Source organism: Apium graveolens, chromosome 10 (assembly GCF_009905375.1).
Source record: "Apium graveolens cultivar Ventura chromosome 10, ASM990537v1, whole genome shotgun sequence".
Classification (NCBI taxonomy): Eukaryota; Viridiplantae; Streptophyta; class Magnoliopsida; order Apiales; family Apiaceae; genus Apium; species Apium graveolens.
Window position 1 is genome coordinate 216,413,284 of NC_133656.1, and position 60,948 is coordinate 216,474,231.

At 31.5% G+C, this 60,948-nt stretch overlaps 4 protein-coding genes across 12 annotated transcripts; 2 read left to right on the forward strand and 2 right to left on the reverse strand.

Moving 5' to 3' along the window:
• Positions 1-7,674: 7,674 nt before the first annotated feature.
• On the reverse strand, positions 7,675-28,988 carry LOC141690253 (ubiquitin C-terminal hydrolase 12-like). Its single transcript, XM_074494952.1, has 32 exons — positions 28,782-28,988; positions 28,413-28,527; positions 28,156-28,309; positions 27,888-28,045; positions 26,382-26,647; positions 26,082-26,300; positions 25,903-26,011; positions 25,689-25,804; positions 24,554-24,652; positions 18,446-18,555; positions 18,141-18,215; positions 17,614-17,692; positions 17,374-17,520; positions 17,210-17,290; positions 16,979-17,098; positions 16,454-16,576; positions 15,247-15,324; positions 15,053-15,141; positions 14,302-14,410; positions 14,068-14,136; positions 13,828-13,938; positions 12,181-12,236; positions 11,906-12,083; positions 11,675-11,776; positions 11,500-11,571; positions 10,200-10,265; positions 9,351-9,416; positions 9,107-9,196; positions 8,864-8,980; positions 8,650-8,724; positions 8,469-8,555; positions 7,675-8,278 (listed from the first exon to the last, which is right to left on the reverse strand). Exons 1-32 carry the CDS (start codon positions 28,809-28,811, stop codon positions 8,237-8,239), a joined length of 3,408 nt encoding a protein of 1,135 aa, XP_074351053.1. The 5' UTR covers positions 28,812-28,988; the 3' UTR covers positions 7,675-8,236.
• Positions 28,989-31,685: 2,697 nt separating this feature from the next.
• Positions 31,686-34,141, forward strand: LOC141690254 (uncharacterized). Of its 4 annotated transcripts, none has more exons than XM_074494953.1 (3): positions 31,686-32,089; positions 32,569-32,815; positions 33,835-34,141. In XM_074494953.1, the coding sequence occupies exons 1-3, from the start codon at positions 31,708-31,710 to the stop codon at positions 33,941-33,943; spliced, it is 738 nt and encodes a 245-aa protein (XP_074351054.1). In that variant the 5' UTR covers positions 31,686-31,707; the 3' UTR covers positions 33,944-34,141. The 4 variants fall into 4 exon arrangements, with proteins under 4 accessions (XP_074351054.1, XP_074351056.1, XP_074351055.1 ...); XM_074494955.1 differs by having other exon boundaries at positions 31,687-32,089; positions 32,593-32,815; XM_074494954.1 differs by having other exon boundaries at positions 31,687-32,080.
• Positions 34,142-45,134: 10,993 nt separating this feature from the next.
• LOC141690283 (uncharacterized) lies at positions 45,135-52,810 on the forward strand. 6 transcript variants are annotated; one of them, XM_074494983.1, is made up of 13 exons: positions 45,135-45,284; positions 45,642-45,878; positions 46,335-46,709; positions 47,586-47,921; positions 48,609-48,851; positions 49,813-50,049; positions 50,135-50,221; positions 50,341-50,481; positions 51,163-51,321; positions 51,425-51,541; positions 51,635-51,739; positions 51,857-51,981; positions 52,399-52,810. In XM_074494983.1, the coding sequence occupies exons 2-12, from the start codon at positions 45,720-45,722 to the stop codon at positions 51,944-51,946; spliced, it is 2,049 nt and encodes a 682-aa protein (XP_074351084.1). In that variant the 5' UTR covers positions 45,135-45,284; positions 45,642-45,719; the 3' UTR covers positions 51,947-51,981; positions 52,399-52,810. The 6 variants fall into 6 exon arrangements, with proteins under 6 accessions (XP_074351084.1, XP_074351085.1, XP_074351089.1 ...); XM_074494984.1 differs by lacking the exon at positions 51,857-51,981; XM_074494988.1 differs by lacking the exon at positions 51,857-51,981 and having other exon boundaries at positions 51,646-51,739.
• A 1,599-nt stretch (positions 52,811-54,409) lies between these two features.
• Positions 54,410-58,064, reverse strand: LOC141693599 (pentatricopeptide repeat-containing protein At2g20710, mitochondrial-like). Its single transcript, XM_074498741.1, has 2 exons — positions 56,740-58,064; positions 54,410-56,026 (listed from the first exon to the last, which is right to left on the reverse strand). Exons 1-2 carry the CDS (start codon positions 56,764-56,766, stop codon positions 54,818-54,820), a joined length of 1,236 nt encoding a protein of 411 aa, XP_074354842.1. The 5' UTR covers positions 56,767-58,064; the 3' UTR covers positions 54,410-54,817.
• Between the last annotated feature and the right edge of the window lie 2,884 nt (positions 58,065-60,948).

Genomic DNA, 60,948 nt, shown 5'->3' on the forward strand with positions numbered 1-60,948 from the left:
TGCTCGGGTTACAAAGAATAATAACTTCGATTAAGATAACACATATAGTGTAAACCCTATATCTGTGTTTATATACTACACGGTTACAAGATAATGTTCTAATTGATATGGAATATAATTCAGCTTCCTAAAATATATCAACTAGTTATCTTTTCTTCCAAATATTCTATCTTTCATAAAATTCTTTCTTCATGCATATTTCTTCTTGTATTTGTCTTGATCTTATTTCCTTTCAATCAGCCGTCTGCCTTATCTGAAAGTCTCCTTAAGTCCTGATATTATCTCCTGATAAATATCTTCTGATAACTTAAGTTCTGATAATTTAAGTTCTGATATCTTAAGTCATGACTTCAGTATAAGTACCGATTTTCAGTTAAGTACTGATTTATCCTGTTAGTTAAGATCTGAAAACTAAACACAAATCATATTACACATTATCAAATATATATAACAGAATTATTAGAAGGAGTTGTTATAGCATTGAATACGGATTAGAACGAGGTGGGTATGTGTGTTTTCAACAAAATTACAATAGAGGAAAACGAAAATTTGATTCGACAAGTAGAAGGCGTAGAGGTGTTTGTAGAGGAAGCAAATCGAATTATTTAGTTGTTAGAGGTGTTTGAGAAATCATCCAGGCATAAGATAAATTTGGAAAAGTCAAATATTTTCTTCAGTCACAATGTTCAAACTGCATCAAGAATGGGGTGGGTGTAACGTGTTAAGAATTAATGAAGCCGAGGATAACAACCATTATCTGGGCCTGCCAAAACTTATAAGAAGGAACAAATCTGTGGTGTTGGAATACTTGAAAGATAAGGTGCAGTAACGGGTGAAAAGATGACATGGTAATATATTAACAAAGGGAGGTAAAGAACTACTACCGAAAACGGTTACACATTTTATTCCCACATATGATTTAAACGTATTTCTACTTCTATAAGAAATGTGCAGGGAGATGGAGAAAGTAATGTACAGATTTTAGTGAAAGAACTCAAATAAAGCAAAATGAGGTATCCATTGGATGAGCTGAGAAAGAATGTGCAAGTTAAAAAATATTGAAGGTTTAGGGTTCCATTATATGCACAATTTCAATGTACCGATCTTAGTCAAACAAGGCTGGATAACTATGAATAATTCGGATAGCCTGGTGGCTAAGATTTACAAGGCAAGATATTTTCTTCGAAATAACTTATTGGCATAATCTATAGGGAGTAACCCAAGTTTTGGTTGGAGAAGTATTATGACAGCTCAAATATTGATTAAACATGGTACAACTTGTAGGGCGGGTACTGATCATTCAACTAGTATCGTTGATGAGTCACGGCTGCCAAACCGGGACCAAACCAACAAATATAGGTTAAGGGGGCTGAAATTTTTTTATCGATACAATAGAATATTCAATAAAATAAATACAAAAATATTTATTTTTGAGCTTCATATTCCTTTAAATTACGAAACCTATATATTTCTTTTTAAATATAAATAGACATACATTGATGAAGTAATTCTTAAAATTAAGTTGTATTTAAAATAACAGTAAATAACAATTCAGTAATCATTCAGAAATTAAATATTTTTCTAGTGAATAAGAGAATAAATTACATAAGAACAAGTATAATATTACATTGACAATTAAATTTGAATTGACTACCTGAGTGGGTCAATATTAGTTGAAAATTTGATATTAGTTGAAAATTTGATAATACTGGAGAGGACTAGTTGTATTGTACAAAAATGAATAAGTGAGATAAGAGTTTTGGGATAAGAAAACCAGAATACTTTTACTTTTTTTAAAAGAGACACATTGATGTTTACCTTTATAATATACCACATTCCATAACCGTTTTTTTAAATAGTATAATTGTTTGCATGCATATTTATATTTATGAATTTGGTCTAATAAATTAATAAAATAATTATAATTAATTAACATTTGATTTTATAGGGTCAAATATTTTTTGGGGACAGCCAAAAGTTTTTGTTTAGGGGGGGGCAAATTTTATATTTGTAAAAATATATTGATAAAATAAAAAGTTTTTTTAAAAATTATACAATAAAAGTTCCAATATTAAGACAACGGTAAGGGGGTCCATGGCTACGTCTGACGCATATGTAGCCCCGTCCCTGTAAAATAGTGTTTTTTAATGATCAATATGACAACAAGTGAATGATAATTTTATTAGAGATTATTTTAAGAAAGAGATGTAAACGTAATATTGGCTATGCCTCTATGCTATACGGATAATTATGATTAAGATTAACGTTGACACTACAATATTTGCATCCTTTAATTTTTATAGTTATTCGCAAGAGATCAAGGCGGTATGTTGATTGAAACTAGACCAAAGTGTTGCCCAGGAACCATTGCCCCCAAAGACTGCAGAAGTCATGGGCGATCAGGAAGCCTTTAGCTGGATCAAGGAACACGATCAAAGATCAATAATACTTGAAACAGACTGTTTAGTTGTCGTTCAAGCAATTAGAAGTCTATAATTTCTTGATTTATATTATGACAAAATTATACAAATTTATAAAACACTTATGACTAGAGGTGGCCACTTGTGCGGGTTCGAACCGCCCGTCCGGGACCGGCTCAGTCTAAAACCCGAATTTATTCGGCCCGGTTCGGTCCGGTTCAAAACCGCACAAATCGGTCGAAGTAACGAGCCGATTACGAATTGATTAACAAAAAACCAGGACCGAGCCCGCACGGACCGCATAGGAACCGCAACCCGCGAATAACCGCACGGCCCGCGAATTTCTTGCTTTGTGCAAAAATCTCATCCATAAATTCTTGGCTGATTCCATGATTGACAACATAAAAAAACCCACAATCCATGCAAGCCTAATAACCAATAACCAATCAAAAACTTATATACTCACTTTTAATTACTTTAAAGTTCACTAATTTACTAATCAATAATCAATCACAGGGTATACATAAATCACATCAAAACCAAAAAAAGAACAAATTAGATTAATCTTTTTCTACAAAACCATAATTTCAAGAATTACAAGATCACACTAAATCCATAAATGTATTTTTTTTACTTTCGTCTTACAAGTAGATATTTATTATTGTGTGTTCTAGTAAATAAAAATGAATAGTAATAAATTAATAAAAGCAGCTCTAATACCAAGAAAGATAATAAAAGCAAAACACCTGTGAAGTTGTGATGTTTTTATATTTTATTCATTCATAACAACACTACCAAACTACCTAATTCATTTATTTATAAAGGCGCCTCTGTTTTTTAAGAATGGAGGGGACTAGGTTAGGCCCCCACTTGGGCACTAACAAATAACAATATTATAAAATATTTATAATATTCGCAGATTAGTAGTTCAATAGTAGTTCAGCCTGCAAAATGAGGGGAAACGGCGAGTAACCCGCACAGAAGCCCGAGTAACCCGCACAGAAACCCACGCATAACCGAGTACGAGTTTAATTTCCTCGGTTCAAGCCCGGCCCGAGCCAGGTTCGTTCATTAACAGGTCGGTTCAGGGTCGATGTTTCGAGTGTTCAACTCGTGTGCGGCCCGGCCCGGCACGTACGGACCGCACAAGTGATCAGGTCTACTTATGACGGAGTTAAAGAATAGGGAAATATTAATTAGGTTTATTAAACGGTACAATATAGCTCACTTTATGACAAGATATAATAATTTCATAGCTAATTGTACATGAAGGGCAGTTAAAGCTCATCCAGAATTCATTATTATATTGATGAACGATATGATGAATTAATGAAATTCAATTTTTTGGCAGAAACAAAATGGTATATTAGTGAGAGTGCGATGCATATTCAAGTTATTATAGACTGAGATGCTACTTTGAAAATATTAATAAATGGAGCTTATAAATATAGATTCTAAAATGAAAATCTATACTATTATATAATATAGACGAAACACTAAAAATTTGGTAGGTACGACACTTCCTTCAATTACATAATTGTCCTTCGTTAAAAAAATCAATATTTTAATTAATTGATCTTACTTAATTAATATATAATCAATTAGCTTTATAACTAAAATACATTGCCCTTTTCATTTTCACCAATTAAAACAACTTTTTATCTACAAATATTTTAGACAATTCTTTTTAATTTATAATTTTTTTTGAAGTAAAACATGTTGTCTTTTTTATTTTCTCCAAATAAAACAAATCTTTCTCTAAAAATATTATGGACAATTCTTTTTAATATATCCTGATTATCTATTTATTAATCTATACTATATTGTAATAGATGAAATATTAAAAATTTGGTAATCGGTCGGTACTCGCTGAAATTACATAATTGCTCAACTTAATTAATTTATTATTTTAACATAATTACCTTCTATAATATTAGAAAAGAATGGACAAGAAAAAAGAGAGTTTTATCGTGAATTAGATAAGATTCATCTTCATGACTCGACTCTCAAAACTAATGTTGATAAAGCAAATCAACAAATAATATTGAATTATACATATTTTGCTAGTTCTCCGACATTGATAGAAAATTGTTACGAAAGAGAATTAAACATATGTTTTTAGCGAGTTTATTAAGTTATCATTTTCTAAAAGCAAATTAATATAAAATAGGTATTATACTACAAAAAAAGATATATTCAATTTTACTTATTCAGACATAATTGAAGTTTTAACAAATATAATTTATAAAATATTAACATTAAAAATTATCATAAATACTTACATTTATGTCAACAATTTCATTTATTTTCGGTTTCAATTATTGAAAATAGTCGTGTATCGCACATGTTTATAATGAACATTAAAAATTTGATAATTGCGCAGTATTTGCTGAAATCACTTGATTGTTCTCACTTAATTAATTTATTATTTTAACATAATTATCTTATATAATATTATTGTTAAAAATTATGAAACCTTTAAAACAAAGTTATATAAAACCGAGTACAGTGGACGAGTATGAGACAGTATTTGGGTAGATATAGACGGTGTTCGGACTAAAATAAAATAATAGATATTACTGACGTTCTTAAAACAATTATATTATTGAACTGAGATTAAAAATTAAACTAAAAATAATTGCCTTCGTTTAATTAATATATTATTTTGACATAAATGTCTTATATAATATTATCGTTAAAAATTATTAAACCCCCAAAATAAAGTTATATATATAACCGGATACAGTAGGCGAGTAAGATACGATATTTGGGTAGAAGACGGTGTTCGAACTAAAATAAGATAATAGATACTAGTAACGATGTCCACACAATTATAATATTGAACCGAGATAAAAAAAATTAAACTAAAAACTAATCAGACTAAAAACAACATATTACTACCTCTTTTAACAACTACAATTAATACAATAATAAAATAATAAAATAACATATATTTAAAATAATTATGCATCACACGGGTTTTAGATTAGTTAAGTATAATATAATATATAAAAATATAAAATGTAATTTTGTCAAAATAAATATATGAATTATAAAAATAAACAACATAATTGATAACTAATTAACAGATGAGATAGTGCCCACAACAGAAAATATGGTCCAAAATGTCGAGATTCGAAACTGATGACACAAAATACCGACCTCCATGCGTATCCGAGATACACATTTTGAATGCACATCACGGATACGCATGTCCTTTTATTTCAGTTGGCGAAAATGAAAAAAGTAAAAAGAAAAATTAATGTTGTAGACACATTTCTATAATGCGCATATCGAAACGTGCATGTACAAAATATGTATTTTTTGTAAATAATATTTTAAAAAATAAATGAAGACATCCATTTTAAAAAAACGTATTAGGTGACACACATTTTGAGAATACCTGTCTTTTGTACTTTTATACACGTCCATATGAAATTCGTGTCTCGTCGATATCTTGGGCCAATATCGATACTTTGGGCATCTGTCAAAAATAAAAGTATATTAAAATTTTATAAAAATAAATGAATGTATGGTCAAATATGAAAATTAAAAATACGAAATTCTTTAAATAATACAAACATCACACCTTTTTCTTTTTCTCAAAAGTTTAAAGAAGAAATATAGGATAAGAGTAAACTATATAAATTATCTAATAATATTTTTATATTGAATTCAAAATCACATGATAGTTGCGACCTGAGGATCCAATACACATGATATTATATCAGAGCTTTTATCGGAGGTTTTATTCGGATTTTTCGGATTTCGGACCGAGTCGGATTTTCGAGAAAAAAGAAGACCTATTTAAGACCCGCGGTTTGGGTCGAACGGATCGAATTTTTTCTAATTGGGGTTTTTTTAACTTTTTTTGGACCGCATCAAATCAAATTTTATGTTTCGGATGATATTTTGTAATTTTCAAATTTTTAGGAGTAAATTTGTAATTACACAACCATTTATTTAACAAACTTTGCATTTAACATAAAGTAGTCGATATATTGTTTTTTTTTCCAAATTTTTAAGTCTTTACAATTTTCTTTCAATTTTTTCAACTTTGAGCAATTATTTTCAATTTTTGACCTTCTCAACAAATTAATTCTGCCTTGACCGACTGTTTATGTATTTTCAAATATTATGCCTATTTGGAAAATTTTAAAATAAGTAATTTACAACTTAAAATGCATAATTTACTTATACGTGATAAGTAGATGAGAAAACTTATAAATTATATAAATGTTTGGATAGTTTATTTATAAGTCAGAATATTTTTTACTTAAATAAATTATAATAAATAATGTTTAAGTACAATTATCTAAATTTGTGAATTTTAAATTTAAATAATATTTTAAATTTAAAACTAAAATTAAGAAAAAAAATTAAAATAAGATAAGAAAAAATACATTATTAATAACATTCAACTTATTAGTTTTTAAGTTATAAATTCAACTATAAGTACTTACAGGTTTATAAGACAATGAACTACTTATTTTGAAATGAAAATAGACGGCTAGTGCCTGACCCGAATTGATCGGGATACCCAAACAGGCCCAATCCACCTTGCCCGACTTTTAACCATTTTTTAAAAAAGCCCCGCTTTGATCCAATTTCCGTTTAATCGAGAGTCGCCCTGGCGCACATCTATTGATTATTCAGCTGATTATTTTGAATACTTACGAAAGAACCTAATAGTAGCTGAAATATTAAAGAACCATCCAATCTTCTCAGACTGTCGCAATATTCTACGATAAAAAGGGCAAGATAGGCCCTAGACTTTAATTACATTTATTTATTTTTTTATAAAATTGAGAAATCCCAAAAAGTAAAAGTAAACTTTGGCAAGCCATGTTTTGTCACTACCCAGTAACCCATTCCATGTGAACTTGAAAAAAATAAACTTCCTGGTTCTCCAGCATTTTTGTCACTTTGAGAAAATGCTCACAGGGAAATTAACCACCTGGGAACTAAAACCTAAAAGTGCAGCCTCCAGTACAAAGCAGAATGCTGATATCCTTTATATTTTTTGCTAAAAGCATGGTGCTATCCTATAATTCATTAAGAAATCAACATCAACGAATATCAAAGCTCGCCTGAAGAATCATATTTCTCCGTTTCATAGCTCAACGCCTTATCAATGGGGACAACTTTCAAGACAAATATCCACTGCGGCGTGACAATCTCATCTAACACAAGTTTAGAAAGGGCCATCACAAAACAGCATAAAGATTTAAAAAAACATTGAATGCGGGGGCAATGGATATAAAAGCTAAAAGCATTTACAGTAATTACGATTATAAAGTTGCTATCTTTTTACATGATACTAATGAGCTCAGCATCTACACTTCAGCCAACCATAATCGAAAACTCATCTCAATGAGGCTTCCAGGTGCCACATAGGAGGGGAGGAAAAGAAGCAACCAACTATACCCAGTTTACACCCCCTTCAATCAAAATCTTTTATGTACTGGCTAAACTACCACAAGAACCGGATCATAGAGGCCCGTTTTAAACTCCCTGACTAAACATATAACCCATATATGACGAAAAAGTGAAAGGAGGAAGAGAGCTCAAAAGGCTCCGTAACTTGCAAGCAGGATATTAGGAAGAAACTCTCCCGCCCAACCCAAGTCATCAACATGATTGCCTAAAAGGGTAAACCATTAACCAGTATCTATATAGGAAAAAGCAAAGTACAACATTTATGTCAAGTTTTGCAAACTCTTGGACTAATATATTCCTATCCCCTCTTTACCAGTCCCTGAGAATCCTGTTGTTGAGTTCAACCCAAATGCTCTCTTGGTGGTTCAGAGCTTAGTCTAATTGTATATTTTGATTGCCTTCTCATATGTGTGACGATTCTGCACAAAGATTTAAATTATATGAGTAAGCTTTTACCATCCCTGCTAACAACAAATTATTTATTCAAATATTTACTGTACTCTTACTAAAGTTTTATGCACATAGAAAAACATGATTATCAATATTGGTGGTGGTACAAAGAATATCTTCATATGTAAGCTGGTCAAACATAACACACTGATACTTCACCTGATTTGCTGCGAAAGCTCTTTTAGGAGTGGTATCAGAATGCTCCAGCCCCAGATATTGCTCCCAAGCACCATAGACATCCTTTTTCTATCAAGTCCAATATTAGTATTATGCTAAAGGTATAAAAATATAAAATATGTTTGAATAGATGAAATTTTTATGAATAAGAAATAGAATGCACCTGGAAACGACTGCATACTATATCCGAGTCTTGCAGATACTCTGGCCTACCCAACGATAAGAATGCAAATCTCCACTGTTTCCCCAGAGTCAGTTTCGACAAAAGAGAAAAAGAAATTACATAGGGAAATCTAAAACAAAATTACGTATCAAGGTAACAAACACATAGGCAGGGGGATCCATTATCAAGTGTTGAAGTTTAAACAAGATTTTACCTTGGAGAACTCCTCGTCTGAAACCTGCAATTTTTTTTGAACCCGCACCTTAACTTCCGCCAAAGTTTCGCCTTCATGGATGACCAAGAAAAAGGGCTCCCCAAAATTTTGAATTTGCTGTCAAACAAAACCTCTGTACTCATTTATTGTTCTCCTGGTTCTAACAGACTCATAATTGTTTTACACAGATGTCATTCGAATGTCATCACACGATAAACATATCATCTGATTCGACAAACTTACCATTTGGTTCTGCGCAGCAGAATCTTTAGTGAAGTGATAAACATGAATTAAGCGATCATGTGGCCCAAGATTTTTCTCTTCTTCCGGAATCTGATCACAAAAACAATGTTGTAAATAAAACACAATTCAATAAATTGATTAGCATGGCCGTCAAATTTCACAAGGTGCAAGTTCTATGGAGCACATTAATAAACCATATAACACTTAATAAAAAAAGATTAAACAAAGGACGAAAGATACTTGCCTCTTCTGCTCGCAATGTCCAGTACTGATCATTTATATTTTCAATTTTCTCGTTTAGAGGAAAGATCTGGGGGAAAAGATTGGGAAAAAACAAAGTAAAACTACAGTACTATGCTACAACTTCCTCTTCAAAGGTTATAGAAACTTAGCAAAGAAAAAGTTTATAGAATACAACATTATTTTTCAAGAACTTAAGATTTTTTAAAGAGAATGGACTTTGGCTGCTCCTTAGAGCAACTCCAACAAACTCTTAAATTTTCTTCAAAACTAATATTATTAAATAGCCTCTTACTATTTAAGATACAAAATTACACATTGTCTCCAACAATCCTCCTTTAACTCACTCTCTATCTATTCTTTAAATACTTCAATTGATTGGAAGTACTATTTAATATAAATTTAGTACATAAGCAAACCTTATCTACTATATATTTAACTACACTACGAGTGAGAATAGACTCCTCACTATAGAGGAAAGATTTAGAGCTCCTAAGTTAATATGGAGGGGTTAGGAGATTGTTGGAGACAATTTTTGTTTAATTTTTCTTCAAATTTTAATTAAAGAGCCTAGGTAGAAAGGTTGTTGGAGCTGCTCGTAGAACCATAATCCTGTGTCCACCAGTAGGCTGGGGCAGGTGCATCCAACAAAAGCAACTTAAATGAAAGCTAAAGGATGGTAATTTGAAGTGTGCTATTTAATGGTAAAACATTTAGAGAATACAGGAATATCCGAAAATTCCATGGCCAAACAGATTTTTAAAACATTATAAACTTCATACTTTCTCACAGCATTTCAATTGTAAAATGTTTTTAACACCAATTCTGTCAAATTCCACTCATAAAATTATACCTTGTATATCTTGTGATAGAACACTTCAAGTAGTCTCAGTTCTGCACTGGAATGAGAAAGTTCCACCTGTAACAGGAAGCAAATGCGTGTATGTTATAGACATGTAGGTGTGTGATTGAGACATGCGTGTGCACACGCTCAAAAACATGCGGGGACCTTGTCCATCACAAAAGTTTGCAATGGATTCCTACAATGTTCAGAGTAAGACTGAACAACCCAAATCAAAACACTCATCAAACACTTTCCACAGGAATTTAATGAAGAGGCAGAAACATTTTCCAATGCTACAAGGCATCTGCATACCGCCAGCGTTGACCATATATATATTTTCCAAACACACACACGTATAAAAAAAGCTCACAGTTAGTTACATATTTTTAAGTCAAAAATATATGATTGTGAAATATATAATTATAAGTATCATTACAGAATAGACTTTTCTTAATGTTCACAATTATTAGTTGCAGATTACACAATTATATCTTCTATATAACTACTATCTTAAATAAGAAGAAGAATAAGAAAAATCAAGAGTAAAAAAAATAAAAGAAAAGCACAACGAACAGTAGATAGAATAGAGAAAAGGAAGAAACAAAAGAAGTCGTCAGATGAAAGTCGCTTATGGAGTTGTCATTAATTAAAGAAGTGAAGTGGGGCATATTATTTTGACTCCACAAATAGGTTGGTGAACATATAATTTCAGAGTGAAACATATTACAGCACGGGTAGAACAAATGTGAGCATATCCACAGAAAAACAAAGATGCTGAAAGTTCCTACAGTAGCGTGTGACCAAATATCCCATTCTTTTAACTTTAAATTACCTTCCTAAATATATGAACTCAGAAAAGAAAACATATCGATCTAATTAATATCACCCGACATAGCTTAAATATCAATTTGTTGCAACAGTGGTTTCACTTTTTTGCTAAATGCAAAAGTGAAAAGTGTTTTTTTAATATACATCAATGAGACAAATATATCAAACTGTTTTAACTAACCTCCCCAACCAATTTCTCCTCCTACCACAGATAAATGATTTAATTTGGGTCATCATTACTTGTTCTGGATGACTCATATTATGTTTGCAGTGTAAGGGTTACCAGCTCCTTGCATATTTATTATGTTATATACTTATAGGCAACAAAAGCAATAAATAGATCACATATTAAGGATTAGGAGGAGGCTTTTATAATACATCATACCCAACCAATTTATGACAGAAGTATGCCAGGGATAGAGATTATTAAAAATTTCGTACACATTCCGATCTTCTACATCTGAGCTTTGCAAAAATGTACCTTTGTCTTGATTTCATTGAGCACATCTTCAACTGTGCTCTGTTTAGGCAATCGAATGTTGTGGATATTCGGCTGCAAGATGCAGTAGATAGACATCATAAAATCAGAAAAAATTTAATGTAAGTTAAGAGTGAAGATAGCTGGACAAAAGTAAGTAAACCCGTTTAAGGCACACCTCATTCTCAGATGCCCGATAAAAGGCAACTTTAAGAGACTTAAGACACTGTAGCTCTGGCAAAGGAATATCCAGCACTTCATAATACAATATATCAGATATCTGCACAGGAAATAATAATAACAATTTTTTTTAATCTCTAATTCTCTATGTAACAAGTAATATTGAATATTGGTATATATAAGACTTTTTTGCATCATGGATTTTGTGAGGCAGGTTCATGACATCCACCTGATTATAGTGAACCAGCATGTCTAACAAATGCTCTGCTGCCCGATATTTAATAGGATGGGGTTTTGGTTGCTGAGAGTAGCAGTTGTGAGGAGTTAGCCTGATTTTTGAAGGATCCTCAACACCAAGTTTCTGTGCCACTCTTTCAACCACATCATCATAAGTATGCAACTTGGACCTTAACATCAACGAAGGCAGAAATTTTTTTAACAACGTAATAAAAGTAAATTGAGATTTCTTAAAGAAATACAGATTGCTTATACTAGAGTACCCACAATTCTAGAGAGAAATCATCCTCCTTTGGTCTCTCGAGAGATCGCATATGAACAATCTGGAAAAATTAAGCAGCATCAGGTGAGGAAAAACTAGTAAACACATGAGACAGCTAACAAATTTTTAAACAAACTGCCCGGGGAATCATTCATATTATATCAAAGGTGTAAAGCAAGCAATACAGATATTCTTGATTCAGCTTCTTATTATATCAAAGGTGTAAAGCAAGCAATAAAAAATATTTTTGATTCAGCTCCTTGTGGGTGAAATGTATGTATATTATTAAAGGCGAGATGCACACCGAGGCGCCAGGATCCCTTGGAGATGAAACGAATTTATCTAGAAAACGATTTTTTTATTATCGAATTCTGCAAAAACCCCACAAATAGGAATATGAAACTTAAAGGAACTTCCATGTTGGATCAGTTTTCTTACTATCACCTTTTTCGGTAGCCGCAATTCCTTTACGGTGTAAATTCATACATACATATATATATATATATATTAGTATGTAACTGGAAACACAAAAGAACAAGCAATTACATGGTATATTAGTATGTAATATGTATAACACTATAACAGTAAGAATATACACAATATACTATATATATATACATGATGCACACAGCTTTACTGAGAAGAAAATAATTAGAATATACATGTATATGTAAGAATATGTCTTCATGTTTGTTATTATCGATAACATGGATTTCTAAACACTTATGGGATTAAAAACAAGTATGGTTTTGGGGGCTGTTTTTGACTATTTTTACTGTTTTTTGCGCCTCTCGCCTCAAGGGGTCTAGGCACGCGCATCATTGAAGGCGCTGCGCCACAGTAAGAACTATGCGCTAATAGTGCGCCTCGTTGCGCCTTTAACAACACTGGTATGTATAATCGGACCCTAACTTATGCTCAATCTAAACAATAGAACACAATTTTAAATTGAACTACAAAAAACAAAAAATCACAACTTTGAGATGTCTTTATTTAGATTTAATAAGGGCAAATTAAAGACAGGTATAGCGAGCTTAATTTTCAAGGCAATCCTGCTCCCAAGTCCCAAGTTCATCTAAGTTCTAAGACGGGGAAGAAGGTACCAGGAGGTAAAATTATTTTCACTTTTATTCCCACAGTTCAGCCCTGAAAGTGGGATGAAAGGAACATAAAGTTAATGAGTATTACTGGTCACTGTTATTACTTATTATCATGGTATTTGGTCGAGAATCACAAAAACTTTTGTGAGCATTACAAACTCAATTACCAGTCTTTCAGTTCCTAGTACCACTGATAACAATTTCAATTGTTAGTCGAAACCATTATGCATTTGTTCTTTCCTCTAACTAGTCATATAGGGCCTCGTTTCTTGTTCAATTGCAGCGTAAGGACAGCTTCTCATGTTATACCATGTTTGATAGCTATAGCATATTTTCTTGTTTTGATGTTTCTTAAGCTTAATGGTCATTAATTAAACAATAGGAGAATGTATACGCAGAAAAAGAAACTATGATGTAACTTCACTACTGGTGTTCCTTTATGTGATCAAACATAGATCTATACCTAGCATGCTAAAACAAATTGAAACTAAAATTAGCAGCAGCCAACAGTACAAGGTCAGGATTCCCATTTTCAATTCAAGTATAATCTACCTGTCGATTCTTCACATATTCCAGATAAGAAGGAACATCAGGGTATCGGTATTCTTCTTCACTTTGAAGATTAGGAACTTTTTGAAAGCAAATTATATCCCCATCTTCAATCTGCACATTCAATTTAAAAAATAAATAGATTAAGGAAACAAATAGCAAAAGGGAAAGAACAATTTTGATCAAGATCACCACGTTAAAACCTGTCCTCAAAAGCACAAATTACAATAAAATGCTAAATACCTGGCTCATTCGAAATGAAGCTTTCATGTCAAGACGGTCACACATAACACAAGGCTCAAATTTAACTTCCTGAATCATATACATAACATATATATATAAATGACTAATATAACAAAAATGTTGCACAGGAAAAAGAATTTTATAGGCCATACTACTAGAAGGAAGCATAAAATCCAAAATTTCCCTCCATATGTAATAAGTAAGATATTGTCCAAAAATAGCTGAAGAACAAACCTCGTATAGTTCAATTTCTTCTTCAGAATCATAACCCGCTAATTCATTTAATTTTTTCAGGATATCGACTGGCTTTCCTGTACTCTTAACATAAAGCCGACCCACATATCTGAGTATACAAAACAGACAAATAAACATGTCACCATTATCATATTTAAGGAGGAAATAAGTAGACAATAATCCTCAGTCTTCTACTCTTCATAGGTCATGTGCCAGTTACAATTCAATAGCAACCCTGGATACGAATAATTAAAACAAAGAACGCCAATAACTAACAAAATTCTCTAGCATAAAGTCACATTACATAATTTCAAATAGATTAACATGTTTCACAAAATAACATCTGAATATTACAAGGTCCTCTTTTCCCTTTGAATTGGTAAAATCCCCGCACCATTATTCGAAAGATGGCAACACTTTTTAAACAATTATGGAAATGCAAGATTACACGGGTCCAGATATATTTTAGTATAATTATAAATAACAATATGTAGTGCAACTACAATGAATATCAACCTGGTACATAGACATATAACCATATCTTTACTTTATACTTTCTTCAGCAGAGTGATAACCCACCCCACATATGATGAAAGAGGGAAAGGGAGGCTCACATTTTACAGTACAAAGAGTATGTCATTCAAAGAAAACCCACCCCACATATGATGAAAGAGGGAAATGGGAGATCCAGAAACAGAAAACATTTATGGAACTGTCTACTAGGGCTTCATAAAAGTTGCATTTTAATTACCTAAGCTCTTCTCTCTTGGGATCATAGAGCTTAAAGAAAAGAAGTATATCGTCCTTAGTCTTGTCAGGTGGTGGTAAAGGGTACATGTCCTGCAAAATTAATGTGTAATAGAAGGCCAAGAAAAAAAGAAACATAAAAAAGGCGGAATATATCAGGAATAATGTTATTTCGTCATGTTTGATACGACAACATACCTGCCCTCGTTCGATTTCTAAAAACAACTTCAGATCTGCATTGTGCATCTTAGTAGAACCCTCCTTCAACTGTCCAACCTGGCATTTGCACAATTCATTATGGAAAAAGCCATACAATTTCGTGGATCGTAAGCTCTACATGCAGCTTATTCCAAATCTCAAATAATAATAAACCGGGGGGGGGGGGGTGAAACAAATAATAAAACAGGCTTATTGACTTTTTTGGATGAAAAGCATATTTCCAGATTTGATTAGTAATTATATATATAGCTGTACTAATTAAAAGAACACCTTTACCAAATATACACTGAGCATACAGTCTTTTGTTTCTAAACCTTTAAATTCGTTCCAAAATCCTCAGACATTAACACCTACTTTGTACTACATTGATATTAGTAAAAAACCAAGTCATCCAAGTAACCACAAAATCTGATCTGCAATGTATAATCAGGGTACCAGGAAGGATCATAAATAAAGCTTTTATACAAAGCTAAATTTAGATATATTTATCACATCCCAGCCAACATACACTAGTACACCACAACAGACCATACGGAAAAAGAAAAAGAAATGCAAAAAAATTAAGACAAGCCTGTACGATTCTCAACCTAGCACTCTCTGCTATCACAGCATTCCTTGATAATTTGTGCTTCATAAACCTATCATCCTATACGTCTAACATGGAGAGCTTATTCAGAGTAAGAATACAGAGGAGAGCTTATTAAAAGAAAGAATACGGAGAAAAACAATGGAAAATAAATTGATATATTAAATTAACCGAAGGCTGTCGGGCATTTTATTTTCCCTTTTCTCTATATATCAAGATACAGAGAATTATTATCAAACACCCTTGATGTACCCAAATTTTGATGCACGGGGTCTGTTAAAAACTGGGAAACAATATATGAAGTTCAAAAATTAAGTGTAACTTGCAAACAAATCTTAACTTCCCAAAACAATTATAATCATGCACAGCAAATTAACATTGTATTTCTATTTTATCATGCCATAAATTTTTTGACTGTAACTACACACACCAAAAGTGGCATAGAAAGCAAACATAGCATATACGTCTTATATGTAGACTTGCAAACTGGGTAAAAGACAACAAAGTTTCTAAAATGAATATGTGAACCAACAGAAACCTTAACGGATGTCATCATAACTAGTGTAGGATATAAATACAAGAAACAATGCAAGTATTTACCGTTTGTGCTTCCTCCAGAGGTGTCAATGGTCGATTCGGGCGGTACGTATGGTTTTGCCTCTTTGCCCAGTACCAGAAACGCTGACACTGAACTGGTATACCAAATTCTTTGGCAACCTCTTCCTGCATTTAAACTAAATTATAGTTTTCCATAATTGAAGGTATTAGCCATTTAGGTAAAGACACCCGTAAAAGAAAGGAATGTTTGCTAATGAGAAATTTGTTCAAATTAGATTGCAGGATCACAGATTAATATCGGGAGATTTTACTTTTAAAAGGTAGATGAAAACTAAGGGAAAAAGAAGTGTAAGCCACTTATTTGACGAAAACTATGGAAGAAGCTCTGGAGCATTGTTACGACTATAAAAACATATCTCCCTTGCTTGGCACCATTTTATTGCTTCTTAAACATTTTCATATTACATTAGAACATTACAGACAATCCAAATAAGTATACAAATCAATTACTAAACCATTGCACAAGGGATAACGGATATAACTGATGGAACATAAAGTGGTTAGTACCTTAAATTGGACAAAAGGCATCTGCTTCTGAATACGAAAATTATGAACTTTGTCATGATCGACAAGATCAAAATATATATCCTTTCCAATCTGTTCCCGCAGATCATCATCATGAGCAACCTAGATGTTTCAAAAATTATAATTCAGCAATGAATTCCACAAAAAACTCAAGGAGAAATCAAGCCTTCACCGATACCGCAAAGATAATTCATTAAGATTTAGAATCATTACCTTGATAATGGTATAAAGGTGTGCTTGTGCTTTATATTTTCTTTTATCCTCCTTTTCTTCTCGTTCTTTTTTCAACCTTATCTGAAATAAGAGAAAGCATGTTATCACCATACTCAACAATAAAACTGAAAAAATATATTTTCATATCTGAATATACGGTTTACCCTGAGGTGTTCGGCAATATCCTTCTCGTCGACGTCACAAAATACCTTCTCCTTGTCACTTTCACGCACATAAACAAGCATGTATGCATTTGAATATTTGGTAAACTTAAATGGAGCATTATTGTAACCAGGACTAGTCGGAGGTAACTGTATGACAATGCAGGTAAACAGATAAAATATGACTTATCAATGAGGATACAATAGAAAAAAAAAAGAACATATAAACATATAGAATTGTACCTCTTCCTCGCCACCATATTGCTCCTCTAAGGCTTTCTTCATATCCTCTTTTGTAACACGCTCATCTTCAAATTTGTACCTATACAAGTGATAAATCACAATAACCAAGATGATGCCAGAAAAGAGTATGATTATACGAGTAACTCACAAAACATTCATATTTATCGTGAAACATAAGGTATATATATTAACAATAATTAACAATTGCAGTCATACTTAACGTTTGGGACAAGAAAAGGAAAGTAAAATAGAATGAAAGCTTATGGAAATATTAACAAAAGTCTGTTGCCAAATGAAATGGATTAGCTAAACTTTTAACCAAGTAACTGGTAAATGATGATCGGCACTAAAGTTTGTACTAGTTGACCAATGAGTTGGCGTAGCCCAACACTACCATTAGAACTTTACCCAACAGCTTGGAGCAACCGATAATGGATTAATGATAAGCCACTTATTCCTAAATTAATTATATACACTATGCCCAAAGTTAACAATCTTGGTAAATTAGGAATATTCTAACTGCTTACCATTGTTCAGAGAGGGTTGGTCTGATAAAAGCATAATAGTGCCCTCCATGCACCCCACCACTATGAACCAACACACTGTTGTAAAGGAAATTGATATAGCCATATAGGTGTTAGTACATAAAAATCGAGAAGGAAAAGAAAGAATGATAAACAAAATCAGGGCTGCATCATCGTTTTAGTGATATAACCTGTGCATATATAATAGATAGTTTATGTATAATAATTAGAGGCCAATATGTTGGATAGATTAGGTGACAAAAATCTTTGTTTAAACTTGTGGAACTAATTAGCATAAACTGCAATACCTATGAAGCGTGTAAAGATTGCGAACACTCCTATCTGCATCGGGCGATAAATACTTTCCATTTTCTCTGTCAAGGTCAAGCTCTAATGGGAATTCATATCTGTCATTAATCTGCATAGGGATATCAATCATGAAGTAAGCAGAGGAAACATGATAAACAAATATGAAAATCTTTATAAGTCTTTCACTTACTACATTATTGTATAACCTAGTATAATTATTAGCAGTAGTTACCATAACAAGCACAACAGAACTACGTTGTATTTCCACATGTACATATATCATGAAACAAGATAAGAATTAATATATATTTTACTAATTAGTTTATATTTGTTTAGTGTAGAGATTTCTAATATATTTATCTATATGTTTTATACGTGGAACTAGAAGTTTATTAATTAGGTAGTTTATTTATAATAAAGCCCAACTGCTTACGAACCTTAGTCCATTAGGTTATTTTACTAGATTTCTCTTCCCTGTATAAGCATAAGCATCGTAACCCCCACAATATTTTTTTTTGACAAACAAAATTTAATGCATTCATTAAAACACTAGAAAACAGCCATAACAAACCTCTGAACTGACAGTACAACCTGATTGAAAAACAAATAAACAAGTCGTTTTGTTTTCATATCGCTTAAAAATATAAACTTAAATTCTTTAAATTAGGGATTATAATAGCTTTCCCAGATCCAACCTACACATTTAAAAGGATTATAATAGTGTCACAATTGACCTTCACATAAATGCCATATATAGCCCAATAATACCTACCACATATGATAAACTACTATCCCCATATATATAAAAACATATAGATAAACTTACTGATTTCCATTCGTTAGATAAGATAAAAATCATTTACTAACAAATGTGTAAGTTCTCCTTTATTGCCACTTTGTGTCCCTCATCAATAGTTGTGTGCATTCGGTTAACCAAAATCGAATTTTATTTCGTTTAACAGATTCCGAAATGTGCCAAATATGGCTACCGAAAATCTGATATTAATCCAGTCTACCAAAATACTTTTTTCGGTTATTACCGAAAACTAAATTTTATTAAAAGTATATAAAATTACAAAAAATACATATTATCTTCTTTACCAATATTCAAAAATTAAAATAAATTATATATGATAAATTTGGAAGAATTTAAAGTGTACATAGGTTCAATGCTTGCACCCGGATTTATTTATCATGTGCACGAAATGATATTTGATTAACTTACAGAGTAAAAGATTATAAAATATACAAATAATTGCTGACTCCGGTTTAGTTTCAATATTCTTTAAAGTTTAAACTAGTTACTGTTAAGTTTTCTACTTTAAAAAAATATTCCATTGGTCTCTGATTTAAAGGCAATTTGGCTAAACTTAAAATTATTTTTATGACTTAATGTTGCTTAAAGTGATAAGTTAAAAAAAAATAGTTCAATATTTGTTTGGGTAAGTTTGTATTATTGGTGACATGTGAATTATTTAATATGTAAAAATAAAAATAATTTGGTAAACCATTTGTTTGATAATGATATTAAAATTTATCAAATAAAAATAAGTTGGCAAAATAAGTACCTCCTACTAACTATTGAATTTAAGTTGTATTTTTTAACTCAAGTCATTTCTGACTTATGACACAAACATTTTTCAGCTTAAAGTCAAAAATCACTTTAAGCCCCTGCTTAAAGTGTTAAACAAACGGGCTCTTAGACTCTGAAGCAACAGGGCAAAAGAACATCTATATAACCAATCGGGTATGACTAGAAGCCACAATTTAGATCAGAGTACAGTTATGTATGTTTATTTATATTAATGATAATATTAACATTATTATTTGTTGTTTTTATATTATTTACATTTTTCTGTTAACTGCGGTTAATAACCAAATAATCCAATAGTGGAATAAATGCTACCGAAAACCAAACCAAATTATATATTTTGGTACCGAACAGACGCGCACGAAATGATATTTCTTATAAAATATATAAATAACTGTTGACTCCAGCTTTTAAATCTACTTTAAAGTTTGAACAAGTTATTGTTAAGTTTTCTACTTTAAAACACATTTATTTTATCTCTGGTTTAGACTCTGAAAGCAAGAGGGATTAACAAAAGAAAGGCTAGTTAATCAATCACATAACAGACTAGCAGCCACATTTAATTCACAGTATAAAATTAGTACACACTATGCTGCAACTGTAAATACAATTATGTGTATATATTTCTATGGGCTTCAGGACCCTAATGTTAACTTTTAATTATTATCTAAAGTTAAGTCAGCTTTCAATACAAAATTAAGGTTATTTTTGTAAATGCAGGAAGTTAATTTTATCTTACAAAAATGTCATTCAACTTTTATATACAAAATAGTAATCACTTTAGATAATTTTCATAAAGATAACTTTAAGAACCTTTTTCTCTATTTATATTAATATTAACATTAATATATGTTCTTATTATATTATTACAGTTTTTTTTCGATTTTTCTGTTAACTGGTTAATAACCGGATAATTGAATAGTGGAAACAATGCTACCAAAAAACTAACTGAATTACTCCCTCTATCTCATTCAGTTCTATACATTTTCCTTTTTTGGATGTCCCACTCAATTCTATACATTCCAAATCTTACCCAAAATTGTAAAGTTTTAAAATATAAAAAATTAACCCCATCCACTTACATCCACTCATTTCTTCCACTACACCCACTATATACATTAAATATTGGTTAGACCCAACACTTTACCCACTATTCTTATTTGTTCTCACTAATTTACACATTTTCTTAACCTCCGTGCCCAAACGATTTGTATACAAATCAATGGGAAGGAGGGAGTATATACTTTGGTTAACCGAACTGAAATATTTTCGGTTACTAGGTATGGTTTTCGGTTAACCGAACCGAATGCACACCCACACCCCTCCTAATCATTCTTCCTTACAAGAGAAAACTCGACCACGAGTTCTGTGGAAGACACAAATCATACAAAAGTGCGAGGAAGCCAAGATAAATGTCCTACTCTTCTTTAAGAAGGGCTGAAGTGCAAATAACTTTAAACACGGACTGAAGTGCAAAGAACTTTAAACACTAATTAATAAGCAAGCGAGGGAGGCTTAAACCTGTATTATGAAATGACGAACACGAAATGATCAACCTCAGTCACATTATCACACACTTTGCATTCCACAACAATTTGAAAGCTGGTTTGGTTACTTCTACCTAATCCTCACTCAAGACATCTACATAACTTGTTTAACCTCCTCAATTGGATCTTTTATTTATGTCTTCAATGTGCTCGATTTCTATTGCACTCTCATCTCCTTTGACTATTTTCGCATTCTCCAAATGTAGAAAGACGTTAAATTTGAGTTGAAGTTGAGAAGTAATAGTCTCAAGAATCCTATCTTGTCTCTTATTTGTACATTCGTACCTTTCTTTATATTACTAGATGTATTAGTTCATTTTTAACCTTCCAAGTCATCATCTAACCCCTTCAACGTAAGCTAAATATTTAAGAAACATAAGCTTAATTTCACCGACTTCAAAGACTTCGTAGAGCAACTCATCCTATTCCTCCTCAAGACAACAAATTTTATATTTTATTATACCCCCTTGAATACAAACTTTATGCATTAGATATAATTTAAATCATGCAATAAGGGTTTGACTTTCTCAAATTTAGAAGTTAAGGGTTTGAATTGTTAAAATTCAAAGTTGCAAGGGCGTGATTGGTAAGTATCTCAGGCCGGCTCGGCTCTGATATAATACCATTCCGTGCAGGATAGCATGAGGTGCCAACCAAAGTAGCAAACTTTTGGCACCCTTTGGCACCCTCCCAAAATGGATATTATGTTATATATTCTAATAAAGACATGTACCTTCAAATCTATTTTAAATTATAGTTGTATATAAATAGTTTAGCAACTTTGAGTGCTAATTGTTTAAGTTAATTCTGGTAAGAAGGGTGCCAAATATACAATTGAAGAAAGAGACAATAATATATTAATATTATTGATGAGTTGTCAATTTTGGCAACCTTGGTTTAGCACCCTCGTTGGAGATGCTCTTAAAATGAAATGAGATATGAGATCTAATCTCCACCATTCAAATTTAAATCTACTATATACAACAATCATTTTAAATCTCATCATCATCTCCAATTATCAACTCTTCCATCATCTTATTGCTCCTCCAACCACCACCTCCAACTATCGGCAACTATAATTTTCGATGACCACCACCTCCGACGATCACCATTAACTCACCACCATCAAATATAAAATCACCACCTTCAAAATAAGAAATCACCACCAGGAAAAAAAATCATCACATCCAACCACCTCCAAACAGAAAATCACCGCCGAAGAAAAAAAATCACCACAACCGGCCACTGCCTCTACCCACCAAATCCGGACACCAGATCCATCATCAACTCCGGACACCAATATCATAACACAAAATTTTAATGCCACAAATAATAAAATTATAATCACAATATCACCCCTACCACCGTCTACACAAACCCCCAATTATAGAATAATCACCAACAACAAGCCAAAATCACTACAATTAAACTAAAACTACTGAGATACTACACAACACAAAACCGAAATTTGTGATAAATCAGATCTGTAAATGATAGAAGTCTGGTGGAATTTTTGTGATGAAAAAGATAAATCTGAGACTATGTAGAGCTTAGTAGTCACTGGTTTTGAAGCGAAAGACGTTGGCAATTGTTCCGGTCGACGAGAATATGTCAGGCAGCAGTAAATGATGGCGCTGGGATGAAGATGAGGAGAGATGAAGAGAGAGATGAAAGTCTGGGTAGTAGTGGTGGAGCGGCGGTGGCGGTGGGTGGTCGGGGTGGAGAGAGAGTGTGCAGGGGGTGGTCTCGATGAGAGAGAATGAATAATAAAAGAAACAGTTTGGTGGGAGAAATAAATGTGTGGTAGGGATTAAAAAAAATTATTAAAAAAATTTAAATGGAGGGCTAAGATTAGATCTCATTTCACTATAATTGGGGTTCTAATTTAACCAACTCCCTATATATATAGAAAAGTTATACGGAGACCGGCTTTTTGTTGGATACCTTGGAGACCGCTTATGTTCCGCAAGTCAAATCTTGCATAAAAATCTTGCAAAATGTATTATTTTGAGAATCATGTTATGCAAAGATCATTATTTTATTCAAAATCTTGAATATCATATATGTACAACATGTATAACATTACAAAATATTTTATTTTACGAGACATGTATAGTTTGCAGAATATTTGTTCAGTTTTTGTAGAACATACACATTCTACTTATTAAACTTAAACGATCTTCAACAATTTTAATGAATTAATTTTAATGAATTAGTGATATTCGTAGAACATATTTTTACAAAATAATATATTTTATAGTGTTTTGATTGCTAGGACATAGGTGGTCTCCGAGGTCTTCCATGAAATTGTGGTCTCCATAGAATTTTACTCATAAATATATACACACACACATTCCCACATATGTCCATTATGGGGAAAAAAACTTGATCGTCAAAATTTTACCTAATCGTCTACATTCTTTTGGGAAAAAAATGCCATGTATTAAAATTAATAGCAGAAGTTGGATATAATTGCTTTTTCTTTTTTATATTCTAGGAATATAGAGATAATACTTATTGGTTCGCATAAAAAATGATAAAATGTTGACCTCATAAATGTTTTTCCAAAATTGTCTTGGGAAAGAGAAATATTCTGCAATTAAGAGAAAAAAATTTCCTGGATATAGGAAACATTTAAGACACATCAAATTTTCCTAGCGTAATATATTTCGAAGAAAATTAATTTACAGCAAACAGACCTCGAGATCAAGAAAAATTTCATTTTTACAATATTATCTCTTATAGAATCAATGCTTTAATTATCATATTAGTTCTCACATGCATTTCCTGAGAGACAGTCTACAAAATAGGTGTCTCTTTATGTAATATGAAAACAGCACATATACCTTGTTAAGGTTAAGAGTCCTTTTGTTTAAACTTACACTAGCATATGACAGTCAACAGTGAAAGGACCAAAATAATGTAAATCATGCACATAATCGAGAAAGCATAAATTTATTTGATACTACCTTAACCATAGTGTCTCGCATGAAATCATATTCAAACCGCTTTAACTGAAGCTGGAGAACTGGAGGGAAGTCGATAAATAGAACGCCCTTCTTAGCATCCTGGAATTCACATTTCCTTCGTTATCTTTAAAAATATATTTAAGACATAAAACAAAAATTCGTGTTTGATATAACAAGCAGGTGCACAAGAAATAAACATGCCCAAAATGAACAGATTAAGTCACGCACAAAAAAAAAATCTAGTCTAATGTGAAATAGGTTTAACAAAGAGAAGGCGCCTATCTGATTTAATGAATTAAATGAATCTGATCCACATGGAGCAATGCTGAAAGGGCTATATGATTCCAAGGGAAATCATAGAGGAGGTATTCTACTTTTCTTTCTTGAACTATTACCTTTATGCCTGGCCTACAACAAATTGCATCTCAACTCTCAGATCTGAGTCATGCATACGGGTCCAATCAGGACTAAGGTCTTAAGATTGGACATTTTATTATGAAAACTGGAGTAAAAACATGATTACTCATACTAGCTAATTGACATTTTTTAATTCATACATTATGATTAAAAAGTATTAACAAATTAATAATTAAATTATATCACCTATTACATGGGATAAATAGAATAATAAAGATACAAGAAATAAAATCCTTAAACGGTCTGGTTCTTAAAAAGTGAAAAAACTTCAGATGACTGATGACCTTAACAGTCAGAGAACTATGTGATATGACATCTCAACAAAAAATTAACATTTAAGCACATGAAACTAGATGAAATACTGAATTGATAAGTTTTTTTCTCAAACCTCATAGCACTACAAAGATTATGATTAATTTTTCAAGTTTTCCTTGAAAGCAGCATATGTTAGGTGAAAATTGGATGCAAAAGTTACAGTGCAAAATTAAGGTTGTTGCATACGTCGAATGTGTTTTGCACAAATGATAGAATAAAAAAAAAAAATCAAATGGGAAGTTGACATGAACAGGGGGGATCCCTTATAACTATGAGCAGGAAGTACGAATCGTTATGTAACAGATTTCGGAGGGTTACATATCTCTTATAATACCATCAATTGACAGAGAGGAACAACTAAATAAGGAAATGAAGTTAGAAAGCCGTTTGATAGATGGCTAACCTGTAAACCATGCTCTTCAGCATGATACTTGTTATCACCCTCAAGACGTTCGACCTCCACATATTTGTCAAAAGAAGCATAAATATCCCCACATCCCTTGACATCAAGTTGGAGATCTAGGAAAGTGCAAAACTTTACAATAACCAAAAAAAGAAAGAAAGAAACAGATGGCATAAATAAGACAAATATATTAACTTCATGCCAGTAGAACTACCGTAGTAAGACTCTTTTCTGGTGGACTTGAAGTTGACATTGATACACTCAATATAATTCATGTGGTGCCCTTCAAATAGTTTCTGTATTGTCCCTTCTACAACCGTTCCCTGAAGTAAAATTATAGTATCAGAGTTTCAAGACTATATGGAATGGTGTTGAAGTGTAAACAAGAAATACCTTCATTTTATCTTCAAGCTTTTCACTCAATACTCGATTGAGTTCTTGAACATCATGCTGCAAGAAAGAATCATACGTGTCCCAACCAAAAGACTTCGTTAATTCTTTTGTTGAAACACTAGAATCATTAAATTGAAGCTTATAAAACAAACTCTGAAGAGCCAGAGGAATGCTTCCCGAAGGCATGTCACTCTCAGTCGTCGGCATATGATATACCGCCTGTTACAGATAATAGTGGAAGGGATTAGCTGCCAGATGTGGACTACTGATGACTTCAATTAACAGAAAACAAACCCTGACCTTTCTGAAGTATGGTATATGGAACAAAAATTGAAGGAGTGAATTCATGTAACAAGTTGCTCCTTGATTTTTAAGGCCAACATAACCTGTTTCCTTTTTTGAGTCATATGTCCAAAAGTCTGTGACCTTACGCACAGCGACATCAGCTTCGATGATGCATGTATCATTCACAAGAAAACCTTTATTGGGGTCATATAGGTCACTGAGTGGCATGAATGATGTGAAACCCCAATCACTTTCCCTTGCATGAAATTGGTGCTGTGTATCTGCAAATCCACAATTTTTTGAAATAAATAATAGAATTAAGGTTGAGTTAGACCATATCCGACATGAATCTCTTACAATGTATGAAATTAGAGTATGCAAAGGGTGAACAAAACAATCCCAATGCTAAGGCAAAGGTTAAACTAACACATCACAGGAAATTGTCTATATTCTACTTGCGATAAGGTTAATATTATACAGGTTTCTGAGGTAATTGGAGCCAATTTGACAACAAAATAAATATGATAGAAAAGTCCCCGGTATAGTCAATTTCAAATATCAAGATCACATTTCTGTGCACCAAAGCTAAAGCAACAACTTAAGAAAAGTAGTTAAACGCTAAATTACTAACTCGCGCTGCAAGTGGCTGTAGCATGCTGGCCTAATAGATTCCATCTGACCTGATTATTATAGTATAATTACTAAATCTATAGCAAACACAATATTTCACAAAAGATTTATGTTTGCCGGCTTGTCTAGCTTTTCGTCAAGTTAAAGTAAATATTTCCATTATGGAATACTGTTTAAGTAGGAGACTAAATTTCATTTCTTTGCCTATAATCACACGGGTATATGAGAAAAAAACTAGAAGACCTAAACTTAATTTTTTGGGAAGTTGTTAAAACAAAAGGTCACGGTGATACTTTAATATATTGTAATAGGCAAAGAGAATGGGCTTGTTTCAACATTAAATAATCATCTGATCCGGATGACAAAAGCAATCTACATAACTTAATATTGAGGTTGACTCAGATTTATATAAAGATTATAAAATTGAAAAATTAATTTTGTGTAGCCTCCCAGAGTCACTTAATGATTGAGAGAGTATAATTTACAATGTAGGTGAATATAACATGGTTGTGACTAACTCTAATTCTAAAAATCTCTTTCCACGCTTTTGGTCTAGGAATTGTTTGTAAAATTCTAAAATTGTCATATAAACATCAGATAAACTTGCAATATGCCATGTCTAATCAGACATGCCCGTATATAGGTCCTCTCTACCCACTTTGTATTCGTACTGTACCAGCAACCACTAAAAATTATAGCAAGTCACAGCAGAGATCACACTACTGCAACAAGGAATCTTCTTAACAACAAGATGACACATGTGCTACCACAAATATTAAAACTACAATAATAAAAATAGAAAAATGGAATAGAGTTGTTAAAGATCATTCTTAACACAGAATAAAAGAAGAAACCAAATACGCAAAACTGTAAGATTATTATAAATGTTACCCTTCTTCACTGTGAACTTTGGTTGAATTTGATTAATGACAGCCAGGCTAAATTGCGCATATCTGCTCCAGCCGTAAGGCAAAGATCCAGAATCTGCGACATCTAAGTACATGGACAAGTGGTCTACATTATTTCCCTTGGGAAAAATAAGTACACGCCTGCACCACAAAAAAAATGAAACAATAAAACCCCCCCATCACATTTTAAATAACAAACATAAACACTCACTGTATGTATAACTTAAAAATGACACAGTCCAGTCAAATACCATCTGTAACTACCAACAGTAAAAGTGTCCGAATACTGTTTCTTAACATTCATCCTCGAAAAATTCTCGAGAGTCCATGTAAACCTCGAAGCTTGTGCCGGCTCCTCAACGGCTTGATTCTCTACTGAATTAGCCCCTTCTGTTTGCGCTACAACTACAGAAACAAAACCAAAACAAATCCAAAATTAAACACAAATACTAATCAAGCACATAAACAACACAGATATTAAAATTACGCAGCAAAAAAGTTAGCGAACCTTCCATAGGTTGAGGACCTTCTAAAAGCTGAGGACCTTCCAAAAGCTGAGGTCCTTCCACGCTCTGAACTTCAACTAATCCGGAACTCGGAACCAGCATCTCCTCATCATCTTGCTACACACAAACACACACATTACATCCACGACACAAAAAAAAAATAAGCTTCTGATCCAATAAACCCTATCTCAAAATCAAATCAACAAATCATTACAATTCAATTCAATTTAAAACCCTAGCTAATCAAATCAAACATTCCTAACCAATAAACAGACTAGCACAATCACACAGACTAACAATTAACAGAAACAGATATATACATACAAATAGAGACACGCAATGTGAAATTGAGCGAGGGAAGAGAGACTTACATCCAACGGTTGATGAGTCATCAGAGTCATAATTAGAGCGAGAATGACCGTACGATTGTGAATCTAGAGGGAGAGAGAATGAATAGTGGTGGTGATATATGAAGATGGGAATGGTCACTCTTGGGAAACTGAGTTGAAGGGAAAATAAGGGCCGAGTTTTTTGAGCTTTGGAAATGGATATGTGTGGGTTTTGTGCAAACTTTCGGGGTGTTTTTGGAAATTTAAGTTTTGGGGGAAGCGGTAGGGCTTTCTTGGGTTCTCTCCCCTTGTTTTTTGAATTTATTTTTTTAATGTTGAAGTATATATACTAATCCTATATTATAGTATATATTTTATTTTGAAAAAATTATTTTTCCATCTCACTCATTTTTTTACCGTTTTATCTTTAATTATTTTTTGTAGAAATTGAACATCAGATTAAAGAGGCAAGTAAATTTACATTCAAGTGCGTGTCCGGTGAAAAATCCCAACTCTTTCATTCTCTTTTGTTCTCGTTAATTTCCCTTCAATAAAATCCAAATTTGTTGGGTGTTTGTGTGTCTCTCCTCTTATAGTGTGTGTTTTGTCTCATTTTGTAGTGTTTTGTTATATTTTTGTTTAGTTATGGTTAGACTTATTTGGTGTTGAATCTGTTGAAAACAAGTTTATTCATATTTTTTGTGATCTGCAAAGTCTGAATCGAATCGGTGATGATTATTGTAAGAGCTCACATTTCACAACCAAATATTATTCATCCGTTACACTTTCGACATGTGTATAGTTGGTATTCGGCATGTAGATAGCTGGTATAGCCGAGGTGTTTTCGGCATGTAGATAGCTAAGATAGCCCTTTTCCAATCTTAGTTTATGTAATTGTTGTTTCCGAACATTGGGTTAACAATGGTTTCTATGTGATACGGTCAATTGCGATTTGCTATTTTCAGATATATTAGTGCAATTTGAATCGCTTGAGATGTCTTGATTTAGTTTTTAACTTCAAAATTTTTTAAATTATATGTGTTAAACAATCATGAAAATAGTCATCTTATTATTTTTAGTGTGTTATTTGTTTTATCACCTGTATCGACAATTGGGGGCTTGTCTCGGCTATACTCTATTCAAATTAGTGAAATATTTTTACATTTGTCAAAAAAAGGAGCGTGTCAAGCTGGAGGGAGTACTTTTTTTAAAATTTAAAATATGAAATATATAATAAATTTATTAGGTTTTTTTTGCTAAGTTTAGATCTTAAAATAGTTAATTATTTAGGTACATTATTACATTAATTTTTAAAATAGTTTAAATGTACATTTAAGAATTGTCATTATTTCAAGTATAAACTAACGTATAAACAATCAATATATAATATTTTTTATTCAACTCTTATGCTTACACATTATTTATTATATCGTGGCTGCATTCCTCAATTAAACTAAGATAATTTTTATTTTCGATGTTTGACAACTCAAAAGTGTTTCAAAAATTTAAGAAATTTTCAGTATGAAAAATATATAAAGTCAAATATAATAACAAAATAAAAGTAATTTTATAATTTAAACATTTTCTCCAAGATTTTGCAATTTAATTGTTGCCTTCACTTAAGAGTCGGAAACTTAAATGTTTTATAAATAAATTTAAAATGAGAGTCTTTTATAATAATTAACCTAAAATTCAGTTTTATAAATAAATTCAAGAAGAGAGTCTATTATAAGAATTAAAATCACAATATTTATAATTTTATCACTTGTTAGCACGCATTTAAAAATACTATAAAAATTATCATGTAAATAATATCTTTTAATATAATAATACAAAATTAATAAGAAAATAAATTTATGACATACTATTATGAACATTATACTTTTAACATATCTTGACCAAAGTTGTTTGGTAGATTTATTTGATATACTAAGGGTCATTTGGTTCATAAATTTGGGTATCAGGTATTCATTCCAAACTCATATCTCTTGGTTCATGATTTGGTTACTTAAACCTAAATTTAGAATCAGATTTGATACTCATGAGAGAGGTGGATATGGAGAAGTGGTATGAGGTATGAGATTTACTATTATTATTCATGTTTATTTCTACGGTTAAATATAATTTATGTACACATATTTTTAAATTTAATATATTATTTAATTTTAAATAAAATTATAATAATATTTATCTAATGCCAATTTGCAAGATTTAATTTATTAAAAAATAATAAATTATTATTTAATTTGTTAAATTATATTTTACTAATCATATATTTTTTTAGTAAATTATATTTATAAATTATGTAAAAAATTAATTTCAATGTACAATATATATTTGCACATAATATTAGAATTAAAATTGAAATGACAACACATTATTTTTTAAACTTGTATTATTTTTCAGTTAGGAATCAAAATAATACGAAACTTATATTATTATAACTAATTATTTTTTTTAATTTATTTTTTAAGAGTTTAAAATATACAAAATATAAATTATGATTATATTATTTGTAGGACTGCATTCAAATATTTTTTTTATTAAAAAATATTTAGCCATAAAAACTTATCTTTATTAGATAAATATGGAAATATAATTTCTTATATCCTCAGCCTGCCACGTGTGTAATTCATGATCAACACGTAGTGTTCAGTTCTTCAGCTTGGGACACGTATATGGTTTTTCATGACACGTACATGTTCAAAGTGATGATTGTGTGAGTTCATTTTTTTACTAAAGAATCATTTTAGGAATTAAAGTAATGATCGGATAAGTTTAAGATTGGCGGCCAAGATACAAAATTGCAATTCTACCTCTTTTTGCACACATTTAGTGCACTTCTAAAATAAAAATATAGATGTAAAAATTTCAAAACAAATTAAAATGCGCTAGTTATTGTTCTAAAATATAAAAAGCAATTAAATATAGTGAATAAATTAAAATATGCTAGTAAAATGATTTACAGATGGTGATGTACTTTCTCGTCCTCTCTATAACATCTCTACCAAATACTTTTTCTATTACCACTACAACACATAACCTGGTTGTGAAATTTCTGAGAATGGAGAGCACGACAGCAGTTGAGCCTACCGAGCTGCCGCCGGAGTTGCAGAAGCCACTAGTTCCTGTACCAGAGGCGGAACAGAAGAACAAGCGAAAGGTATTGGTGGCTATTGATAACAGTGAGTCAAGCTTTTATGCTTTGCAGTGGGCTCTTGATAATCTTTTCAAAAACTCGAGCACCGTCCAATCTTCTACAGAGACGAGCCAGCAGGATTCTGAGACGCTTACCGTAGTTCATGTCATGCCCCCTTTCCACCAATATGTCTATCCTGCAGGTGCACCTGGTTTGTTTTCATTCTTGTCATAGTAAAGCAATCTTTTTGTTCTTACAAACTTGCTATGATCTACCTATATACTTGAAGAACTCTGATTTATCAAATCTGATTTTGATTTAATTAGCTTATTTGTATTATAGATCTCTTATTTTAAAACCATTCATAATTAGAGATGGCATACTAATCTCGAATAACACTAGCTACTTTAGTATTATGTCTACCAAATAAGGCAAAATATCAATACTATTTATATGAAATGTAAGAAGTTCGAGGAGACGGCAACTAGTAACTTGTGCAGATACCTGAGTGAGGTTGATTGAAAGGTGCAGTCAGGAATTACACACACACATGATCTGTGTTATATGACTTTTGTTTGTAATATAGTGACCAACTGAACTGTGGTCATGGTATTGTGACTTGAGATTTGTACTATAAATGATTTTTAGCAGGCGCATATAGAAGGTGAAGTAGTAATATTTTTTTATCAGGGCCTCAATTTGTTCTTGGGACAGGGATTTACGCAGCAAATACCGTGGTAGACTCAGTAAGGAAGGGACAGTCGGAAATAGCAGCAGGGTTACTTGGTCGTGCGATGAAACTGTGCAAAGACAAGAATGTAAAAGCAGAGAGTCTGCTGCTTGAAGGGGACCCGAAGGACATGATTTGTCAAATTGTTCAGGAGACTCATGTTGATCTTCTTGTTCTGGGCAGCCGTGGACTTGGAATGATCAAAAGGTAATTTAATTAACTTAATTTGAATTTTACTTAGTGCCCGTTTGGAAAATTTTAAAATAAGTAACTTATGATTTAAAATGATTAAGTGTGAAATAAGTGATAAGTTGATAAATACTTATAAATTCTATAAATGTTTGGATAAATTAACTTATAAGTCAGAAATTTTTTTACTTAAATGAATTAAAATAAACAATTATTACATACAATTATCTTAGTTCATGAATATTAAATTAGAAAATATTTAAAAATTTATATTTTAAAATAAAAACTTTAGAAAAAAGTGAAAAAATGAAAATAAGTTGGAAGCCAACTTTCCACTTATCAGCTTATCAACTTTAAATTCAATTTATAAAAGTTGGGTCGACAAACACTTATCAATAAGTTGTTACGAGCTTATAAGTCATAAGTAGCTTATAAGCTAGTAGTCAAACATGCCCTTACTTTCTTCAAGTGAGATTGAACTTATTTTTAACAATTTACAAGTCAAGAAATGAAGTTGCCTATAAAGAAATTTCACAAGTTCACGTAAAAACAACAAATGTAGAGAGGAGGCCTTGAGTTACATGAATGTTTTGTTTCCGCCACTGGGAACAAATTTGCCTCCTCATGAACATTTGTACTTGAAGATCAATAATCATAGTCTAGTTCAGTCCCTTATAGCATTATTTTGTACCTACTTCACAACTTGAGGTCTTAGGACATCAGTTAACTTAACAATTAGAATCAATTTAAGTGCAAGGGCCGGACTTAGATGGAACTAGACAGTAGTATCAAAGGACTCTAGGAGTATATGTTTGACTGTTTGAGTAATCTAAAAATCCACTAAAATGCTTATTGCTTTTGTTAACGTTAATTACAAAATTTGAAATACATCATATATCTAACAAGTTGTGAATCTCGAAATCATTCCCTTTCCAAAATTATGATCCGCTGAGATTCGAATTCATATCTTCTTCCCAATTACTGGTAAAATAATATGGGTATCCACCACCTCAGGTAATTATATGTTTCTAATGCAGGGCATTTTTGGGAAGTGTGAGCAATTACTGTGTGCACCATGCAAAATGTCCTGTCCTCATCGTGAGACCACCCAAGGAATCCACTCATCATCAGAAGTCCGGGGAGTAGTTTACTGGTATTCTGGTAACTCGTGAAGAAGACGTTAAATATGTTTCTACTTTACATCTCATAAGACCTTGCTACTGTGTCTGTGTTTGTTTTAAACGTTTGTAATGACTATTTGAGTTTGAAAGGTTGGGGTGACTACACTCTGCCTGACTGGTGTGTGTATATAAATAAAAGGCTACTGTTGCCTTTTTCCAGACATTTATCTCCTCCAAATACAATCACAAAACATATTAACAAGTTACTAGCTGCACAACTCAAATGAGCAACTGATTATTAAACTCATAATTAAACATAAAAAATTGGAGAACTACCCAGCATATCACTTTTTTGAGTTTTTTCCAAATTTATAATTTTAAGCTATTTTCTGTTACATTTGAGGTTGTATTAAGTTTGTATTTTGGTAAAACAATTTAAAAATTATGTTCTTGCCGAAAAATTAAAATTTATATTTTTACAAAAAAAATACATACGGCCTTTTTAAAAAAACTTATGAAAACTAACTAATTTCAAATACATTTCTTAAAGATGGTAGAGATAAAAGACAATAAATTGCATGAACATGGACCTATGAAAATAGGTATGCATACATCTTGCAAAAAGATTTTACATATGGTCTGAGTAGTGTTAAATGTAACATATTAAATATCAAAATTTGGTACTAAATTATTGGTAAGATTTATGTGAATGCAGGTTTGCTATTATTAATTAATTTGTAATTAATCAGTACAGGACACGCGGTATTTCAAATTTATTTTACGTATAAATTCGCTACCCGTGATATTATTTTTAAGAAATTGAATGGCTTATGTGTTTGATTTTAAATTGAATCATACATAACAAATCATCACCTTTTCTTCAATCATCATTTTTTAAGATTTTTACTAATTTTTAACTCATATACATAGGGATGATAATTTTGAGTTCGTATTGGATTGTTGTATCCGGTCCAATTTATAGTTCAACATGAACTCGACACAATCCGAAACGGGTTGAAATATCTAAACGTCAATCCTATAATATACCTAAATCTGACACCCGAGCCATAGTTAAAAAAAATAAAAGTAATATTAATTTTAAAGCAAAGAACTGCGTCTGCAAGCATACGTTCATACTGTGTTTATTTACAAACTTTGGATATGGATAAATACTTATACCCACACAATTTTTGTTTAATTATAAAATCGTGGCTTGACATGCATGAAGGTCGATAGACGTTAAGTAAAAAATATTTAATAGAGATAAAAATAGAAAATGAGAAGAGATAAAGGAAGACTTGATCCCAACGAGAAGAAAGAAGATGATGAGCGGCTATGAAATTGAGATTGACTTCACACGTGAGTCTCATGTGCATTTCAAAATGTTAGTGGTCTCCTAGGCCAAAACAGATGACATTGATATGTTGAATAATCTATTATATCTATTATTATTATATATATAATAACCCGGCGTAGGGCATTGGTGAGATGATGAGACATTTTATTATAGGACATTGGTGAGATATTTTATTCAATTTAAATGATGAGATATTTTATTATAGGACATTGGTGAGACATTTTATTCAATTTAAATGATGAAACATTTTATTTAGCTTGAAATGTCTAAATTGCCCTTATAATTACCATTTATAAAAAAATGTTTTTGGTGGAAATCGAACCCTGATCTTGCAAATACTCTATAGAGGAGCTTACCACTAAGGTACTAAATCATATGAGTTGTCAATTATATGCATATTAGATATCTTTGTGTGTCTTGAAGAAATTAATATTTACTATTATATCTACTGTGACTAACGAATACTTTTTAATTATCTATCTCTTTTTACATTTGCTATGTTTAGCCCAACATAGGGCATTGGTGAGACATTTTATTCAATAACATAGGTGAGACATTTTATTTAATTTGAAATGTCTAAATTACCCTTATAGTTACCATTTATAAAAAAAATATTTTTGGTGTGAATCGAACCCTGATTTTGCAAATACTCTATACAAGATCATACCGCTAAGGTACTAAATCATATGAGTTGTTAATCATATACATATGATATGCTTGTGTGTCTTGAAGAAGTTAATATTTAGTATTATATCTACTGTGACTAGCGAATAATTTTTAATTATCTGTCTTTTTTTACATTTGTCATGCTTTTAGTGGAAATCGAACCCGGTCTTAAAAATACTCTACACAACATAATACCACTAAGTCACGCAACCATATATGTTGTTAATCATACATATATTAGATATGATTGTGTGTCTCGAAAAAGTTAATATTTGGAATTATATATAGGGAAATTCTTAACGGTACCCTCGTACTTTTGGCTTTTTTAAATGGTACATTAAATAGTTTTGACTTCTATTTGGTATCCTCGTATTATTATATAATTCCGAGATGTACTCCTCCCGTTAAACCCTGTTAATCAAACGTTTAATTACCTCATAAACAGTATAAAACACAATTAATAATAGTTCAAGCCTAAGCTGATAGAACAACAGTATGATAACAAGTTTAAAAAAAATAGAAATCAACCAAAAGGTCCATCCAATAACCATTCAAAACATCCATCCATAATCATTCAAAAGACCCAAAAATATATAACAAGATAACCTTATAAATTTAAAAGATTCGACCGTAATGACCAAAAAAGTCTACAAATTAAACTTTTAAAAACAGACAAAATATGTTATGATTCATTGTTAAATATGAGATGAACTAAGCTGAGAAATGTTGAACTCGGTAGCCTGTGATGCACTGCAACTATCAACTCCTAGAGTAGAGTTGAAACTCTCAACAAAGTTGCTAGTGTTTGAGTCATTGCAAACATTTGGATCAAACTTATGTTTGCTCCAAGTACATGTTTCACCTAAATTTGCAAACCATGTCATAACACTATCACCCCTGCCTCTTTCAGTCTTTCCATAGCTTTTCTAAATGTAAATTGAGAAGTAGCATTGCAAGCCCTCCATAACACTAATTTAATAGAATTTTTTTCTTTTAACCTCTCAAACATTATCATCAATTCGGCATTTGTTTCTAGTTTCTTGTGGCTCATCTGATAAACATATCGAAAAGTTGGATAACTGTAGTTCAACTTAATACCCCTGTTTTTAGCTTCATCTTCGTAATCCATAACCAAATCCAGTAATGTGCATTTATCAATTTCAACCTTAATATCTATAATTATACCCCCTCCATTCAAAATGTAAAATCTTATGATCACTCATGCTATAATAATAGTGCAATATATATACGAAATCAAAATCAAAACCTTAAAATTTAACAATAAGATACATATAAACATACATATATCAATTCATTTATATACGAAATATCAGTACAAGATGAAGGGTATAACCTCTCAAACATATGTGAACATATACAGGAGTCTATTGATACACACATATAACAAAAGTGAAATTAAAGATGAAGGATACATACCTCAATTGGAATAAAGGATTGATTACTTTGTGGAAGCGGATTAAGAAGAACCCTAATCGCACTTAACTAATCCCCAATTCTCCATATTATTAAAACTGAACCTAACCCGACTTGACACTGTATAAGCGTTATGTTTTTTTATTTTTATTATTACTTTATTTTTATTTTAAAGTTAATCATGGGTAATTAAACTTTTGATTAACAGAGTTTAACGGGAGGAGTACATCTCAGAATTGTATAATAATATGAGGGTACCAAATGGAAGTCAAAACTATTTGGTGTACCATCTAGAAAAGCCAAAAGTACAAGGGTACCGTTAAGAATTTCACTTATATATATTGTGACTAACGAATATTTTCAGGGCTTAATGCTCCTAAATGCATGGGTATTTTTATGATTACAGAATTTGATTAAAAAATTAGACTATTAAAAATACACTACGTGCTCATATAACTCTCTTAAGTACGTACTTTGAGATATTTTTCTCCAAAATTTAATCATCTATTTCTTTTTATATTTTCTACTTTAGTCATTTAATCAAATTGACTGTAAAGTTATAAAAATCAACAATAATAAGATAAACCGAGTACTATTATGTATACTTACGGGTAAAACTATTTCAAATTTTTATTTGGACTAATATATTTGAGATTATTCTGAACTCAGCATCAGAATGTCACTTAATTTCTAAAAAATACTCAAAATTTGACTGTTTTTCACAAATGATGTCAGAGCTTTATCAAGTTAAAATGTATTTTTTTTTACTTTCGAATTTAGTTAACGGGCTAGAAAATGATTGAGAATAAGCTATTTCCACGGATATTTTTTCGTACACTTTATTTTGAATTATTAGGGGCTATACTTTATTTCTAAAAAAATCGGCACAAACTAAAATTTCTTAAATTATATGCTATGTATTCTAAAATATTATTAGACAATGACCCGTGATAGCCCAACATGTGGCTATTTGTTCAAGAGACATTTTATTCCATATAAATATTAAGACAATTTATTTAATTTAAAATGTCTAAATTTTCATTAGACTTACAATTTTTTTTTAAAAAAAAATTATTTAAATGAATTCGAACTTGAGTCTATACACTAGATTGCACATCTCCTACCACTAGACCAAACACTCACATGTATTTTTAATCATGCAAATTATATGTGTGTATGAATGTCGCATGAATAAAAATATAATGACAAATTTATCATTGTGCTTACTTTTAAAATATAATTAATACTTAGGGATTTCGAAATTGAGTATATACACTAATTTAGATAATTTCTTACCAATTGAAAATCACTCATTTGTGTTTTATATCATACAAATTATAGGAGTGTGCATATCACATGAATGAAGAAATTTTTGATAGTTTAATTATTGTGTTTCTATAAAATATTTTAATATTAATCAATTTTGTATACTTATTGATTCAGATTGCAATATATTATGTATCATATAAGGTCTCTTTATACAATTCTAAATTAATTAATTTAGTGTAAAAATAAAATAATAATGAAAATTTACTATACATAAATAATTGTACTAAAAATTACGTTACTTGTGTTTTTAATCATACATATGGTATGTATGTGTGTGTGTGTCGCGTGAATGAAATAATATTTGGTATTATTGTTATGATTTATTAACAATTTTTATCATCATTTTAGTTTTACATATCTTAATTCGTATTATAATATATTATTTCACATTATAATATGAATAAATTATATATAATATATAGATGGACTATATTTCAAAGTAGTGTTAAATAATAATAATAATAAACTAAGTCCGCAAGGGTTGGCTCAGTTGGTTAAAGAGGGGAAAAACTATCCTCTTGGTCACGGGTTCGAATCCCACGGAAGGAGAATTTATGATTATATCTCCTGAGTCAGAGCATGTCGCTTAAATGCGGTTTACCTTGGTTCACGTGATTTGCAGGCTATTGCGTGAGCCCGTAGGATTTACCCAGTGCGCACCCGAAGGGTAGCGGCAACGGGTTAAGTACGATAAAAAAATAAAAAATAATTATAAACTACTACATATGAAAATCAGATCACGCGCCCACCCAATCTTATATTTCCACTCATACACGTGATACGTGTGTATGCGTGTCGCGTATTATAGAAATATTTTGTATTTTAATTATTATAACTTATCAAAAATATTTAAACACATTATTTTTTTTGTATTTATTTATTCAAATTATATTATATTACCTTATGATTTAAAATAAAACAAGCAAGTTATATTAGACTATAAAGTAGCGCATACCTTCACTGAATTGCAAACAACATTCCCACATATGTTGAATCGATGAAGAACATCAGGGACACATCAACCCAATTATAGAGAAGGGAATTTGATAAATAGACCATCATGTATCAATACACATTTCAAACGAAAATCACATCATGTGCCAATAAATATTTTACACAAGAACTGTTATGTATGGATAAGTTAGAAAAAAAACTCTACTTTTATGAATTGGGTACATAAAGAAATTTTTTGTCCACAGTTTTGTTATCTATGTGACTCTTGTACTTTGCAAACATGGACCAAAAACACAAGTAAGTCGGTTTATAAACATTGTGCACAATCTTGTAAACTATTAAGTATCTACACTACTCATTTCGCAAAATAAAAATATTTCAATTATGAATAGTTTTCATCTATAACTAGGGAATTATATAACTAAAATATAACATATTCATCACCCAATAATGAATATCGCACACACCACAAAATATCAAAATTTAAAATTTATATTAGAACATGACTCGTGCCTCGCACGAGTTTTCATACTAGTATATACTAGCTTATAAGCCGTGCGATGCACGGACTGATTATAATATTTATAATTTTATTATTTTGTTATTTCGTAAAATTATATTATAAAAATAATGGTTATATATTATTGAAATTAATAAAATTAAAATATTTACGTATTATTTTTTATGTATTATATATGTAAATGACGATGTATTAGAATGAGATAATATGAAATTAGCAAGGGTAATATATGATATACCCATTTTGAGAGATATGAGAATGAAATTAAATTAAAAGGCGATTAATTAGACTCATTAATCATTAATCAAATGCCCTTTTAGTTTATAATTTTTGGGAATATATATGTTAAGAATTTCATCCGTCCCACTCATTTCTTTCCAATTTTTTCTCATATCTGAAAATTATTTTAAGCATTATATAAAGTATAGTTCCTTAATTTATTTTTAAAATTTTCATTTTTTGTATAAAAATTTAGGCAACTACATTTTATAAGAGTCTTAAAGTGCATGTCAAGTCTCCGTCCCCAATATACACAATTGGGTGGGATGTAGGGAGTATAATATAACGTGTATATATATAATAAATATAACGATAACTTAACACAAGATTATATATATATATATAAATGAAGCACATAAATCCAGAAGAACAAAAACTTGATATATACGAAGAATTAAAATATGAAATTAAAGTTTGAAGTTTACAACAGAGTCACGAAAAAAAGTTTATTAACATGTTCACACTACGAGGACGAAGAAAGTTCAAAATTTTCAATGATAAAAAATGTAAAAATTTAATTATAAATATTAGAGGATTACATTGGATAACCTTTAAATCCCCGTAACCTCTTAATGAAACTCTCGACTCAACCCATTTAATCATAACTCATATTTATTCATTATGTCGTACATATCATATAACTCATTTATCAATTAGATATTGGACCTCACGGCCCAATGAACCGAAAGCAAGCTCATAAGGCTTTTGGGTACTGCAATATATTACGAGTTTAATCTGGATGGTCGTTATATCTGAAATAAAATATCAAAATTAAAATCGGCTCTAATGGAGTATAACAGTTCATCCTGAAACATCGTCGTCAATTACGTCTGCAGTGGCGAGGGAAATCTTGTTGGCTTGATTTTTTAGGCGAAACAACTTTTGGTGGCTCGCCTTTTAATGCCTTTCTAAGTTGTATGTTCCCATTTCGAGTCAGATAATTATTGATTTTCAATTTTATTTTGAATAGATGTAGTAAACTCAGTAATTATATACAGTAATTGTATATTGAGAACTAAATAACAATTGTCAACTATTAATAAGATTAGTTCTGGTACCCTATTAATAATCTCAAATTAATCGTAAGATGTATGAGTCTTTTTTTAATATTTTATAATAATTTTAGTTACAATAAAAATATAATTAAGTGTTTGTGTATATTTTTTTTAAAAACTAGCAAAATAGATATTTAATTTTGATATGTTGTTGACGAAATTCGAGTTAAGTAACCAATCATTTTAAAGTTTAAAAACAAATGAATACTTAATATGGTATCATAATTAAGTTTAGTGAATGGTTTATTTTTGAAAAATAAAAAATTTAAAAATTTAACCCAAATTATTATATTCTTAGATGTTTATCCCCTTCCCAATTTTTTTTGTCACCAAATTGATTATAATTTGACCTTAAACGATATTAATTATATAGTTAAAATTAATAATTGTTATTATTTTTAGGATGAATATACACAAATCTATGAGATTTAAATAAACAACACGGAGTATACACAAAAAATATTTGACGCAGAAAAACCCATCCAAACAAATATCTATAATACAATCAATACATAACATCTCAATGATGTGCCCAATACTTAAGTCAAATAATACTCAAACATACAATCAAACAATAACGTCTCAACGGTGTTGGAAACCCGATTAAGTAACCATCAAAACATCAACCCATGTTCGCCGAGCCTCCCCTCAAACAATAATTTATTCATCTCGTTCTTTCAAGTTTTGAGAATCAATAAAACATGCAAAGTGACCTCCAAACTACCGTTTTTCATCATAACAACATATCCGTCTACAAAATCACATGCATCAACCATCAGTGCTCCTCCATATGATGATTTACCCAATCCTTAATTTCTCAATCCTTCGGCCTTTTAAAGAAGAACAATAGAATCATCCAAAATTTTTACATGTTGATTAAAACATTGAAATAATTGCGATGATATAATTTATCTTTTTCAATATCGAGTTCGAATAAATTGAACCACGGTGCAAGGACCAACCGCCAAACCGTACGTAACTTTGCCTCTTACCACATTATGAGTCTTTTCGTCATCAAATCCATCATCGTAATCTGCCATGTCAATTGAATCTCGAACTTTACTCCAACACGATCTATCACGAACCTTGACTCTTGATACCACTTTATAACGTGAAAATCACGTCCCGACTTATATTATTATTCCAAACAATTATCATTAATACAATTAATACATAAAATCTCAATGATGTACCAAATACTTAAGACAAATAATACTCAAACATACAATCAAACAATAACACAACTTAATGGTGTTCCAAACCCGATCAATGATACCTAAGCGTAACAATACTTAAGCATTCGCTCTCGAACAATACTTAAATTTACATCTTAAACACTCAACTCATATCAAACATAATATAATTATGCATATGTAGCCATCTCAAATTGTTATATATATTTGATGCTGTCAAAATATATTATGAGAGTTTATCATCCACCAACATATGACATAGATGATATTATCAGAGTTTGCATATCAACTTTTTGTCATCACCAATATATATATATATATATATATATATATATATATATATATATATATATATATATATATATATATATATATATATATCAGAGCCCGTCAAGCTGCAAATGAGGAGGCGCCTGATTCTGTTTGGTGAGATACTATTTGTGAAGATATGTCGGTTCATGTAGATTATATATTTGTAAATGATAGTGTATTTGTATAACTATATAAACACATGTTAGGTTTCCACTATACACGTTGCTTAACTTTATTATTTTTGATGTAATCTAACGGCTCTCAAGAATATTATTCTTTGTTTTATAGAGTACCTTGTAACTTGTTATGAGTTTTTATATATAAATAAAAACGTTTCTTTATATTATTGTATTATATTTTGAATCGATTGCTATAGTGTATTAAATCCCTTCTACATTTAATTAAGGCCTAACACAAACTTAACCCGTACGACATACTTAATCTGATTACGATACTAATTATCTACTCGTACAATTACCAAGTCCTGTTATGACAATAATTGTTTACCCAAACAATTATTACCTATGTTTGGGATAACTCTTAAAAATTGTTGTATTGTTAGAAAAAATGTTAGTGAAAAAAGTGTTGTTGAAAAATCCAGACAACTGTTTAATAATACTTTTGATATATGATTTGATGTAATAAAAATTAAAAATAATAATATTTCTGATGAAGTTACATATTTAAATCAACAACTGTTTCCCGTAAAGGTAAAAAAATTATTTTTCTATCAAAAATAGTAAGGACTTGCTTTCTCTAATTAACAGTAGTTTTTACACGTTTTCAGTTATTTTTCATTAAAAAACTGATGTTGTTGTGTACAACAATAATACCGAACACCCTCCTTATATCAAGAATAAATCTTGCGTACATACATATTCACTGCAAATTCACTTTCACTACCACTACTTTAGGAGTTATGATGACCCACCACTTTGTACTTTGTACTTATTTTATATTTTCTCTTTGAACATCTGTTGTTAAAATCAAATTAGTTTGGCTTCTTATTTTTTTTCTCCATGAAAAATTTAGAAAGTAAAAAGTTAAATTTTATATTTTCTATAATTTTATAATTATGTTAATTTAATGAAATGCTAATTTTATTTTATTTTTGTTTACCGTCAATTATCTTCTTTTTCATGAACCAACCTTTAAAATAAATGAAAAAGTGAAACACATTTTATAATATTAAATTTTAATTACGTATCAAATTTTAATGCATCACTTTTTTGCATGTCACGCTCTATTTTTATTCTCCTTGTTATGTATAGTGATTAGATGGAAATTGGTTGAAAAAGACATTAAGAAAAAAATTCATGTCAGATTATATTATTTAATAAAGTAATATTAGAACATATATTTTACTTTACCTTTATTTAATAAATTGGTCCCAAAAAAATGGAGAATTGAAAGTAAACATGACACAAAAGTAAAAATAAATTAAAAAAGCGAATTTCACCTTTTTATTATAGATAAAAACTCTTCTCACAAAGCAAAATAAAAATTTAAAAGAAATTGATTTTAATCACGTTTGGTGATAAGAAAAAGCAGTTAGAACTCCTAAAATAGATAGTGAGTTCGTAGTGAATATATATGTACGCCAAGATTTATTCTTATATCAAACACACCCAATTTAAACTAGTGAAGAAATTGAAGACCGATGGAGTTGTTCATATTATTAAAGTTAATTTATGATATATATTATTTACATTATAAATAATTGGTAAATTCTATTAATGTAAACTTAAACCATTTTATACAACATAACTATAAAACTTGAAGAAGATCTCAGATATGTGTTGTTGTACTGTGTAAGATGTTTAAGCCTAACTATCTTAACTTTCTAAATGTTATGGTCTTATTTTGGAGTTTTTTAAAAGGTAAGAAACTAAATAAATAGAAGATAAATTACTTTTATTTTATTTTTGAAATAAAAATATGTCAAATTTAGATTAATTATCACTTATTTTAATTTATTTTTAAAACTAAAAAATACCTAAAAAAGTTAAAATAAAACTAATTTACTTATCTTTATATTTGTTTTAGTTTCGTTTTAAAAAAAAATATATTAGGTCACATCAGGAGACGCATCTACCTTACATTACATACATATCATAAACAATAACATTTCACCTCTCACCTATACATACAAATCACAAATGGAAGGTCTGCTCTAATAAAAACCATTCCTTCAAAACACTATTCTTGTGATTGTAATTCACAGCAAAAACCAGGATAAAACATGCAAATTAAATTGTTTATACCCTGTATGTATAATCTTCACTTCATTGCACATTTCTTATAAAAATAGTTATTTTCTTGTTGATATACATGTGTTTGCATATGTTATATGTATGCAGATGCTTGGCACCTAGGATGTTCTTTTTGATACCAAGTATTAGTAAATTGTTATATTACATGATGCCTCTGCTGCCAGCTCTGTAAATGTGTGGATTTTATATTAAATTTCAAGAATGTTGAAGAGTTGTAGTAAAGATTGTAGCTTGATAGATTATAGTGATTGAGCAGTGTGTTAACTTAATTAAAGATTGTTTATTGTTTGGATATGTTCTTGGTTATTGTGATAGAATTTTGGAAGTTACTAGTAGCTTGGTGTTTTGCAGATTGATAAAGGCTGTAAAAAGAAGTGAGTTTGGTTTCTAGAGCGAAAACTTTGTGGAGCTATTGAAATAGAATACAAGATGTTGGAGGATCAGAGTGCATCAGATCAACTTGCTAGAATACGTGATTATGATGTGAGTTTGACCGTGAATTCGAGCACGAAAAGAAAGAGACAGAAAGAGAATAAGAAGAGAAAGAAGACGATGAAAGGCTTCCAACTTGATGCCAGAAGTTCTAGTGTATGTTTTCTTATGCAGTTACATATGATATATCAGTAGTTATATTTGATGTACTTATGGTCTTTATTCTGTTTTATGTATTTAGATATAGACATGGTTTGATTTTAGTAGATTTGTCGACATTCAGAATCTGAAATTGGTGTTCAAAGTTATAAGAACTACACGCAATCAGTACTTGGTAAAATTTTATGATATGTTTGTGATTTGACTTTGCATTTACTTGAATCATTTAAATTAAGAGCAGTCTAGAAGACTAAAGTTGTACAGATAAAGGAGGTGAATGTACTTCTGATTTGAAAGTTACAGACTGCCTTGTTGATGACATTTCTGTTCTCTCCTAATACACATCTACAATTGCCTGCGCGCAGGCAACCGCACAAAGACGCAATCACAGACTAGTGTACATGTATAGTATTCAGTGAGTTCGCGTTATTTATTAACAAACACTTTGTACAGGAGCCAGACAAAATTCCAGACGATAGCAACTCAACAAGATATGTAACTTCTGTGGCTTTACCAGAGGTTGAACCTCAGAAAACTGATGGTAGCAGCAACACAAATTTTAAACCACTAATTACTGAGGTACAAAGTGGAGATGGTAGTAAAATAGTGGAAGATTATAATAATGCAGAAAGAGACAAAACATGTGTTAGATCTGGCTGTGGTACAAATGGAAGCAACTATGTGTATAGAAGTAAAGCAGAAGAGTATAAAATGATTGCAGATCTGGGTACATATCCTCAACTTTCTGCAATGATTTCTCCCGAGGCCGGAATGAAGAAAGCGGAAAGAAATGAGAAGGAGAGGGAACAATTAACTGATGCTCCTATAGTATGTTTATTCCATCCATATAATTGTACTACTATGTTCTTACTTGAGTGACTTCCCTGCAGATTCCGTGTTTGCTTAGTTATAATCCTGCCTGCCTGCTTGTGATTGGTTTGAATCCCTTGCTATTACATTTATACTTTTATTACCAAAAATATGTAAGTCGTTTGCATGATACTCTATTTATCACCAAGCATAAATTTAAAAAAAATGCAGAGTTGTAAAAACATCAGCTCTCTTTCCAAAGACATTTAAGTGTGATACATAAATAAGTGACAAACACTTCTTCTATTGATTGTTTCAGAAAATTGATGGAAAAAATCCAAAGTATCTAAGAAGGCTTCTCAGAAAGCTTCTCATCAAGTTGAAATTATATTTTCTTTATAACTAGAAATACCTACGATATTTCCTTAAGAAGATGAAAGACTTGGAATCTGATGCAAAAATCCTAAATGTATGTTTTCTTATGCAATCATGTATCTTTACTGGATTTGATGTACCTATGACTTTATTCTCCTATCAATATGATACACTCGCTATAACTTATTTAGAGACACATGGTTTGGTCCTAGTAAATTAGTCAATTTTGAGTCTCAAATTGCTAGAAAAAGTTATAAAGAATGAAAAGATAGTACATTGTTATATTCTTTACTACCCTAATAATTATGCATCTACGAAATCATTTACATTTACAGCAGTTTCAAACATTAGAATTATAGAGCCAACTGGTCAGTGGAGCTGAATGCTTATCTGATTAAAGGGAGTATCTTGTTAAATACATTTCTGTTTTGTCATCATCTCTCCATGTAAATTTATGCATAATTGTATATATTTTTAATCAGTTCACCTTGAACTATTTATAGAAAGCACTTTTCACAGGGGCTAGACATTACACCAGAAGATAAGGCATCGATGCATGTAATTAATGTGGCTTTACCAGACACCAGTGAGGCACAAAGTGGAGACTGCAGTAAAGTAGTGGAAGAGTGTAATAATGGAGAAAAGACCAACAAAGGTGCTAGATCTGATGGTGGTATAAACAGAGACAATTATGTGTATCGAACTAAAGCGGAAGAGTATAGAATGATTGCAATAGCAGGTATATCTCCTCAACTTTCTGCAAGGCTTGCTTCGGAAGACAGAATGAAGAAGAGCACCAAAATAATTGAGAAGAAGGCATTGGAGAAGACAGAACTATTTAGCAATGCCCCCACAGTATGTTTATTCTATTCATATAGTTAAGGGAAGATTATTGTCACTTAACTATGTTCTTGCATAGTGATTTCCATGAAGTTTATGTGTTGCTTACTTATTATCTTGTTTGTTATATATTATGTATAACAAGTATTTCCTCTATAGGTTGTTTTAGTAACCACCAACTCTGTAAAAGCTAAAGTATTGTGTGCATAATGGACTGTTCTGTCGAAGAAGGCATGCCGCAAAGCCTTTTCTAAGCACCTTTAAAATTTACTTTCTTATTACTAAAAACACCTAAATTATTTCATTTCCTTAAAAACCTAGATTCACTTTTCCCTTGCAGACAAGTACCGTAAATAATATATAAGCCATTTAAGGCCTCCCTCGAGCACCTTAATGTTTTATTAGAAGTTGGTTACATAACATGAAGTGTCCTCCCACCTCCATTTGTTTAATTTAATTGTTTATTTGTTTGCTTCAGTGTGCTGTATGTTTGTTCAAGCATACGATTGAGGGGGAGTGTTAAATAATATAAATTCCATTTAAGAGTTAATTACTTATTATCAATCAATTACGCTTAGGAAAATTTTATATTATATCAAAGTTGACTTTAGTCCTAATTAAATTTCACCTATTGATGTCAACATGAGTCATAACTATAATGATGGGAGATCATCACTTAACAAGATTTTTTTTGGTTTGAAGGATGTTAAAGAATCAAGTGAAGTACAGAAGAAAAACTGTATTGAAGGAGTAGTTGAGGTCACAAAAGGTGACCGTGTCAAATCTGTTGTGTACAAGTACCAGACTAAAGCTAAAGAGTATATAATGCATGCAGATTTCAGCAACTGCTCCCAAGGTGTCACATTATTTGCTTGTGAGGCCACAAATATGGACAATAGGAAGAGCAAAGTGGTTAAAGGACCAGAGGACAACCAAAATTCAGCAGTATGTTAATACATTTATGAATATCATGTAGCAAGCTCAACTTCTTTTCTATATATCTCATTTTCTTGCCTTTTGAACAATGATTACTTTCTGTTGGTGAAACTAAATATTCAGATTTCATATTTCGGTTTCAATTTCTAAATATGATTTGCCCCCTTTTTTTTGTTGCGTGGCAAGCACACTTGCTTTCTAGGTAGTCTATTATTTTGAAGAGGCAGGTTATATTTACAACCTCATTAGCATTTGATCTGAAGTTTTGGGGTATACGTTGTTGGCTTGTTGCTAGTGTGCATAGCTGAAATATTAATTTACTTATTTTGTAATTGCGATTTTTTATATGCAAGTCACATGACACAACAACTGTTTGGAAGTCTAGAGCCCTGCTAACATCTATATTTCACATGAGACATATCACAACCTTGTATCTGTTATAAAATGTGATGTATGCTTTCATATACCATTTTGTATCAGTTTATGGTTATCCTATAACTTTCTTCCAGAAACTCTTAAATAATATAGTTGCACTTGCATATAATTTTGAACTACTAAGCTGTGGAAAGTTTTCGTGGGGCTTTCCATGGATCATATTGTCCACTACAGGCTGTATACTTGTATTTGGTTGTCTAGTCCGAATCCCTGATTCAAAATTGTAAACATTAGTATTTCATAAAAGTTGACATAATGGACAATAGAATAATACTAGATTACAGATCTGCAATATGTCTTCATGTTAAAGCTTTGTGAACTCGATCAAGTTTAAGTCTATTTATGTAGGTGACCATCCAGTAACCTTAGGCTACTGCAATTACTTGTGCCTGGATGAGAATCATATCTATGTACTGATTGTGCTGTGTTTCAGGGTCTTTTGTGCATGTGTGTGCACTTAATTTAGATTGTTCGCATGAAAGTAGTTGCTTGTTCTGTGCAGTAAATTTCAAATTTATTCTTTGCATGTATTTAGGTTGCTTGTGTAGCTGATGAACCAGGGGGAAGCATTCTTGAAGCTCTGGAAGCTGCTGAAAAGATTAATACTAATGATGGCTCAAGATGTGCTATAGCGATTGATCCTGGTTTTTTATTTTCGCAAGGACATGAGAAGACTGCATGTTTGGGGACCACCAGTGGAAATCCTGAAATTGAACATAGAGAGACACATGTGAGGGAGGTGAAAGAAGTGTTTGATAGAAGAGATTGTGGAGTAAGTGTATTAATTTGTCTTAGTTATATTTCCCTTCTCATTAGATCTTATACTACTATGTTTTACGAACAGTTTGGTGCTTTAGGATATGGCAGCAGAGATAGTTAAGCATGGAGACTCAACTAAAGCTGCTGAAACAGCGCCATCATTGAAACCAGGATCAGTGAAAAAGGTGGATAATTTAATGTTACGAGTGTTTCTTGTGAGTTGAAGTTTGAGGATCATATAATAGTGAAAGTAATATTGAGTGCTTTCTGAGTTCTAAACCTTGGTGATGTTTTTGTTCAACAGAGAAAACCTAGATATTTTGATTTCCCAAATAGCAGTTTGGGCGAAGATGCTCACAAAGCACGAAAGCGTACTAAGGCGAGAAGAAAAAAACCATGCTATCTATGTGGAGGTTTCAGGCATACTGCAAAGCATTGCATCCAGGTATCTTAGCACATGTAATTTTCTTTTCAATGTATGCTTATAGGATCTGAGTTACCATAGTGGCTCGTTCTGGATCCAATGATATCCCTCCACTTATTTCGATGTAGCACACTTCACATGATTTAGTTTTAATAATCCACTGAGGTAGAAGTGAACATAGCAAAAGTATGTGTAAATTGTAGCTGTGACTTGTGAGGGGTCAGGTTTCTGCACTTCTTTTAGCAAAGTTGCATATTTTTTGTTCAGATTTTAGCCAGGTAGCAATCTTGCAGAAAAGTCCACCCACCCCTCAAATCCAATAATAATTTAATCTGATATAATTAATAAAAAAATAATTTTTTGATTGTATCCTTGGCATAGTTTCAGAGTCCTGTACTGGTTGTATGATAGTACTCGTTTAACTCCAATAACAATGACATATGGGAACTTCTTGCTATTACGTAGTCCAAATTATAAATGTGAGAATAAAGTAAAAACTAAAATATATAGGCCAAACCCATCTCGAGTTCAACCATCATAGTAAGGAGAATTTATTGCGATAAGCATATTCTTGGTTTACCTATAAATTTTACAAGGAGTCAATTACTATATAGAACTGTCAAGTGGAGAAATATTGTTAATGCAAATGCAATCCATCAATCTAATCTAAAGATCCTTTTTCCTTCACTGAAATTTGTTCAGGGCCGTGAATGCTTCAAATGTGGAGGAAGAGGTCACCTTGCTAGAGATTGCCTTGAAGAATCATCGAGCAATAACATTTTAGATTTCTGTTTGAGATGTGGAAATTTAGGCCATCATATGTTTGTATGTCAAAGTGACTATTCTTCTGAAGATCTCAAGGTCAGGGTTCTAGATAGTAGATTATTTTGTACTTCCCGAACAGTTGAACTTTCCTGAACTCTTTGAAACCCCCTTTTTGAACAGCTGTGTTCTTTGTCAACAGGCTATAAAATGTTATGTTTGCAAGGAATTTGGGCACCTCTGCTGCGATGGCTTTAAGTACGAGGGTCAGGCATTAGCATCTTGTTACAAGTGCGGGCAAAGTGGCCATCTGGGTTTTGTAAGTCATTTTTCTTTATGTAAACTTCACTACATATATATTGTTTATGTGTTGTTGATCTATAATAATGACAATCTGAAACTGCTTGCTTAGGAATGCATTAGACAAGAAAAGTGCACCAGATGCTCGCTAGCCAAAACTTTCTACGATCATGAAGTAAAAGGCCACTTTGCAGGAAAGAACAGAGAACATAACAAGGTTTTTAATTGATTGGAACAAACTCAACATTTGATTTAATTAATATTCATCTTTTACATCTGTAGGCTTTTATATAAAGTGTACAATTAAATTATACAAGTAATTGGTTTTATGCAGGCTGGAAAGTGTACCTATGAATCAACAACCATTGAAAGATCTTTTTCAGATAATGAAATTATTCCAAACTTCGCCCATGCACCTCTTTAACCTGGTCAAGTCGGACCTAGTAATCAAGGCCAAAGGCAAGAATATATTATGTCTCCAGTGTCTCAACTTAAAAATTAACTTAGTTAACGTTGTGACATCTTGGTCGTAGGAGATAGGAGTTCAAACATTGTGAATACGGTTTTCAGAGATATGTTTTATTTGTAAACAGTATATCTGCAAGAGCAGATGTAAATCATGTAATATTATGATTCATGAAGACCCAGCCTCATACCAAACCTTAGGTTGTTTCCTGCAATAGCACAAATTTTGAGAGGCATCAGAAGATATGCATGTGCATAAGATATACTGACATTTCATCAAATTGATATTTTGAAATAGCAAAATTAACATTGTTGATTTGTTGTGCTTTGTGAGTCCTATATCTGGATATTCTCTACCACAGCTATTCAAATCCAAACATTTTCTCCTAACATATTTTTTCTGCGTTGTAGAAGTTTTTGAAGGAAATGGCCAATGCCGTAGTAGCGGTTCAACATATGAAGGAATTGCATAGAAAGTCGCAACGGAAAGTATGAGAGTGCATCTGTAGAATCAGCTATAATCTCCAGATATGTTCTAGTTAATGAAAGTAGATTTACTCATGTTAGATACAGAATATGTATTTGGCAAAAAAGGAAAAAGAGAGGTACAGTAGGTAATTTGCTGTCTGTAGGAATGCCAAAGTATGCTTGTAATCAGGTTTAGATGACCATCTTCACAGAGATGAGATAAACTGATTCAAGCACACTCTCTCCCGCTACTTTGTCTTCTCATTCTCATTATCATCGTTTCTTATATATGTATAACTTGTCTTCATTATTCAAGCCCTTTGGATTATTGAGTTGGCGATTTGGCGTGAAGAAATCAATCTTTTAGTGATATGAAGGTCAATTTTATTAGTTCTTAAAAAAATACAAGAGCAAAGTCGGGCTTGCCAGTTTCTGGGAAATTCATACCTTAGCAACACTATTTAGGAGGAAACATATTATGTAGCTCACTCGTACTTATGTAACTGATCATTGTTTGATGAAGATCATCCGTCGTCTATCAATCAGCGAAGCTCGTTGGATTTCTTTATACTTTCTCTCATCTCCTCTCCCATCAGCGAGTGCACTATTCTCATCTCATCTATGCTTAATACCAAGACAATTTACATTCATCTGACACTTAGTTCTACTTCAAAAGATCGCAGAGGATAAGTGTAAGTCCTGTTAGGCTCTCCCATCCTCCTCTAATCTTTCAAGTTATGAAAAGTTAATTTCACACCTTAAATTCCTTATTTACTTAATATACTAGGTTCTTGAGTAAATAGAACATCATTAACCTGATGTGGTAGTGATTGTTGTCGAGTCCTTTTACAAGATACAGGCTGGAGAATAGTTAGAAAGAAGTTCGGCGTGACAACGTGCACAAATCATAGAACAGATTGTTTGATTGTTTGCCCTGACTAAAATTTGAACAAAAATTATGCAAGATTGCCTACATTTACACATGTAGGTTCTCCAGTTAGGTTGTTTGATTATTTTCCAATTAATTATTGGCTCATTTTATGATTATTCAATTTATTATATAATTGTGCGTAGAATGTCTGCCTACATATGGTCTGTTTGGCAAATCTTATAAGCCAACTTATTGGCGTACAATGTCGGCCTACATATGGTCTGCCTACATATGGTCTGTTTGACAAATCTTATAAGCCAGCTTGTTGGCTTATAAGCCGTAACAGCTTATATTGACGAGTGTTCGTCGATTTAACTTATAAGTTGAATTCACAACTTATAAGCTGATAAGTTGAATGATAAGTTGAATGCTGGTAACAACATACTTTTTCTCAACTTATTTTTCATTTTTTTATCAATTTTAATTTCAGAATATATTTTTTTAAATGTTAATATAACTTAAAATATAAGAATTAAGATAATTATATATAAAAATTATTGATTTTAATTCATTTAAATAAAAACAATTCTAATTTATAAATTAAATTATCCAAACACTTATATAACTTATAAATATTTATTAACTTATTACTTATTACTCACTTATTCACTTTAAGTCATAATTTACTTATTTTAAGATTTCCCAAACGGCCACATGATATCAAGCTCTTGACCAACCACCATATAGAAAAAAACTAAAAAATTGATATATATTAGTTTAAACTTGTCCATACGAAGCACCAGAATACCCTTAACCCTTAACCTTATCAATGTAGTATGCTAAAAACACCCTAAGATCGATGTCCTCATTGATCCCATAAATACACCTATTCCGGGATAACTTTGATACCGTCTATAATATTCAAATCCAACATTGAACGCATACCAAATCTAACTCCGCACATATGAGTCCAAATTAACTAGCAATTTGTTACACATTAGTTACAAACTTATCCATATAAAGAACACGATCATATATCCTGCATCAGGCTAACAAAACACAAGTATTAAAAAAGGCAATATGTCATAGAAAAATACATATGAATTGTGGCACTAATTTAAAAATTGTATCCATTCCACAGACTCCCATTTCTACCATAACTACTGTTTCAAGCTATTGCCCCCAACCACTGATATCTTTGCCGGGGATTTTCTAGTTCGATGAAAATTACTAAAAGTTAATTTGACATTACAAATTAACCAAATTATCTAGAGAAATATGTTTTCAAATTCATTTAATTAGCTGTTCACAGTTTTTATAGCAAAACAAAGCAAGATAGATGGTAAATACAAACCATAGATGAGTTCTGCACCAGACATATAACTCTTAAACAGAACAAAACCATAACCTACCTCAACGCCATTCCCATATTACCATAATTTAATATTCTAAGCTATTCATCTACGCAAAAGTGGTATGTTGCTGCAGCTTTCAAGTTTCGGGCACTTTACCTTGTCTGTCAAAATCTCCTTCCATAAATCCACTAATATCTTCTTTGTCAGTTTCAAAATAATTTAACAACTCCTTTTCAATGTCAGCGGAAACAATATCCTTAGCAACAAGGGACCTTACAAATTCCTTTGCTTCCTTAACATCATTGTTTCCTTTCATGTATTCCAAACATGCGACCAGGATATCCTTGCTTGGCAGCTGCCATCCTTGTCGACACTCTGCAATGCCTCTTTTCATTGCTTCTACTGCTTTCTGGGGTTGATCACAACCAATATAACCTGTGGCAAGAAAATACCAAGTACAAGGGATAGGTTTTTTATTCCTTTGTTCGGCTCTTTCTACAAGAGCTTCAGCTTTTCCCATAAGACCTTTTTTGCAGTAATAACTAATCAAGGAGTTTGGAATCCGAAAATCGTAGCTCAGCTGACTATCCTCCCATTCTTCGAAAACATTTTCTGCACCTATTTTGTCATCAAGCTTTAAGAGTGAGGTTATCATACTTTTATAGCCAGTATTGTAGATTTTTCCGTGCTTCTTGTAAACTTCCCATAGCCGCAGTACCTCGGCTTTATTCCCCATTGCGGAATAGTGTGTAATAAGGAATTCGTATCCAAGGCTCTTTCTCTTGGAAGTTTGTATCAGTCCCTCAGCTTTCTTCAACATCATAGAAGCTTTGTCTACACAACCAACGTTTTTATATGCATCTGCAGCACTGGTATAGCTATCCCAATCCAGACGATACTCAGGTTCAGATTCCATTTTCTGAAATATTACATCAATATCCTCAATGCTGCAGCTGGCAGAATATGAAGCCAACAAGATACTGTAAGTAAATTTGTCCCAGACAATGCCTTTTTCCTTCATTTCGTGCAGCAAAGGCTTCAATTTGTCATAGTTGCCTGTCTTGCAGTATAGACTAAGCATGTTATTATAAGACAATGTGTATCTTAGGAATCCCAAATCCCTCATTTTCTGCATGAGGTCCTCTGCTTTCTCCATGGATTTTTCTTCAACATAGCAGTTGAGAAGAGAACCATAGACCTGCGCACATTTCATCTGTTTTGGGATGTCATTAAAATAGATCACAGCTTGGTCAATCCCTTTAAATCTGGATATCAAGTCCAGCCGGACAGCCACATCACCACGTGAAAGTTGAAAATACCTTTTGTCACTCATCCATTGAGAAACCTAAAATAACAATAAGAAAGAGCTCAAACAAGGTAAATCTTGAATGTAGAAGTACTGATGCGGTAACCTCTTACACATGTTATTTCATTCTTCTGTTCGAAGAAATCAACTATGAAAATTAACTTGACAAGAGGTTTACATTTCTAAAGGAATTGATAGATCTTGATTGCTAGTTTGCTACCTGTATCGTGGAGTAGTGAGCAGAAAAAGTTTTAAAGAGCAAATTTAGATTAATAGACCACATATGTAACCAAATATATTGTAAAAATTGAAGGACTTCTTATACTCCGGTACCAAAAGAACCAAAATGGAGAACCGATGCTATTCAAAATTTAAATAAATAGTATGATGTGATGCTTCATTCTTATCCTCCACAACATTTTTTTTAATTCTATCTGGTTCAACTAAGTATGAATATAAGTACTTCTATCGATGTTCCTGGCAGTGTCGAAGATTCATAATGCAGTATTGGCAAGTCATATTCAAACCCCAAAAATAAAATTAGTCCTTTGTATAGCTTCTTAAGGTTGCTGCTGAATTTATCATGCATTATCAACTGTAGAAACCTTTTAATGTATAACAATATACCAACACTTGTTACTTGGACAAGAAATTTAAATTGAAAAGAAGTGATCTCTTAGAGTGCTACATTTATACAAGCACTTGAGAATTGTGGTTTACAAAGGTCGAGAGTGAAGAGGAGCATATCTTACTGGTTTTAATTCTAACGTGTTATTCATCAAAGCAATATAAGTTGTTTGCCAATCCCTTCACCCTTCTACCTACAAAAAAGGTATAATAACAAAAGTACTTATCCTAGCATTAGGCATATTTCAAAATCATGCTTGGCTATTAGTTTTTACTTAATATTTTTTAAGTAAGAGTATTTTATTTCTGATAACTCCTGGTGGCGGGGCTGCTCCTTCGACGCCGTCCTGGATCCTTCGCCGCTGTAGAGATGTAGCTGTGGTTGGTTCCTACAAAACAACACCGGAGGGGGGTTGGAGTCCCGCGGCGCCTCCGGCGTGAGAGTAAGAACTAGCTTTTTGGGAAGATGAAGATGAATATGAATGCAGGGTGGCTGTGCGTGTATATGAGTGTGAAAGAATGATTAACCCCAAAACCTCACCTTCTTGGGTTATTTATAGCCCAAGGGTAGGGTTTTGGGGTTGGTACCTTTAGATCATAGCCATTGGTTTTGGGAGTGGAGGACACCTGGCTGGAGTGGATGCTTTACACGTGTCAGCGCAGGATTGGCCGCGGAATGTTCTGAGGATCCTCTGACACGTGCCCTGATTATTCCCATGATTGATGTGTGACAGTTGTCCCCATCATGTGCTTGGGCCAACGTCTCACGTGCTGGGATTTACCAAGGTTAGGCTTGCGGGACTGAGCTGGTTAGGAGCGGTAGTGTGCGGGACTACTCCTTCTAGGAGCTGCGTGGAGTTAGGGGCCTAGGAGTAGCCCTCCCAGGAGTCATATGGAGTTAGGAGCTTGGGAGTAGTCCTTCTAGGAGCTGTATAGAGTTGAAGGCCTAGGAGTAGTCCTCCCAGGAGTTATATAGAGTTGGAGGCCTAGGAGTAGTCCTCCCAAGAGCTATATGTACTATCATGTGCCCCCCACTCCTTTATGCAGATTTTCTGGATGGGGGAGTGAATTTGGGTATGTTTGTGGAACATGAGCTTTTGATTGTTTTGCTAGAAGAATTTGAGCTTTTCTTGCCCCCAGTCCGGATCTATTGATACACACATATAACAAAAGTGAAATTAAAGATGAAGGATACATACCTCAATTGGAATAAAGGATTGATTACTTTGTGGAAGCGGATTAAGAAGAACCCTAATCGCACTTAACTAATCCCCAATTCTCCATATTATTAAAACTGAACCTAACCCGACTTGACACTGTATAAGCGTTATGTTTTTTTATTTTTATTATTACTTTATTTTTATTTTAAAGTTAATCATGGGTAATTAAACTTTTGATTAACAGAGTTTAACGGGAGGAGTACATCTCAGAATTGTATAATAATATGAGGGTACCAAATGGAAGTCAAAACTATTTGGTGTACCATCTAGAAAAGCCAAAAGTACAAGGGTACCGTTAAGAATTTCACTTATATATATTGTGACTAACGAATATTTTCAGGGCTTAATGCTCCTAAATGCATGGGTATTTTTATGATTACAGAATTTGATTAAAAAATTAGACTATTAAAAATACACTACGTGCTCATATAACTCTCTTAAGTACGTACTTTGAGATATTTTTCTCCAAAATTTAATCATCTATTTCTTTTTATATTTTCTACTTTAGTCATTTAATCAAATTGACTGTAAAGTTATAAAAATCAACAATAATAAGATAAACCGAGTACTATTATGTATACTTACGGGTAAAACTATTTCAAATTTTTATTTGGACTAATATATTTGAGATTATTCTGAACTCAGCATCAGAATGTCACTTAATTTCTAAAAATACTCAAAATTTGACTGTTTTTCACAAATGATGTCAGAGCTTTATCAAGTTAAAATGTATTTTTTTTTACTTTCGAATTTAGTTAACGGGCTAGAAAATGATTGAGAATAAGCTATTTCCACGGATATTTTTTCGTACACTTTATTTTGAATTATTAGGGGCTATACTTTATTTCTAAAAAAATCGGCACAAACTAAAATTTCTTAAATTATATGCTATGTATTCTAAAATATTATTAGACAATGACCCGTGATAGCCCAACATGTGGCTATTTGTTCAAGAGACATTTTATTCCATATAAATATTAAGACAATTTATTTAATTTAAAATGTCTAAATTTTCATTAGACTTACAATTTTTTTTAAAAAAAAATTATTTAAATGAATTCGAACTTGAGTCTATACACTAGATTGCACATCTCCTACCACTAGACCAAACACTCACATGTATTTTTAATCATGCAAATTATATGTGTGTATGAATGTCGCATGAATAAAAATATAATGACAAATTTATCATTGTGCTTACTTTTAAAATATAATTAATACTTAGGGATTTCGAAATTGAGTATATACACTAATTTAGATAATTTCTTACCAATTGAAAATCACTCATTTGTGTTTTATATCATACAAATTATAGGAGTGTGCATATCACATGAATGAAGAAATTTTTGATAGTTTAATTATTGTGTTTCTATAAAATATTTTAATATTAATCAATTTTGTATACTTATTGATTCAGATTGCAATATATTATGTATCATATAAGGTCTCTTTATACAATTCTAAATTAATTAATTTAGTGTAAAAATAAAATAATAATGAAAATTTACTATACATAAATAATTGCACTAAAAATTACGTTACTTGTGTTTTTAATCATACATATGGTATGTATGTGTGTGTGTGTCGCGTGAATGAAATAATATTTGGTATTATTGTTATGATTTATTAACAATTTTTATCATAATTTTAGTTTTACATATCTTAATTCGTATTATAATATATTATTTCACATTATAATATGAATAAATTATATATAATATATAGATGGACTATATTTCAAAGTAGTGTTAAATAATAATAATAATAAACTAAGTCCGCAAGGGTTGGCTCAGTTGGTTAAAGAGGGGAAAAACTATCCTCTTGGTCACGGGTTCGAATCCCACGGAAGGAGAATTTATGATTATATCTCCTGAGTCAGAGCATGTCGCTTAAATGCGGTTTACCTTGGTTCACGTGGTTTGCAGGCTATTGCGTGAGCCCGTAGGATTTACCCAGTGCGCACCCGAAGGGTAGCGGCAACGGGTTAAGTACGATAAAAAAATAAAAAATAATTATAAACTACTACATATGAAAATCAGATCACGCGCCCACCCAATCTTATATTTCCACTCATACACGTGATACGTGTGTATGCGTGTCCCGTATTATAGAAATATTTTGTATTTTAATTATTATAACTTATCAAAAATATTTAAACACATTATTTTTTTTGTATTTATTTATTCAAATTATATTATATTACCTTATGATTTAAAATAAAACAAGCAAGTTATATTAGACTATAAAGTAGCGCATACCTTCACTGAATTGCAAACAACATTCCCACATATGTTGAATCGATGAAGAACATCAGGGACACATCAACCCAATTATAGAGAAGGGAATTTGATAAATAGACCATCATGTATCAATACACATTTCAAACGAAAATCACATCATGTGCCAATAAATATTTTACACAAGAACTGTTATGTATGGATAAGTTAGAAAAAAAACTCTACTTTTATGAATTGGGTACATAAAGAAATTTTTTGTCCACAGTTTTGTTATCTATGTGACTCTTGTACTTTGCAAACATGGACCAAAAACACAAGTAAGTCGGTTTATAAACATTGTGCACAATCTTGTAAACTATTAAGTATCTACACTACTCATTTCGCAAAATAAAAATATTTCAATTATGAATAGTTTTCATCTATAACTAGGGAATTATATAACTAAAATATAACATATTCATCACCCAATAATGAATATCGCACACACCACAAAATATCAAAATTTAAAATTTATATTAGAACATGACTCGTGCCTCGCACGAGTTTTCATACTAGTATATACTAGCTTATAAGCCGTGCGATGCACGGACTGATTATAATATTTATAATTTTATTATTTTGTTATTTCGTAAAATTATATTATAAAAATAATGGTTATATATTATTGAAATTAATAAAATTAAAATATTTACGTATTATTTTTTATGTATTATATATGTAAATGACGATGTATTAGAATGAGATAATATGAAATTAGCAAGGGTAATATATGATATACCCATTTTGAGAGATATGAGAATGAAATTAAATTAAAAGGCGATTAATTAGACTCATTAATCATTAATCAAATGCCCTTTTAGTTTATAATTTTTGGGAA

Bases quoted from the DNA above. Each gene is read 5' to 3' on its own strand.
- LOC141690253 (XM_074494952.1), bottom strand. From the start codon at position 28,811: ATGACTCTGATGACTCATCAACCGTTGGAT. The intron at 26,301-26,381 runs GTCAGGGTTTGT...TATCTGTAACAG, and splicing joins ATATACCATACTTCAGAAAG to GCGGTATATCATATGCCGAC. The intron at 17,693-18,140 runs GTAAGCAGTTAG...TCACTTGTATAG, and splicing joins CCAACCCTCTCTGAACAATG to GTACAAATTTGAAGATGAGC.
- LOC141690254 (XM_074494953.1), top strand. From the start codon at position 31,708: ATGGTGATGTACTTTCTCGTCCTCTCTATAACATCTCTACCAAATACT. The intron at 32,090-32,568 runs GTTTGTTTTCAT...TTTTTTTATCAG, and splicing joins CTATCCTGCAGGTGCACCTG to GGCCTCAATTTGTTCTTGGG. The intron at 32,816-33,834 runs GTAATTTAATTA...TTTCTAATGCAG, and splicing joins GGACTTGGAATGATCAAAAG to GGCATTTTTGGGAAGTGTGA.
- LOC141690283 (XM_074494983.1), top strand. From the start codon at position 45,720: ATGTTGGAGGATCAGAGTGCATCAGATCAACTTGCTAGAATACGTGAT. The intron at 45,879-46,334 runs GTATGTTTTCTT...CACTTTGTACAG, and splicing joins TTGATGCCAGAAGTTCTAGT to GAGCCAGACAAAATTCCAGA. The intron at 50,482-51,162 runs GTATCTTAGCAC...AAATTTGTTCAG, and splicing joins CTGCAAAGCATTGCATCCAG to GGCCGTGAATGCTTCAAATG.
- LOC141693599 (XM_074498741.1), bottom strand. From the start codon at position 56,766: ATGAATAACACGTTAGAATTAAAACCA. The intron at 56,027-56,739 runs GTAAGATATGCT...TTGTTATTTTAG, and splicing joins ACACGTTAGAATTAAAACCA to GTTTCTCAATGGATGAGTGA.